The 72089-nt window shown below is 36.9% G+C and overlaps 2 protein-coding genes and 1 long non-coding RNA gene across 5 annotated transcripts; 1 reads left to right on the forward strand and 2 right to left on the reverse strand.

Moving 5' to 3' along the window:
• Nucleotides 1-7084: 7084 nt before the first annotated feature.
• On the reverse strand, nucleotides 7085-20818 carry CEP44 (centrosomal protein 44). Of its 2 annotated transcripts, none has more exons than XM_082760320.1 (11): nucleotides 20520-20682; nucleotides 18712-18861; nucleotides 17908-18055; nucleotides 16808-16954; nucleotides 15494-15601; nucleotides 13704-13862; nucleotides 13122-13331; nucleotides 10092-10161; nucleotides 8010-8137; nucleotides 7711-7748; nucleotides 7085-7333 (listed from the first exon to the last, which is right to left on the reverse strand). In XM_082760320.1, the coding sequence occupies exons 2-11, from the start codon at nucleotides 18798-18800 to the stop codon at nucleotides 7276-7278; spliced, it is 1155 nt and encodes a 384-aa protein (XP_082616446.1). In that variant the 5' UTR covers nucleotides 18801-18861; nucleotides 20520-20682; the 3' UTR covers nucleotides 7085-7275. The 2 variants fall into 2 exon arrangements, with proteins under 2 accessions (XP_082616446.1, XP_082616445.1); XM_082760319.1 differs by lacking the exon at nucleotides 20520-20682 and adding an exon at nucleotides 20702-20818 and having other exon boundaries at nucleotides 7086-7333.
• Nucleotides 20765-38456, forward strand: FBXO8 (F-box protein 8). Of its 2 annotated transcripts, none has more exons than XM_082760322.1 (6): nucleotides 20765-20962; nucleotides 25010-25349; nucleotides 27655-27781; nucleotides 35186-35304; nucleotides 36855-37051; nucleotides 37820-38456. In XM_082760322.1, exons 2-6 carry the CDS (start codon nucleotides 25018-25020, stop codon nucleotides 38005-38007), a joined length of 963 nt encoding a protein of 320 aa, XP_082616448.1. In that variant the 5' UTR covers nucleotides 20765-20962; nucleotides 25010-25017; the 3' UTR covers nucleotides 38008-38456. The 2 variants fall into 2 exon arrangements, with proteins under 2 accessions (XP_082616448.1, XP_082616447.1); XM_082760321.1 differs by lacking the exon at nucleotides 20765-20962 and adding an exon at nucleotides 21118-21310.
• Nucleotides 38457-38596: 140 nt separating this feature from the next.
• Nucleotides 38597-51460, reverse strand: LOC309878135. The gene is made up of 5 exons (XR_014317490.1): nucleotides 51328-51460; nucleotides 50548-50647; nucleotides 47131-47219; nucleotides 45379-45462; nucleotides 38597-40239 (listed from the first exon to the last, which is right to left on the reverse strand). It is a non-coding gene; the product is annotated as an uncharacterized lncRNA (long non-coding RNA).
• Between the last annotated feature and the right edge of the window lie 20629 nt (nucleotides 51461-72089).

A 72089-nucleotide genomic window follows, 5' to 3' on the forward strand; every position in this document is an offset into this window, starting at 1 on the left:
GGGTTCTGCTGATATCTGCTTTTAACATATCTGGAGCTTTTTTTTCTGCTTCCCTTGTAATTTCATTTTTAACTCGCAGAAGAATCTCCTGCAATATGGACCACACTTCAACATTGAGGGAACACTTTCGTCTTTCATATTCTGAACATACATTTTTAAGCCCATAAACATCTCTACTAGGACTCCGGCTTCTCTCCTTAAACAAGAGGTAATTCCTGCATCATGATGATTAGTCTACCTTCTTATACAGCAAAGCTGTACCCTTATAGCAAAGCTCACCAAGTGTTCACAGATGAAACTATACTCTTCGCTTATAAGAGAGAAGCAGTACTATACGTATTGATGTAATGTAGTGATCTAACAAAACTTAACTGTTACTAAAACAGGGACTTAGCAAGATTTGAGATGACAAGTTACACTTGCTTATTTACTGCACAGAGACCAGGGTAAGTTAGACATGTCAGGGAGACCTTCCTGTTGATCCATAAGGTTCAGAGTGGATCCCCTTGTTTTCTCAACTCCTTAAACTGAAGAGGTAAGTGTGTCTGAATCCACTAGGTGTGGCTGAATCCACTCCTAGTGACCTAGTGAACTGTTGACCAGACTTGGTCAACAGTTTATGTCTAAGGATTATTTGTGCACAATCTAAGGTATAATCTTAGCAAACTTTATAAAGTTTAGTAAGCTACTAAACATTTACCAAGGAGTTTCAGCAAGGAATCTCTTGCAAGGAGTATGGGATCTCTGCATCAGGCATGACCTCGAGTAGTGTCCCTACTCAGGGAAAATCTGTCCTGCAGCCAGCTGCCATGCAGAAGAGCTCAAAGTGCTCTTGGGTTCCTCACTATTTATGGGGCAAGATGATGAATATGAATAGTCATAGATTTGTTGGTGCATGCTCCATTGGCCCTTAGCTGCTGAGTCTGTCAGTTTCTCCAGCATCCAGTTTAAGCTGATATTGTGGTTGCTACCTGCCTGAGCAAGGTATTGTTTGCTGCAGCCAATGTTTAAGCAAGACAGCAGCCAAACTGAGGGCCTGGGGGAAGCACACTGCCACAGACTACAGATAGATCACACCTTCCTATTGTTCTAGCTCAGTGTCAGTTAGTACATATTTGTCAATCTTATAAATTGGAGTCAAGACTATCAGATAGGTCACTATATAAAAATCCAAACAGCATATCAAAGCCAAGCCTATCAGAAAAATTTAATTTAAGGCCAAACTCCTGAAATCAACTGCAAAATAGCTAAAGACCATCAATCCTTTTCAGTCCTCTCCAAATCACTAGAATGATTGTTTTTCTTTCCCCCTCATTCTAAAATAAAGACTGGATCCCTTCCTTCTGTGCAGGTATGTGGATACTAGGGACAAAAAAACGTTCTAACAGCCATGTAAAAAAAAAAAAAAAAAAAAAAAAAAAAAAAAAAAAAAACCCTACAGAAACTTAAGTCATGAGACTTAAATCATTGCATCACAGCTTAAAAAATGATTTGATAAAGTATTCAGTCTAGCAATCCCCCACCATATCAGCACCTATTTTTCTGTAGTTCACACAAAAGCACAACTACTTTATCTGAAATTATCGCAGCTGTCAACTACTTTTATAACTACAAGAAGCTGGAGCTTAAGTTACTACTAATACATAAGCTCAAGTAAGTTCATGAACTCACCCTTCAGTTCCTTCCATAGGTTCCAATGGAATGGTTTCAATTAAGAGAACTCCTAAAACCAGACTACAATTTTTTCCAATAGCTTTTTTCTTAAGTAATTCCTAAAGTGGGCATAAACAATGAACCAAACCTCATAATACTCTCAAGAGGAAAACAAGAGGAATCTCTTAGTTTTACAGTTGAAGAAAGCAGATATAAAATAACTATAAATAACTTATGCAACAATATATGGATAAAGATTCTATGTAATCCCAGATCATAACTCAGTCTGGTAAGGAAAGTATAGCACAGTCAACTTTATCACCTATGAAACAATCAGGCATGCACTACTAAAAATAACTGGTGTCTTCATGTATTTTAAAATTCACTTATATTGATATCGCTTAAATTAAACAACATTAATTGGTCTACCTTGCCACTTTACAGTCAAATGAAGGTTGAGAGGATTTGCTTCTTATTTTTATAATATAGTGTGACCATCTAAACAGAATATTATTTCATATGCTTTACATGTGCATATATGTTTGTAACATAATACAAAAGGTTACCAAACATATTCCCTAAGGATTTGTTTTGCATTTGACAGTACATTTTATGATCCCTTTATTTAGCAAGAGGGCAGTAATTTATTTTTTAATTTATTTATTTTTTTAAAACACAAAGAAAACTAAGAGGCTAAACCCACAAGGCTGGGAAAAAAAATCAGAAGCACATGCAATACAAAGAGCTATTTTAAAACTTGAAAGCAAACCCAATTCCAGAATTAGATTCCCTGTAATGCTATTCTACATGTTCTTTCTAACACACATTGGCCCTTTCATTTGGTCAATTCAAACATAAATTAAACAAACATGCAAAAAACCCAAGATTTCATGAATGTAAATGTCAAGACTTTGCATGAGAACTTTTTCACTTCTGGTTTACTATGAGCTCAGAGAAAAATTCTTCAGCAGTAAAAACACTAACCTGACACATCCTCTCTCCTGCTGCCCAGTTACCTGTTGATATAGCACAGTATGCTGCTCCAATTGGAAGTTTAGACACAGATGTTTGTATGGCATGTCATAAGGTGAATCACAGAGCTATCTGTGGATGTGGATAGAAAAACAAAAAAAAATACAATACCCTGCATGTCATATTTTCAGACTAGTATATGTAAGTCACAACAGCTAAGAAATGCAGTTCACAGCACAGTCAGATGGGAATGGGAAACAGAGGAAGGAAATCCCTTAAGCTGGTACTGCCAATAGTTCAGCTTTATGAAACTATTCTCAGCATTCACAGAAAGCATTCAAGGCTCTCTAACTGTATTTCCCTTAATCCCAGTTCATATTTCAGCATACATTCAATGAAGTGCAGCAACACTGGATAAGATCAGAATAGAAATACAACCATGAAAATCTAAGAAAACCTTGCAGTATTTTTTAGAAATATAATTGTATCTTTTATTAAAATACCCTGAGGTATTATATTCTGATAGCATTTTTGATAAAAATTAATCCTTATAAACTTAACGGGAAAAACTACACTCTGGTGGTGGAGCTAATCATCAGAAGTTATTTTATTTTATTGCATATAAAGTTAACTTCATGATAACTAGAAAGGTAAAGGTGAGGGGAAAAATAACTCCTTTTGCTGTACTAGAACACCATTGCTCCACACTACTGCTTGCTGTTGTAAACCTATAATTAGAGCAGTTTACTCCCAGATTATAAAAAGCATTACCAATTCCAAATCAAGTATCTGCTCTGGAAGGTGTCTAAAGAGAATGAGAGTTTCGTAACCAAAAATACAGCATCTTCTACACTTAAATAAGGCCACATTGCATACACAAAGCTACTGAGTTTGTTACATCTCATGAAATAAGCCAGGATACTCATGCAAAGAAATATCATATCATTAATATTATGATGATATCTTTCCCCAATTGGAAATGCTCAAATCACAAACATTTTAAATAATTTCCTTCAACTGCTCCAAAATATCACATGCATTAGTAGAGTACCTTTACTTAAAGGTTTTGTGTTTTTATTTTGTTATTATCTTTGTTTTCTTTTTAAGCTTTCGAAAGGTTTATTCAGGCATTAGATCCAATAAACTTTGTCTTCTATCTCCCACCACTCCTCCCAAGACTACTGGGATCTGTAAGTCCTAGCATAAAAGTATGTTCCCTGTACCCACGAAACCCAAGCTTTCTAACTAAAAAAGAAAAGTGTGAAGAGTGATGTTTCTTGGTTAGATACCTCCTGCTCCCCAAATCAACCAACCTCTCACACCCCAAACTGCACTAATTTACTGCAAAAGTGTAGGAGGTCATGTATTGAACAGCTGATCTAGACACAATATGCTCAGAAGTATTTTATTATGTCTGGAAGTGGTAAGGAAACATTAAGACATTCATTAATTCCATTATTTTTTTGGCCATTCTGCCAGTTGTCAAATTAAACAAGACATATAAGACCAGAAGTCAGTGTTAGAAAAAAGTAGTCTGTTGTATTTCAAATTCTGTGTATTTTAATTGCAGACTGAATGAGAAATGCATCCTAGATTTAAAGCCAAGGGAAATTAAGTTAAAAACAAAACAAACAAGAAAAAACATATGTATCCTTAAGAGAAAAATATTAACCTTTCAGATTTGTTCTTAAGCTGTAGTGAAGATGCATTCTTTTAAAACACAATGGGAAATAACTTCATTAAATTTTGCTCACTAAAAAAAATCTTGTTGTCTTATTCCAAGTGAATGCTTTGCTGTACAATAATGAAATGCCTGGGTATTTAGAAATAGGTTAATCAAAGTACACATAAAAATATTGCCAAATATTTTTATAACTACCCTTGCATTGATTGTTCCTCTGGCATAGCTGCATCATCCTAAGTATTTTACAAAGAACAAAAAAACAGACCTCTGTTGCACAGCTCTGCCTAGAGACTACAGAAGCAACGTACTACCATGGTATATGAAACACTTTAATATACTATGAGACATTTTTTGCAGATCTAATCTTTCTTAACAAAGCTTATTGTGCTGTCTGAGTGTTATGGGTGAACTCCTTAGGTTTTTACCATACAGAGTTTTAAAAAGTTCCAACAGAGAAACTGAGAAGGAACTATTGGCATAAAGTGTTTGGAATTATAACTGTAATGTCAAATACATAATTTTAAATTGCAACATATAGTGCACAGAAAGTGCAACTCAGACTGTTAGAAAAAAGCTAACATCCCATATCAAAACACGCAGTTGATAAAAAATAAGCTGGTTTAACTTCTGAACATTGATGATTGAGAAAGAATTTTAAATATCTCTAATAAAAAGTAACTAAATTAATTTCATTAATATTAGCAGCTTCTCACATTTTTATCACCATATTTTATTCCTCCTCTGGAAATCTAATCTTTACAAAACAAGAATGCACCTCTTGAATTTTAGTGTCACCGTATCTCTGATTTTAGCTGTACCTAGCTTTTCATGAGTATAACAAAACAAAAATAAATGTAACTCGTAAAAAAAAAAAAAAAGCCAATGGGAAAGGGGGAACAAATTAGTTGCCATACATAATAACAACTTCAGCAACGAAGAAAAAGAAAAAACAGATACCTATTGTGAAGTATATGGGCACCAGATAGCTATTTCTCCAACTCTACACATATTCTTGATTTTAAGAAATTAAAAGGAATAGCTCATTTGAACAATCACGTATTTGATCTTCCACAGTAAGAAAACTGCCACCCACACCAAGGATAGCTAAACTGAAGTCACACTATTACTATTTTACCAGCAGCACAAGCTAAAAAAAATAAAGATAGAAAATACAGTACTGGAGTATTTATTCAAAACTCTTTTAACAATTACACCAGGTTAACAGACAAAAAAAAGCAACAATTATTTTGACTTTGGAGTTCAAAGATGTCTCTACTAACTACTGTTAGACATGTAAAAGTAACTCCAAGAATAATTAAGATAACTAGATACACTCATAAGGAATTAGGGCACACTGTAATCACAGCCCTCAGCTTGAATACAATTCTAATGATGAAAACCAACTCAAATTAGGCTTAAGTGCTGGGATATAACTGAACTCAGCTTGTCTCACAGTTCAGTACAACTAAATTTGAGTAATCTGCAATACAAATTAAGTACCAGATCTTAATCATTGAAAGTGACTTAAGTCATTGATCATCATTAGTTTAAAACAATGTTTTTAATTGTATACTTTTTTCCTACTCTGCTTATTATTTTGTATAAATTATTTCCACAAGATGGTGCTGCAGTCCTATTTTAGGAAGATAGCACCTATTTTCTATTTAAGTGGTTTCTTCTCACATTTAGAAAAAAAAATCATTTCATTGTTAGGTTAATGAAGTAATTTACAAGGTCTGTTTTCAAAAACGGCAAAACTAGTTCACATCATCTAGCTTGTATTTATTTATTTGAAACAAGTATAGTGAAGAAAGAGTTCTAATGCAAAATTCAAAAAAAAAAAAAAAAAAAAAAACAAACCTCTTGTTCCAGTTTATAGAGCATAATGGATCCACATACGTTGCTCTTTGTATGTAAAATAGTCAACTTAAATTCCATATGGTTATAGAAAAGAATTGTAATTACCTTTAAAACACATAAATCATTTTTTACATCATAATGTCGAACAGCTGCTTTTGCCTTCATCTACAAACTCTGCCAAAAAAAAAAATCCACCAATTTTTATGATATCAAACTCCAAAAACCTTTTACGCGAAGTAGGTATTATAGCACAAAGAAATCCTGATATGATAGGCATATGTGTAATAAATCTTATCATACCCCACGCCTCTTTGGTTTGATTGTATAATGTTTATAGAAGTCTTATACCTACTTATATCTCTAAAGAGAAATTTTAATATGGCTTCAAATCATAGAAGTGTTTTGTATCTTTGTATACTGGATGGTCTCCATCTGTGCTGCTGGTCTTAAAATGTGTTGGGTAACAGTACTAAAACACTCAACACATTTCTCGCAGTCAAAGTCTACGGACTGACTTGCACATTTCAGTGCTTAGGATCAAAATGACCCTCACTTTGTCAGTGTTAATGGAATCCATAGCATGTTGGTGTGCTCCAGCTAGGCATGAAAATTTGTATTAAAAAAAAAAAAAAAAAAAACGGTAAAAAGGGTACATATTTAAAATCATGTATTTAAGTTTTCATTAAGACTTATTTATCAGTACAGATGGTAAGATGGTATGTAGGAAAGCCTCTTGGGTACAATATGCAAGTCCCAGCTGGAGTGTTTCCAACAGGATGTAAACCACGGTCCTCAACCTCACACTTTAAAAAACATATTAGTTAGCACACTGCTAACAAATGTCAACACAAAAATACACTGCTCTAATGACTTCACATCACAAAAAGACTAGGGTAGGGTGGAAGTTATCTGAACAATTTTTAAAACCAAAAGTCAGGGAGAAAAAAAAAAAATACATGGATGCATTAAAAGATATTTATTGAAAGGAGTATAAGCACCAGTGATCATTACAAATTCAATATATTAAAAATTTAATGCTGTACAAACATACATATTAATTTTGATATCCGTAAGTCTAGAGAGACCAGGTCTGAAGACCTGTTCTTTCAAGTCTTCTCAGAGGCCTTACTTGAGGTTTTCAACAATTCTGAGGTTTCTTCTATTCTGAAAATTAAAAAAAAAAAGTTTACACACTCACACATGCTTATTAAAATACAGTAAAAGGCAAAGTTGCTCATTCCAGAAAATTCTATCAAAAGATATTATTCCTTGTCAATCAAACTCTAAACACTCTTTAATCTCCAGTTAGTACTAGTAACAATGCTTTCTATTACTTTTTAGAAACCAAAACAGTGACTCATCCTAAAAATACAGAACTGTAAGTGGATTTATTATCCAGTGCAGTCATAAGGAAATGCCACACCTGATGAAGAGACATTTGAGGTTTGGAACACATATGTACGTTCTCCATAAGCCTTAGTCCAGCCCAGTACAACTCCCTCCTGGGAAATGAATTCCTGCTGCCCTTTCCTATTACTTACATTTTACTTATCCTTTCCATTCTTTCTCTTGTTGTCTCCTGCAATTTAAAAGCAACAAGTTTAGTGAACTCTTCAAAGCTAACATTCTTCAGATGGACTTTCAACCTGAAAAATTCATTGAGAAAATGTAACTTTAAGCACTGTTTACATATCGAAAGGATTTTTATGAGACAGACCTAGACATAGTTTTGCATAGTTTCCTTGTTTTTCACTAGTAGTATATACAACTAAAACGAATGCTTACTTGTTCTCTTGACCCCACAAAGGAAATCAACTAAGCACTTGCCAGTTTTACTTACCTTTGAAATGTCTGTCAGACCATGAGAATTAATGGTCATGGCTTTAGGAGATGGGTCTGTGGATAATAGTGAACTGTATCCAGACGACTGATGAAGACTCTCTGGCATCTCCTCCTTCCTTTCTGTATCTATTGAGAAAGACTCATTTTTATGTCACCTTTGCCTTTTTGCTCTCTTACTGCAAGGTCAGCTATCAAATAGCTTGATTTACAGTATGTAATAACAGAAGAGAATGCATTGTTTAGAGAGGAAAAAAAGCTACTAGTTTTTTTTTCATTTCTTAAAACAAGGGTAGGTAGAGTATATTATGTATAACACAAGACCAATTCCAAAAAGATTATCTAGGAAGGCTACCTTTTATCCTGATTACAGTAAAATCAACACTTAAACTTTAATTACTGGATTGAATATTAAGAGTAATTTCAGAATGTTCACATTATTTGTATTGTGAATCACCTGTTCAAACATGATTTTTAATTTGTGCAAGGTAACCTGTCTTTTAATAAGCAAAAATATAAAGTCATCACTTACTTAGCTAAAAATAAGTTTTTTTGTCTCCCTAGCTCTGCTCTCATTGGACTAGTTTTAGGTCTGTTTCTGATGAATGGGTGCTGCATGCTATCTTCTACTTTGGGAAGGCTTTGATATTCTTTAATTCAGAATAGTATTGTCAGGGAAAATAAAATTTAGTACTTAAAACAAGTGTTTGTGTCCTTATTTTTAGTCTTGCAACCGTCTACAGATAAAAACTCTGGAACATGTTCAGCTACGCTATTCTGTACTTGAAATATATTATTTTAATCAATTAAAATTAAAAAGTGTTCCTTCAGTACAATAGCGATTCATGAAGAGCACTACAAGCAAAAAAAAATGCATTCTGAGTACTGCATATCCTCAATATAAGCATCAAGACTGGCTGCACAGCCTTTAAACCTACAATTTTCTGGATCATATTTTGGAAAATCCAGATTAATTCTCTAAATCTGAAAACATAAAGGTTACCTTTTAAAGACATCAACCTACTTGCTGACTATGAAGTCCTCAAGTGTCAATAATAAATCATTGAACATACAAAAGCAAGTAAACAAGTGGCAAGGTTTGTTTTTGTTTGTTTGTTTAAGTCTGTAAAAAGGTCTGTAAAGAGGCCTTCCTAATTTCCAAGCAAACTGAATTACTCAGATTAACAGAAGTAAATTCTTAGTTTCCTTTCCAGTCTCTATCTAATATCCCAGAAGGGGACAAAAAGGCCTAATAAATGAGAATACGAAATGCAATACTCTCCTAACTAATGGTTATAGGGATAATAGCCACCATAGAGGAGACGGACCAAATTAAAGTGACGAAACATATAGGCTAAGAAGCTACCATTAATAAATAAGAATTACTTCAGAACTAGAGAATATTTTTAGTTTTCTTCCCACTTAACACTGTTTCATTGACTTCTTGTGTATTCCAAAATTTAGCTGAAGACTGAAAAAAGCTTTTGCTGTGGTATTCAAGATAAGAAAGCTCAGTGCAAAAGCTAGTGAGGATAGCTGTTTTTTCAAAAGGGATGAAACTAGAGAGAACGTTCAGCACAGATTATGAACAAAAAACTTCAGTTTTCCCTGAGCCCCTTTATAAGTAAATAGAACTTAAAACATGCAACTATTTTAGATATAATAAACCCGTGGCAGCAAATTTATTTTGTACTTGAAAATTTTATTTAAAAAAAAAAAAAAACAAAAACATTGTAACTGCTTTGAAGTGCAGCCAACATTATTACTTTTCACAGCTTTCACTCTATAGCACCTTAAATTTGCATCTGAGACTTTTGGTAGAGTGTTATTTACAACTTAATTAATATGCCATGTATTTGCATTAATAACTTTAAAACACTTGGAGTAAATACAGCTTCTAAAGAATAAATTAGAAACATTAAATTGCTAGCAGATTCATTTCTTATCTGAAGCATGCATTTAAATTAAAAGGTCTCTAAATCACAACTGACTGTCTAGTTAAAAACCACTGTTTTAGCCAAGGTCAGCAAGAAGTGCTTAGCATATGACTTAATTTAAAAAAAACAAAAACATTAATACTCACCAGGAGAAACTGGAATCGTATTAGAAGTACGTTCTTGACATACACTGCTGAACTCTGATGACAAGTCTCTCTGAAATACAAGTTTACTGCATTTTAGCCTTATATCCTGTTTAAGACATCTTTTGACTGAACAAAGTTATACGTAAGTACCAAATATGCATGCATGTGCTACACCAATCCAAGTATGTTGGCACTACACAGATATGAACAGTTACACTGTACTTAGCCTGTGCTAACAGTTATATCTTGATGGTGGCTGCTGTGAAGCTTAAAGTAAGCAAACCTTCCACTTACAGTTGATAATCAGAAATGCAGCTTCTGAAGTCCTAGAAATCAGTGTAAAGATGAACTGAAATTCATTTCAGTTAAATGGTTAGAACTCAAAAGTCTAGTTTAAGCTAGTTTTTCAGGCTCCTAAATGAGACCGTTATTTTCTAGAAAGATTCTCAGTTCCACTCAATCTAGTTTAGAAAAGGTTGTTCATAAACAAGGAATCAAAACCGATGTTCTACTCACAACAAATATGTGCAATTTCCTAATTTCAAAGTTTAGGAAAAAAATCAAAAACAGACTTTTTTTTAAACCAGTAACTATTACTATAATTTCAAATCTCACCCTGCAGTAAAATATATCACTTTATGTACTGGACTAACTATATTAGTTAACAGGGAATTATATCCAAGTAAATGAGGAAGAATTAGTAGGTGTTGTGTGGGAACAAGCTGAAGACAACTGCAATTAAGAGAAGGCAGAGGAGAAAAAAAAAAAAAAAAAAGAAAAAAAAGATTATCTGCACTGACTGCTTCTGCCCAATTGGTTTCATTGAACAGATTTGGCAGCTATCAGATTTTCCCAGAGTTAAATGCACAGCTGCTGCTACTTTGGCAGCAGTGCAATACAGATCTTAGAGTGGTCCTGCTATGTTGGCTAGATGCCAGAAATTCCCTGAAAAATGCAAAACTAAGAAGAAAGCAGTAATTCTGAATTGCTTCTGTATCTACGAAGAACAACTTGGATGGAATTTCATAAAAACAAAGAAGAAGCAACTCTCTGAACCAAAGGGTTATTTCTTGGCAGTTTTCAAGAGACTGTTGAAAAAAAAAGTTACAGTTTAAGACTTTTTTTTTTTTAATGTAAAAACTGCTTCTTTTGCTTTGAAAGAAGTAGCAAAACCAAAATTAAAATTATTTCTGCAGATAATTTCTTACAGTATCATCTAGTAGAGACATACAATTATCTTACTGGAAATTTTTGAGTGGTATTAGTGTTAAGTATTTTCACAGCAGGTATTCTAGACATCTGAACTACTTCAATACATATGATACCAGAGTAATAATAAACCAAATTTACAGAAATGAAGGAAAAAGACTAGTTTGAATCACAAGCCTTCCCATTCTGCTGTCAAAAGTAGCCATTGAAACTCTTAAGCAAAAAAAAAAAAAAAAAGTAATTGATAATGTCAGTCATTACTGTCTGAACTACACCCTTCAGAAATATCCCAGCACTTAGTCTGAACACTTGTCTATTTCACGACTTTCTGTTACTAGCACACTTTCAAGAAACACAGGAAAAAATATTAAAATGTCTTTATACACTATGTACAAGTATTAGCGACATTTTCATACTGCAGGACCAGATATACACTCTGAGGTCCTGATTACAAGTAAGTTCAACATTCTTACAACTACAGAAAAATGAAACACTGATCAACTGTATTTCGTAAGTTTTCAACTTCTGAGAAGATTCTCCCAGTATCCTTTGGATACACATGCAAATACATTTTGAAATCAAGCATGCAATGGCAAAATTGATGCTATGGGTCACTGAAGCTCAAAACACATGCACATATATGAAATTATGTAATGTGTGCCTTTATACAAAGGTGTTTCAATACCATGAGAAATAAGAGTCTCAATGTAAGAAAACACCTGATTTGCTCTGACATATATGTCAAATACAGCCACATCACAGTTACAGTACCTTGCCACATTTAAAAATACAACGAGCATCTTCAGTAAGGCTGAAGAAAACGGGAGGGAAGAGCAAAATGGAGAAAGATCAGTTAGGCTACAAATTTACAAGATAGCCTCAAAATAGCAGTAGGACTAAAGAGGGAATTAACTTTTCCCATTAACTCTTTATTTTCCATTGTACCACTTATTTTTGACAACTTTAGATATATAGAATGAAGACAATCTTTCAGATGTATATGATTAGAGATCAGTGTGGAGAATTAAAAGATATGAATTCAGCTGAATCAGTGGAAAAAATGCTACCTCATAGATTACTGCAACAACAATTGCAGTCCAGTATGAGATAAAATTTGATGACATGGACCAAAAAAAGCAAGCTTAAATGTACCCCTGACATAATGAAATCCTCCACTACAGAAATGGTATGTTTTCAAAATATAGTATAATTACAAGTCTACAAAAGCTTCCTTCTAAAAGTTCACTAACAAATAAAAACCACACATGGTCATTACTCATGAAAATATCATAGAATCATAGAATATCCTGAGTTGGAAGGGACCCTTAAGGATCATCAAGTCCAACTCTTGACACCGCACAGGTCTGCCCAAAAGTTCAGACCATGTGACTAAGTGCACAGTCCAATCTCTTCTTAAATTCAGACAGGCTCGGTGCAGTGACCACTTCCCTGGGGAGCCTGTTCCAGTGTACAACCACCCTCTCTGTGAAGAACCCCCCTATATGCTGAGCTATACCTGCTGTTCCTGAAAGGAAACCTTTTCCAATGGAGAGCTTTACTTCAGAGCATGAGAAAGCAACAGAACTACACAGTCAAAGAAAAAAATATCACCAACTCCATGAACAGCACTTGAATACAAGATCACCCCTATAAAAATAGCAAAGGGCATACATCAGGAGGCGAGAAAAGCATAAACAGGCTGAGAGTGCCATGTCTGGCAACACTTCTGTTATCTGGTAATGTCTACATAACACTAAAAAAAAATATTTTGATAGTTATATGTGCCTTTTTGTTATAGAAGAAAAATGGAAGTTGATATACCTTTCTGGACTGCACCAGTAATTCTGTTTCAAGGAGCAAAACTCGGCTCAACAAATTATTCCAGTCCTTCTCGTCTATAGTAATCTTTCCTTTCAGTCGCTCTTCTACAGCATGTAGCCTATCTTCAATCCAATCTAGTTTATGAAGCTTTTCCTGGCAATCAGCAAGCTGGGTCCTTAGGAACTCAATCTGAGAATTATCTTCTATGACCTGAAAATACGGATAAGAACACATTCTCTGATTTTGACATAGATATAATTCATAGTTTGATCAAATAAGCTAAGTGGAATTTTCCTCATGTTCAACAACCACATTCTGCTACGTTAGAAAGTAATCTTTTAGAATTGTCATTAACAGCATTCACAGAACTAAGCTTTTATAGAAATTTAACAGAATTGTCTCTTGTAAAGACAGTAGACTCTGACTTTTTTTTTTATCCCCCCCCTATCATTTGTTGTGTATTTATGTTTGTAGTTACATTTAAGAAGAATCCAGCTATCTTTTTTAAAGCCTCCCCTCTTTAGAAAAGTCCCATAAGAAATATTAAGAATACACGTGGACATCTAAAATAAAAAGTCTTACTTGTTCACATTGAACTTCCACAACATCATCATCTATGCACAATTCTTCATTACCTCCCTCGTCTGGAAGGGGTGGTGGATGAAGCGGTGCTGAACAAAGGGGCGCTGGATGAAGGTCATCGCTAACTTCACTCCCTGAGTGCCGTTCTACTTGAGGTACCTTTTGAGCATGTCAAAAAAAAAAATCATTGGTGTTGATCATTACAAGAAACTGCAATTCCTCAGACACTTAACAGAAAAAAAAAAAGATCTATCACAAAAAAAAAAGGCTAGGTGTTTATCTAATAAACTTTTCCCAACTGGCTGCAAAACATAGAAAGCAATAGCAGTTGAAGTTTTGAAAAATAATCACATACATGTGAAAGAATTGTAAAACAAATATTCACACAATTTATCATAGCTACTGAATACCCTGGTATTTCTTGTACAGTACTGAAATCATTAATTGCCTTTCTTATTGTATAAAAAAAGCATTAATGATTTCTCAGGTTATTAGATTTCAAAGTATGAACGGAGGCATGAAACAACAGTTTCAACATTAAAATTACCTCTATACCATTCAAAAAGAAAAAAAATAAATAGAACTAGGAAGCTTGGAACTCTTTTCCTTGGCTACTGCCAAAGTAGTCCTATTAGCTACATGTTTCACTTTCTTTGAATACTTTCCTCCAAGAGAGCGAAAGACAAATTCTGCCCTTCTTCCCAAGTCTTATGCTCTCTACCTCTCACAGTACAAAATACCTAATGATTAAGAATCCATAATTACTAGCTTTGTGCACTAACACTTGCAGATTACTACATGTTTTAGTGAAGCTGGCATTCTTTTCTTCAATGGAATTCTCAATATACTTGCACACATACCCGAAGAGTAAAAGGTATTTTGAAACCTACATTGAAACCAGCACAATGTCAAGCCAAACACAATTCAATCTCCAAAAAGGATGTATATTGTTTTTTCCCAATTGCATCTTCATTTTGATTACTGTTCCTCCTTTTTTGTATAATGCAACTAAGAGATAACACTACTAGATTGTTACTATCGAGAGTGAGATCAGCTGCTCAGTAAAAGAGAAACAATTTTTTCAGTAATAGCTTGTTGTGGTTTAACCCAGCAGGCAGCTAAGCACCACAAAGCCATTCACTCCCTCCCTCCCAGTGGGATGGGGAAAAGAATTGGTAATGTAAAACTCATGGGTTGAGATAAGGACAGTTTAATAGGACAAAAAAGAAAGAAACAGTGATCATAATAAATAATAACATGTACAAAACAAGTGATGCACAATGCACCTACTCACTGCTCATCAACTAATGCCTAGCTCCTTTCCAAGTGGCGGCAGCCCCCACCAGCCAACTTCCCCTGTATTCCCCATTCAGTGTAATACCAGGAGGTATGGGACATCCCTTTTACTACTTTGGGTCAGCTGCCCTCCTCTCCCAGTTCCTTGTGCGCCCCCAGCCCCCTCATTGGCGGGGCAGCACGAGGTGCTGAAGAGTCCTTGGCTCTGTGCAAGCACTGCTCTGCAGCAACTGAAGCACCAGTTTATTATCAGCATTATTCTCATCCTAAATCCAAAACACAACATCATACCAGACACTGTGAAGAAAATTAACTCTATCTCAGCCAAAACCAGAACATAGCTATTATTTCAGTCATGCACATTTTGAAAAAGATACCTAGTGTGATCAAACATTAGAAGTTAAGTGAAAGCACATATTCTAGAAAGAGCCTGGGAGATTAGATTATAAATCAGATTAACATTTAGACATACAATATAACAACTACATTCATACCTGTTTGGAATTCACAGCACTGCCATTGGGACCAGCAGGGACAGTACCACAGTTTGACCATATTTCACACTTTAAAGGTCTGAGTTTCTTCCTCATTTGGGATTTAACCTTCAAATTGAAAAGGGGGTGGAGGGTGTGTCATTAACAGGCACAGCACACAAAGACATTCAAACCTCTGCAATACAACACTGTCTAAATAAATTATATACTAAATTAACAGACAAAAATAGATCTTAGAATGAATGCATTATACTGGTAACACCTACACAAGGCTGCAACAAAGTTGGTCACAAGTGTAAATGACAACTTGCAACAAAGTTCATAGAATCACAAAGGTTTGGAATGGAAGGAACCTTAAATATCACCCAGTTCCATCCCCTAGGCAGGGACACCTCCCACTACATCAAGCTGCCCAAAGCCCCATCCAAACTTCCAGGGATGGGGCATCCACAGCTTCTCCAGACAACCTCTTCCACTGCCTCACCACCCTCAGGGTAATTAGTTTTATTCTAAATCTTTTATCCTAATCTTTCAGTTTAAAACCATTTCTCCTAGTCTTATCACTACACTGTGTGAAAGAGTCCCTCTCTTCTCCTTTCTTGTAGGTCCCCTCCGGGTACTGGAAGGCTATTCTAAGGTCTCTCCAAAGCCTTCTCTTCTCCAGACTGAAGAAGTTGAAAGACTTAAACTTCAGGAACAAAAAAAGTATGTAATTATGCTCCCAAAGGTGACAAATGAAATAAATACAAGTTCTGAAGATGTTATAAAATCATATGAAACAAACTCCTGTAAAATACAAAGACTGATTTATTTTTTTTAAATCAAGATGCCTTTAAATATAACATACAATGATAAAAATACTTTAACAATGTCCATCAAACATGATTAATAATCGGACTTAAGATGCGTACCACCAAAACACAAACACAAGTTCATGTTTTAATTAAATGTTACCAGAGCTTCAACATAGCAGAGGATTTTGCTTTGTTTTTAAAATCTACCTGTAAAGTTACATAAACATTCACTATGTTGAGAAATATAGAAGATACACCACCTACCATAAAGTTAAAGTATTTGATTAATCTTTGTTTTAGTAATTCTATTTTGTTTATACACTACATTGTCAGTTTCACATCTTTTGTATACCCAACAGCACTCTAAAAATCTTAGGTGAACTTCATACTAATTTTCCCCCTACTTTGACTATCAGTAATGCTTCATCTTCAGATAAACTGATCTTCACCTTCTACCTGCAGCACCAAGAATATGTCAGAAGAAACATACCTCATAATAGAGTTACCATTTGATTAGTACCTTATTCAAGTTACTTAATTCCTTATGCTTTTTCACCACACAGTTGATAATGTCACAAACAATCTGTATTTTTCGCTCTGCAAAGCCAAGCTGAAGAAACTGCTGTTTTGTTAAAACTGGTTTATATTGAAATTGATCTCGAAGAAGCTGCAACAAAATAGAGTTTGCTTTCAAAAATCACCATATAATTTATTGTAAAAATAGCATGCTCAGGTTCTTATCTTTCTTTCATTCTGCAATTCAGAATGAATCCTTTTTTCATTTGGTTGTTTACATACACTCAGCTGTTTCTTCTGGCTAGATTTTCAATACACCTCTTCCAGAAGTATTTTGTTCACATCACACTTGCAAAATTTATGTCAGTCTAAAACATTATTTTATTATAGATGTTAATTATAAAAAAAGTTAAAAACAACCTTTCCACAGTGAATGCACAGTAAGTTTGTACTGATATCAGCAAATGAGTCGGACGCCTAACTAAGGCTCACATAGAGACTTTGTAAAGGATTCTCTGCTATCATCGTATGGAAAGCTAGTATGAATAAGCCAGTACTAGTTAATACATCCAGTCTCCATTTATAAAACATGCTTATGTCTATATTTAAGAATATGTAAAATTATTTTGATTCAGCCTAAAGAATATGATTTGATTTCAATTTATAAACTCTTAAGAACTAGACTTCTAATATTAATTTGGCCTGATGTTTTAAAATAACTGTTTCTTTGTTGTGTCTTTATTACAATTACTGACTTTTACTTTTGTTTTTTTTTTGCTGGTTATGATTTCTTCTAAGGTCACTTCTCTCTATGTAACTTATTGTGCAACAAATATTTCCATATTCCTCACACCTAAAATAAAACTCAATTATGTTACTGCTTCTACGACTGTCCTAAAATTAAAATTTGAACAATATCCTTTCCTATTTTCAGGAAAATCTAAATAAAAACTTGCCCTACATTTAGTCACTACTCATCTTAAATCTTAACTGAATTGCAGTTCCTATTCACAGCCAAAAACTTTTACTCTCACTAGATGTTTAGTTTTTATGAGGCCATACACAAAATAGTGTCTCTTTTGCAGGGAATATGAAGACAGATACCTTATAAATAGCTTCAATAAAACGCAAGTCGCTCTTTGCTGTAAGCTCCACATCACACTTTACCAGAAGTTCTGCTATTTGAGTAGAGAAAGATGTAAAACAATAATTGATGATAGGTAAAAATGAAGTTGGATCACCCTTCACTAACCTGTTGAGAAACAAAAGTATTTTATATATCAGGAGATATCAAAAGCCCTTAATTACATGATTACAAACATTTTACTTGAAAGGTGTTTTAATACTGCCAGCATGTGACACCCAAGTTGTACTGTTTCTCCTTAAGTTTTTCCTCTAGCTATCTTGAGTCATAGGAACTTACCACGTATCTCATTCAGCAGTCCTTATTATTATCTGTAAAACTTTTGAAACAATGATTTTGTGTGACCTCTCATATCATTCTAACATTGGCAGGTCTAAAGCCCAAGAGCATTTCTAGCTCAGCGTTGAACACCTTGTTTGTGATTTTTACATGATGAAAATTCCTGAGGAAAGTCTTGCTAGCACTTACAAAGAAATAAGGAAGATGACAGATTAATCACAGAACTGGAAAAAAAAAAAAAAAAAAAACACCAGAAGAAAGAGCAGCAAGATAGTGGTAGACGTTAGAATTATTCTAAGGATCGCTTAGATGAGCAAAATTGCACTACCTCTAGTTAAAGTCCCTATTTATCAAACCTCAACTTTTCATAGACATACCCTTTGTGCTTACTCATCACTGGATGCAAAGCTAATATTTATACATATTTTCTTTACACATTTTGCTGTCATCACGTATTAGCATAATTCATTCACACTGCTACTTACATTGTATAATCTACATCTCTTGGATAATTTAACAAGCGAAGTCCTTGTTCTATTTTTCTTAGACTTCCTTTTAGGTCTCCTGTTGCCATTATTCCAAATTCTATTCTTCTTTCAGATTATGAGAGAGATGTAATATCGTACACTCTCCCCCTTAAAAAAAATAAAATAAAATAAAATTACTAAATGTAATAGAATTATTATTGAAATTTAACAGGTCATCTTTTCTACAGGCCTTTCCAAAGTGTTACAATACAGCACAGAGCTATGGTTCAATACTAATACCACTCATCTTCCTCATTCCTTCAGTATCAGGATCAAGTAGCAATGCCTAATCCCATCAACTATCAGATCTTTAAAGACAGAGATCTGAATGCATATCAAGAATTTAGGACTTCCTAAATCAACTAAAAATGAGCGAACAAGTTTCTTTGCTGTTTCAAATCAGACAATACTTCTCTATTTAGACGATCCATTAAGAATGCTTAAAGTTGTTCACGGGGAAGTGTAGCAACAGGCTGCCCAGATACTTCAAGATAGGACTAAGCTAACTGGAACTATGAGCAAGAGGTCCAGTTCAACCTCTACATTGTCACGCTCAAGCTGAAAACCTGCTTTTATTATGAGCTTTGCTTCACAGAACAGACTCATCTAATGACACAAAACAAACTACAAAGAGGTGCCTCTCTCTGCAGAACTATCCTGCAAGGAGGACTGCAAGAAGAAAAAAATGACAACAAAATAGAATCAACAATGCAGGAGATCACGAACACCCAGAACAGCTTTTTCAAAGGGACAAAGTACAGGAAAATTTATACTTTTAAAGCAAGCAGTACTGATTAGTAAGTTCTCAGGTGGAGGTTGGGGAGACTGGAAAAAAAAAAAAAAAAAAGCTGCCATGAGAGATCTAAAAAACTGGCAATGGAGAGTTGCTATTTATCCTTCAGAATAATTACCATTATCCTTCATGATATTTCCCCAAAAGCCTGCATAAAAGTAATGATTTCAGCTGTGAAACCTTTGAGCAGAAATTTATCATTTGCTTTTCTGCTAGAATCAGGCAGACTTTGGAATGCCTCTTCCTGCCAGAAAACCAGTACTTTGTGTTTTACCAGGCAAAGTAGTGAGGACGTACTGCCAGACAGCACATGCATGAAGGTATTATCTCAAGATACAGAATTCTGTGAGGTAGTTTATCTTGCTGACAGGTAGCATTCAGCCACTACAAACCAAAAGACCAAAACAGAATTATAGCATCATTAAGGTTGGAAAAGACCTTCAGGATCATCTGGTCCAACCATCCCCCTGCTACCAATGTCACTCACTAAACCATGTTCCTAAACACCAGGTCCAGCCTTTTTGTGAACACCCCCAAGGATGGGGACTCCATCATGGCCCTGGGCAACCCATCCCAATGCCTGACTGCTCTTTCTGAGAAGAAATGTCTCCTAACTTCCAACCTAAACCTCCCCTGGTGTAACTTGAGGCCATTCCCTCTGGTCCTATCACTAGGTACCTGTGAGAGGAGGCCAACCCCGAGCTCCCCACACCTTCCTCTCAGGTACCTGTAGAGAGCAACAGGATCTTCCCTGAGCCCCCTCTTCTCCAGGCCGAAGAACCCCAGCTCCCTCTGCCACTCCTCAAACACCTTAGGCTTAGAATTACTAGAAAGGAACTCAGCCGAGCACTCCACCTTACAAACTCGTTACTCGATACTACAAAAACCTGAGGCAAAAAGACAAAAAGGAACTTCTTGACCAAACTTCCCTTAAAAAAAAAAAAATAAATTTAAAAAAAAAAAAAATACAAGCCTGCAGTCACGACGCTCCGTCTGTTTTTATTATTTTTACTGTGCCCCATGGTGCTCAGCCCAGTAACCCCCTGGCGCAGCCCCGTCCCCGCAGCGCTGCTTTCCCGACGGGGGCAGGGCCGGGACCCCCGCCCGGGGTTCCGGAGGCCGCCGCGCCCCGCCCGGCGCGGCCCCGGCACTCACCGCCCGCCTCAGGCGCCCGCCGCCGCGCGGCCCAACGGCCGCTTCCGCTTCCAGCGCGTCCCTCCGCCGTGACGCCACTTCCAGCAACAACAGCCCCAGCCCGGCAGGAGACGCGGCGGCGGCGGCCTCCCTGCGCGCCCGAGGGGCTGCCGGGCTCCCCCTGCCTCCTCCCTCCACCCAGCCCCGCTCTGCCCGGCGCGGCCCCCGCCCCGGCTGGCAGCGGGCTCGTCGCGGCGGCGGCTGGGAGCCGAGCCCGCACAGGTAAGGGGCCCCGGAGGGCTGCCCTCGGCGGGGCAGCCGGCGGCAGACGGACGGGCGGCGCGGCCAATCGGAAGCGGCGGACAAACGGGAAGGGCCAATGGGGGCGCGGGGGCGTCGCCTCTCCCGGAGTAGAAGGGACCGGGGGGGCCCGGGGTGCCCGAGGGGCTGCTGCGGGGCGCCCTGCCCGCGGGGTTTGATGGGCGCTGCACGGAGCCCCCCGGAGATCTGTGCCCGGCCCCTGTGCTGGGCGTTATCCGGCCGGGTGGCAGCCACCGAGCCCCTCTGGTTTAACGCGGGCAGCGCTCAGCGCCCTGTCTTCAGGTCTCCGAGCAGGCTTTGGAGAGCCAGGTAAGGGGGCGAGGCGAGGGAGACGCCGTTCGGTGCTGCCCTGTGCACCCAAATCAGGCGTGGGGCAGGCACAGCCACGGGGGTCAGCGCCTTATAAATAATATGCTTCACGTTGTGTTCCCTGCTTACTTCGTGTGCTCAAACCACCCAAAGGTTTCCATTGTTAGATAAAGTTATGTCAATTGGAGGGTTGGTGCCCACATTTGAGCGACTTACTGAACCTGGAGGTTGAAAATGGACATTCAAAATAATTGGAAAATATACTTTTGGGCGCCATTGCGCTAAGGGCCGTGTAATAGCAGTGAGTTGACTCATCGTGTGTTACGAGTCAGTTCTCACAGCGTTTATCCAGGATTACCGCAAAGCCAAAGGCGATTGCTTGATAGGGGAAGGGGGACGCGATCCAACAGACATGAAGCATGGCAGCTGCTGGGTAGCCGCACATGCATTAAAGCCTGTCAGTTTCCAGCAGCCGTTTCTGAGTGGTTTGGGTTGTGTCTCTCTTCCCGTCATCTGAACTTCTTCAGTTGGTACTTAGAATAGAGCATCAATTAAAAGCCTGTTTACAATATTTCTGCAGTGGTATCGTTTGTGTAAGTATGTGAGTACGTTATAAGAGCTCTAGTTTCTTGATCGTTTTGTTTGTTTGTTTTTGTCTCAGAGCCACTTTTTTGTGTTAAATAATTTAGAAGTGGTTGTGCTGTAAGTGATGTGTCACGCTTAGCGTTGTGTAGGGTGATAAACCAGCAGCAAGTGTTAGTGCTCTTGTTAGCTCAGTATTGCTCAACAGAGCATATTCTGTGAACAGGAACTGCTAGCTGGGTATTGCAGTAAAGACAGTAAGCTAGCAACTGAAATTTGAATATGTAATTTCCTAGGTAGGAAATCTTGATCCCCTGCAATCATGACCAAATTCTTTACAGGTGTTGTATACGAAACAGAAAGATAATCTGACCTTGAAGAGGTTTGAAAGCTATTATAAAATTGCTAGATCTTTACCAAACACCATAAAGTTTGCTTGATAACTCACTGGGCGCAGCCTTCCTACAGTCTGTTTCATATACTGCTGTTGTTGCTGTTGTTCTTTCTGTCTTGTCTTTTTGGTATATTACAGTTATGCAGTTTGCCACAATATGATCCCTAATGTACCTCAGAGCCTTGAAAATTTCTTGTTGCTACTTTTTTTGGCCTTTTATTTATATGGACATATATAAAGTATGTCCAAATCATTAGTGCTTTTGAAACACTTCTTTTATCAGTTTGCAGTTAACAAACATATATAGAAATGTAGCTTTTCTATAATGATGGAAACTAACATCAGAGTAGATGTCAAAAATACTAGCAAAATGCATTCCTTAATTTGGCTAACAAAAAACTACCTTAATGAGAAGATCTAGCAGAACTTTCCTTTCTCCTTACTTGACATACACAGTTCACATAGGTTTTATTATTTCTTACTATGTAAAATTTCATGTTTAATATTTGAATGCTGTTGTATTTTTTCTTGCTTATATACATTGCCTAGCAAAATAGGAATGCCATCTTAATTGAATCCTCTAGTTCACCGATAGTAACCCTTTTTGAAAGGCTGTATTTGCTCAGAAATTTTCTTTATCTGCACTTTTCATCCCCTAGGAAAGTCTCCTCCTAGCTCCTGGCTTTTGTGTGGCCTACCCAAACAAACTGGTTCTGAGCTTCGTTCTTTACTGCACAAATATACCCTGTCTGCTCTTTCCAGCAATAGAAGCAGCAGCTGGAGTTGGGAGTGGCAGGAGACTTGATGGGTTTATGCTTGTAGTCCCAAATGCCAATTCTGGCACACCTAACATTGATTCATTTAATAGCTCTTGACTTTATTGCAACAGCACTGGTGATCCTCCTGTGGGATTAACATTCGTTCTCCTTGGAGAGATTTAGCTGTTCAAAGACAGAAAAAAGTAGCACTGAGCAACTACAGCTCTGGGAATCATATTGCTTTAAGAAAAAAAAAGTTGCTACCTCTTATTTTAATCTAGCTGGGCAATTAAAGATGTAGGCAGTTCTTTATCTTGAATACGTGTTTAATTTACATCTGGATTTTGTAAACATCGGCACAAATTACCAAGGGCTTTCCATTGCTTATGCTCTTTTTTCTATATTTTCTGTAATTTCTCCATTTTCATCACTCACCTTATTTGTGGCCTGTTTCTTTCTGCATATGTAGAACAGTTTCCATCTCTTGCCAACTTTTAACACTTTTAAAGTCCCATTTTTAATTCCCTCTGCTAGTAAAATATAAATAACTTTAAATGCATGTGAGATCCTAACAAACCATACAGGTTTCTTTCTCGAAAGCCAGCATCGGGATCTTGCAGATTCCTACTATGATTACTTGGAGTGGTCTGTCATTGTAGCAAAAGCCAGAACATCAGATGTATCACCATATACGCACTACTTGTGATGGGATTCAGACAATATTCCAATAATGAATTAGTGTGATATATTATACTTTAATTTTCCCTCTTAGTAAATGCAGGTTATTACTGAAATTTGAATTGTGGCTTTCAGAAATCATTGAACCTGAATAGCTTAGAGGATCTGTTGTCTTTATTACAATCTGCAGCCAAGTTTGACAAAAATAAATGGATGCAGTGTACAAGTTGTGATAAGTAAATACAGAAGCCAGTGAGTTTTTGTGTGAGGTGACGTTTAATCCTGTCTCTTACATTCAGTCTAAGTACTTCTGGGGTACCTCTCAAGGGTTTGGGATATGAGATCGTAATGCAGACATTGAAAAGGCTGTAGAGAGGAACAGCAAAGAGAGGAATAGACACCACCTTGTGTTCCAATCAAGACTTCCAGGCTTTCAAAGCAGTGGCCTTACATTTTGGAGAATTGTTCAACACAGTAACTGAACTTACTGTCACAATGATTTCAGAATTCAACCTCAGTGTTGCCTTAAATTTATTTCTTTATTCTTTGTCACAGTGCTTTTAAAAAAAAAAAAAAAAAAAAAAAAAAGAAAGAAAAGCTTAGGTAGGTCACTGTGGTTCCTACAGTTTTCAGGATTTTCAAAAACTTTTTTCACTTTACTTTTTTTTCTTACCTTTCTATGTTATCTACCGACCATCTGGTGGATCTCTTATAAACCAAAGGTTTTGAGTTCTCACAAACAAAGTGAATCCTTAATATATAATCACTGAAGTAAGTTAGAAATACTGTAGCTAAAAGCCATTCCTAAGTTAAGTGTTGCCTTAATGTCAGCCTATTTTTATGTGCTTTCCAATACTGAGGACAATTTCATTTTTCCTTACATTTTATAGCATTTCAGTATTTCTAAATAAGCTTTTTTAATTACATTTAAAGGAAGCGTGAAAAAGATAATTACAAATGCTCTGCTGGTTGGGTCTTCTTAACTTGCATCAGACATAAATAATCTGTGATACTGTTTGCAGAAGTTTTTTTGTTAATTTTGTAATTCTTGAAGCAAGGAAACATTTGGAAAAAAATCTTCTAGTTTTTATTATGATTTTTGTTTCCAGTATTTATGTAGTTGCTCCTTTGTAGACAGAATAAACTGTCAGCATAACTTTGATAAAAGTCACTTTTTTGTTATTCAGAACAAACTTCCAATTTTAATTTTCTAATCTGACCTGACTCTGTCTTACAAATATTTTTAAATAGCTGAGAATATTTAACTTGTATTTTTATGTCCAACAGGCTCGCAGATGGGTCAGGGACTCTGGAGAGTTGCTAGGAACCAGCAATTGCAACAGCAAGGGTACAGTGGACAAGGCTATCTTACCAGAGAACATGGCAGGAGGATAGCTACTAACAATGTTTCTAACAATACAAGCCACCGGAAACAAACCCAAGGAGGCATTGATATCTACCATCTATTAAAGACAAGAAAATCTAAAGAGCAAGAAGGATTCATTAACTTGGAAATGCTGCCACCAGAGCTTAGTTTTACCATTTTGTCATACCTGAATGCAACTGATCTCTGTCTAGCTTCGTGCGTCTGGCAGGATCTTGCTAATGATGAGCTTCTCTGGCAAGGGTAAGCAAAACAAACAAACAAAAAATTGTTACCTGGAAATAGTAAAAACAATTATTAAACTTAAATGTTGTCTCAAAATGCATTTTGTGTTGTTCAATCCTTAGAAAACCTTTGCTAAGTTAAAAGGAGAAGCTTGAGTACAGTTTTAAAATGTTATTCTGGATTTGTAATTACTATCAAGTATTAGTAGATGTTACTGTACAAACAAGTGTGCTTGGTGTAAGCATATATGTGTATTACTACAAACCTGTTTGATTATATCATGGGGAAAAAAATGGACTTGTCTTCCCTTTTGTATTAACACACAGCTGAACTGTTTGTATTATTACTTCTCTGAACTTCAAATAAATATCTAGCTCAAGCAAGCCAATCTATTCAACTAAAGCTCCAGAGAAAGGAATGAGAACTCATCTACTTTACTTATCTTAGAGCAACCTAAGTATTTGTATTTGGAAGACAGTGACAGAAGGAACAGGGAAATAAAAGGTCATTTCTGCAAATATATCATGGAATTTCTGCAGCTGAACAACAGCTGAAATGCATTTATATAACTCGCAGAGGTAATTCTGCTTGTTTATGTGTCCAGGAAATAAATAATGGAATATTCTATCAAATAAAATAGTATAAGATCAAAATTGAATTGCAAGCACCATCTTTGATATTTGGTGTTTTATAACACTAGGGAAGACTCATATGAAAGTATACCTAGCTTAGAGTAGATGGTCAGCAGAATGTGTCTTCTTTCACAACATAGTCTTACCCCTTAACTTAACTGACAGTAAGTAGTATTAATATAATAAATGGATTATTGTTCCAGGTCCTGTTTATTTTCTTTTATTTGTGCTCTGTTTTCTCCTTCCGTCATCTATTTGCCCATCTGCATTTGAAGCAGTTTCCCTTCCTATTATATTTTATGAACTGCAGTAATAGAGTAATGCAATTATTTCTTAGTCACAGTTGTTCTGTTGTTGGAGACTGTTGTCTTGACAGAAAATAGGAATTCTGGTGAAGGTCCTACTAAGCTTCTAAGTTTATGTACTTCTTAACATTTCAGGAGGTTGTACTGTTTTTGACCCTTAGTATGAAAACCATACAAAACACAAGTAGATTTCCAGTACTAAAGCATAAGTATACTATAGCTTCTTAATTAAACAATTGTATGCAGTGTATATTCTTAGCATACAGGTAAAAAGTGTATTTCACTCAGAAATATTTCGTTCTGTGAAATACCTCTTATATATATTTGATATATATATATACATATATATGTGTATACATATATAAAAAATATATAAATATATATATATTTATATATATATATAAATATTCAGTGAAATCTTCACAAATATTCCTTCCAAGCATAAAGTTTGGTGGTGAAAACCTGTCCTTATTTAGCAAATTTATAAAAGTCTCAGTTCACATGATATCTGCAAACATCTTAGTTCTTAATATTCCATTTGTATTGGATGTGTTTGAGTTTAGACTTCAGCAAGTCCTGTGGTTGTAGTTCTGAACTCAGTCCAAATAGGACTCAGGTTCCTGATCTGAAAACCATTCTTTCACATTCTCGGTAGTTACCTGCTGAATTCTGACTATTGTGGTCAATTATTTACAAAACAGATGCCTTAAAACAAAACCACAACTGAAATAAGGAATCTATATAACAAACAAAGTGCCTAGGAAGTGATGGTTCAAGGGAAGTTCAGGTGGTGTCATCAAAGAAACTGGGATGAGGGACAGAAACTGATGAAACTGATACAGAGTCAGGGTGGGATAGAAAGAAAAGAAACTGTGAACTAATGGAAAGTATAGATGAAATGTGCACGGAGTGGTGGGGTTGGATCACGTAACCCAGACTGGTCAAGACTGGAAAAAGGACAGGTAGAAAGTAATGAGTTGGATAATTTGATGCAGATGTGGCATCTCACTCACTGCAAAACTGGAGCACAAGAAAATAAACACAACTTTTTAATCTCTGATACTGCTGCAGGAGAACAACTTGTCACTTGTTACCCACTGTTCAGGTACTAGAGTTCCAGAGGTCCCAGCTGTGTGGATGTCGTTATGAAGCCACCTACTGGGATGCATTTTGAGATTTCATTCAAATACACCAAAACCTGCAAAAGAAAAAAATCATCATATCATTGAAGACTTGAGCAATACACATGCAAAAGGCTTTAAGCGTTACAATCAACCTTTTTCTTACTGTTTGGGTGTTTGGTTTTGCAACATTGACTACATTGATTCTGTAAATATATGAAATACAGAAAAGAATTTTGATAATAGACTAATTCTGTTTTCATAGGTTGTGCAAATCCACTTGGGGTCACTGTTCTATATACAATAAGAATCCACCTCTAGGATTTTCCTTTAGAAAATTGTATATGCAGCTAGATGAGGGCAGTCTCACCTTTAATGCCAACCCTGATGAGGTAAGTAAACTGTTGTTGACAGTAATAAATAGTTTAATTATGACTGTTTTATAGCCATAGACATACTAGAAGCAAAGTTTTAATAGGTATTTGTTCTGTAGTAGGACTGGTTAATACTAAGATACAGCCCCTTCTTGATCTTTTTTGCATATGGTACCTGTGCACATCATTTACATGGCTTGCCTCTTAAATGCTCTGTACCATAGTCTGACCTATGGATGCCAGAAACTCATAATCACGTATTGGCATGGGAACAAGGGGAAATCCTAGCTGAAGAGGTAGTGCAAAACTTAAAAAGGGTAATAATATGTATACTTAAACTAAAATGCTGCTTCACAGTATGGATTTGATCACACTTAGTTGACTTCATGCAAAGCAGGATGAGGTGTAAAGTGACAGCAATTACTTCTGTGACAACTGCAATTTCTTGTAAAGCATTTTTAAACTTTCACTGTCAAGGAATGCATCTTGAAATATTATGGAAAAAGATTTACTGCTGAACTACCCAACAGATTGGTTTGACTTCTGTGGACACTTGTTCTGCATAAACCTAATTTTCTTTATAGTATGTAATGCCATACATTTATTTTCAAAAAAATACCCCATGTCAAGCTAAAAGGTTTCCGTTTATTAATTTATGTAACTAGCTGGGAAAGTCAGTTTCTGCCCTCTCTCTGTCACCTTTCAAAGAAGAAAAGAGTTTGAGAGTAGACAGCTTTTGCTTGGGAAATACACAGTTAATGACAAAGTGACAAAGAGAGTCTTTTGTGTACACAACCAGACTCCTCCTGCTTCATGTTTCCTAGGAAGAGTTGGTAGACAGTACTGAACAAAAGGGAATATTAACTTCCTGCATATGTTTATACATACACAAGGAAGTGGCAATTGAATAAATCCAAAGTAGGAAAAGAATTAAGAGTAATGAAAAGATATACTTCCAGGAGCCAATAGTTCACTTGGCTGGTAGGATGCAGAAAACAGTCATATGAATCATTACAATAATGGGATTTTGTTTAAATTCATGCTTTACCTCATATTCTGCTTGATAAAGAAACACACTACTTTTATTAGTCACAAATTATAGTATTCTGTAACTTCTTTCATAGAGCTCTGCCTTGAACTTTGATACACAGTGCTGAGATGTCTTATCAGCACCTTGCTGCTCGAGTGATAAGCATTGATTTTCAGCAGGATTTTAATGAATATAGTAATAAATGTAAAGCTTTGCAAATGAAACACTGTGTTTTCAAGGATATATGAAGTTTTAATTGGCAACAGCCTTGCCCCCACAAATTTTTATTTGCCTTTCAATTTGTTTTAGGATAATTTTTCATTTCATATTTCAGTTTAAAATATACTGTTTTTAATATATTGTTATGTTCCAACATAATTTAAAGCAATTGTGGTAGGTTTAAAGTATTTGGAGCCATCATAAAACGCACTGAATAAAGGTGTTGGTATTTTTCAAGGAAATGAAGATGAGCAAATTAGAGATACTTTATAGTATACCTAAACTAGATATTAAATTTGTTATGCTACGTTCCTTCTGGTTTCATTATAGTTATATTCTACAGTGGCAATATGAACAGACTTTGTCAGGCCTAGTGAGAGATTAAAGCTTCAGGATATCTCCTAAGGGCTTCTGTTCCTCTCTCCCTGTGGAGCACCATAGCCTGGCAGGAATCATTCAGGGCCTGAGTTTCAGGAGAATTCAGATACCATTGCTTTTCTTGTTTACAACTGTGATATTGGCAGAATTATTATTATAAGGACACTGTGACTGGAATATATGATATGACATTCCACTATGACAAATTGTCATGGAATTTCCTGCCAAACTCTGCTTTACATTTGATAACAGACCTGGTCAAAGTACTATAAAAATAGGAATATTTACAGCCACAGGAGCAAGATTCTCCAAAGGACACCGCCCATGTCATGAAAATGGGTAACCAGGCTCCACAGCAACAGCTCCAGAGCTAGCGGTGGCTCACGGGGTAGGGAAGAGCATCTACACACTTTGTGGTAGGATTCTCTGGTTAGCCATTGTTGTGTGCATGGTGTTGTGATATCTGCTGTAATTTAATGTATCGGTTGTGTGCATGAGCTTGCATAATTCATAGCAGGTGCTCACATTCTGCTGAAAGGATGTGCATAATCACATTACACAATCTGAAAACCTTCCAATGCATGTTTGGTTTCTGTTCTTTTGTTTGTTGTTTGGTTCTTCATCATAATGGCAGCACCACTGTAGCCAAGATTTTGGAACATTTTTTTGTTTTCTTTTGGGAGAAGGGGTGCCTTAGTGTTAGTATTAAGACTTGAATATGAATATTCTGTTGTTTAATCTGCCTACATGGTCTCTGCTGTATTTTATTCTAAAGAGTGTGTGGCATATGCAAAACGTTCTTCATGCAGTGCTTATTCCATATCATGTATGCTTATGACTCAGCTTGTAAGCAACTCTCTACAAAATATGCTGTCAAGTTTATTACACGGGGCTATGCTATGGATTTAAGATTGGAAACGAAGGTGGAAAAATACTTTGGTCAGGAAAGAAGTTCTAATTTCTGTTTCATTCTTGATGATAGCAGTTCTTAAAGATTCTGCTTGATAGCATTTATTTATATGGATTTCATAGAGGTCAGGATATCCTTTATGTAGCATAATAACAGCATAAATACAGTCAGCAGAGACAGTGTTTACAGTGTACTTGGCTTTCCAGTTTTATGGAAATTGGTTCATTCATTACCAACTGCCCTTACTTTTTACTAGGGATGTGAGTTTTCTGTTCTTGGTTATAAATGAATTTTTAGTGATGTGCATAAAGCTACCTTACCTGGCTTTTAATTATAGCTAGTCTGTAGATAATAGAATATTTACTGTGCTGTATATTTCTAGCCAAATTTTTGGAACAGTTATCCCATTTCATAGTGATCTACTAAGCAAGCCAAGGATGAGATGCATTGATTTATTTCTCCTAAGAATATTAAAAGTATGTGCATGTGACAGGGACAAGAAGTTCTATGTGATTTCAACTTCCCTTCTAACTATGTGAAAAGGTGGAATGGATGAGAGAGTTGAAACCATTTTGAAAGCTGTCCTTTTAAGTCAAAGAACTTCAGTCATCTAAATTACCAGTTATGGAAGCTGCGTAACATGAAAAATATTTCTACAATTAAAAGATGGCATCACAAGTGTGTATCACTGAGACTGTATTTTAAAGACGTGCCATGAAAGAGGCTGTTGAAGTGGATGTTTTATATTGTGTCCACATTTGTCACCAAATGAGTAAATCACTGTATGACTTGATAACTTAGGAAAAGAACCTTATAAATACCTACTGGAAAATATAAAATCAGTACTTCTGTTCTGGAAGAATCACCATGAAATGTATTAAGATACTGTATTTATGTTAGAAAAGAAATATAAATAATAATACTGTACATTTCTAATTATCATTTACTAATCATGTTAGTGTTATCTAGAAGCCCCAAATAGAAATTGGGGATAGAAAAGGCCAGAGGCCTTTATTTACATACAACATAAAAGCAGAGTCGCTGCCCCCCAGAAAATCATCTATATAATCAAGCTAGTAGTTTTACTTGAATTCCCATATTTCCTAATCATTTATTAAGAACGTTTAAATTTATTTGGTGATCAAAATCCTCCTTTTTTTTTTTTTTTTTTTTTTTTTTAATATAGCACAGTCTAGAAAGAAATCTGCATTTTGTGTTGATATTTACATAATCCTACGAAAGCCTGGAAAAATCAACTGAAAATGCTAATGTTGATATTCTACTAGCGATTTCCTTAGTCACCTTTTAAAACTACGTAAGCTGAACAAATAGAGCAGTGTACAAATGTTTATGTCAGATTTCAAATATTAAGTGAAATTTGTCTCTATTAACAAATATATTTGTCATATATTTAGCTGTAGTATTTTTAAATGTCCATTAGGTAAAAAGCATCATCTCCTACTTCTGATTCGGCAGACAATTCCATTTAAATATTAAAAAACAAAGAACGTATATGTGTAGGAGGAGAGGAAACGTGATTTCAGAGAGTTCTGTGTTACCTACTTAGAGTATGGTTGGTTTGCTTTGTATGTGTAACTAAACAGAAAAGTCCAAGGCAACTACAAATGTTTTAATGTTAACTACTTTACTGAAAAATTCTGGAAGTACTATTATGAGAGAATAAAATCAATGCAAAAATTAAACCAATTTTGTAAAAGAAAACTTTTCGATTTTTAGCTGTCCTGTATGGATATAAATGAATGGAAAGACTCTTGGGAACTAGAGAACGTAAGCTAGAGGTGTCAGTGCTGTAACAGAATAGGTTGGTAATATACGCATTTTGTGAAAAGCTTATTAAATGCTTTGGGAAAAAAAAAAAAGAGCAATTATAGAAAATAAGTTATGTAAATACAATGAATTACTTTTCTTGTAACTATTGGGCTATAGTTATAATTGCTGTTTCCACATACAATCAAAGTACTCCTTCATCCATGAAGATTTTATCCAGAGCTGGCTTCTTGGCCATGGAAGGCAAGGTATCTTTAAGGCATCTTTCCTAACTCTATAATGCTGAGAATATCATAGGGGCAAACAGGTTCCTTGCAGAACTTTGAGAGCTGCTGGCAATCTAGGGTGTTGTGCTGTTCACCTAATTACAGTTCCTCCAAACCAGCTCATCCTGCTCTAAGTGTTAAAAAGACCTCTTCAGACCTGGTGGATAGTGGCTCAGATCTGCCTAGCTGAATTCAGTCAAACATTACCTAGAAGAATCACCAGATGACTGAAAAATAATATTAGCATAGATTTTACTAGCGTGTAGAACTATTTATTTCAGTTACTATACCTGCCACAAGCAACCATTCTAGCTTCATAAAGGGATTTATTTGAGATGTGGGTTTTGAGAGGAATACAAGGCAGTGTTTACAGTGTCACAGAAAGCAGATTTGATGACATGCCTTAAATCTTGAAAATAAATTTAATTTGCTATGAGCCAAAATTTAAGAACTTTGAAGAGAAATCTTCAAATTTCTATTGCTGCAAAGTATTTGTGGTTGCTTAGGAAGAAATAAAAAGCAACTAAAGATGATGGCATGCATTGAAGTGTATTTAATTTATACCCTGTTTATTTGTGAAAGAGATGAGGAAAATGAATAAAGAGACTGCATTCACAGAGAGAGATTGTTAAGAGATTGTGTGTGGTGGGGAGAGAGAGGGAATTAAGAGACGGGATAAAAACGTTTTGCAAAGACTCATTAGAGTATCAGATAAGGATCCTACACTGAGTTGTAATCTAATACACAAAAGAAATGACTTACTGCTTTTACTGACACAGAAAAATCAATCCCCTGTTTGTCTTAAAGTAGATGCTGTTTTCATGTTGTTTCATCTATGAAGTGCCAGGTATTTTCTGGATATGTTGCAGAAGTGTTCGTTAAATAGCTGCAGCATAAATGCTTTTAAAAGTAGAGCGTTACTGAAACTTCTTTGACAGGGTCCAGTTTATATTACCTTAAACAAGCACTTCTTAGTGAAGCAAATGCTAAAGTCTCATTAAGTCAGGATATAAGTAAAGGAGGCATAGTTAAGCCAAAAGTGTAAAGAATAGTGAAGCCCTGGTGTCCTGCTGTTAGTCACATACACACCGCCAAAATACTTGAGAAATTAGTAAAAGGTTCATATTCATTTTGGTCTCCCATTTTTATTTTCCCATTTACCTCTAATTCAAGAAAGTACTTAACCATACATTGCCCATCCTTATTTCAAACAGACTTAAATATAATTTAATTTGGACTTAAATGCAGACGTATAATGCAGTACATTTCATTACTGTCACAAATAAGAATTCTTAAAATCAGGCACTAAAACTTCTGGTTTATTTTTTTCTTAACTGTATAAAGCCTTTATATTTGTATTTATTTTAGAAAGCATTCTTTTAAAAATAAAGTATGCTTCTCCACTGCTATTTTTTGTAAATATTAAAAATTATGGACTGGTTAAAAAAAAGGTTAGATAATACTACATGTGTTTATTGGCTTTTCACTTGTCATGGATATTTTAGGTATCTGACTCTGTATCTCAGGGCATATATTCTAATTTATTTTTACTTGATATAAGTGAGATTTTGTTTTACTGATCCACTCCATAAAACATCTTTCCAAACCTATGCTCAGTACTTTATTTCTTTTTTAAGCAAAATTGCATGGCACTGGGAAGTTAGTTTATAGACTGAACAGGTTTCCCCTACATGTTTATAGATGTAATGTATACAATATAAACTAAAAGGGCAGACTTACAAAAAAATAGTGGTCTCATTTCAGAAGATTTCAGAAGTGTTTAAAGGTGACATGGGTAGTGGCACTACCTCAGTGTACGCTGCCTACACTGAGATGCACTCCCGTACACATTTTACATTATTTTAATGTTATGGTGTAATAGATACTGTAATTAAGGAACGTAAAATTTCTGTTTAACAAATTCTTAAAACTGCTCCCACTCCCTGGCAAAGTGAAATTAAGCTAGTTGATTAGATTTTTGTTAGTGGAACATTTGAACATTTTAAAAATCCATCAAGGTGGTTTTGATCAAAGGAAAAAGTTCTCATGCTTTGGGATATTGCAGTGAACATAAAGAATTCAGGATATCGTTGAAATATTTTTTACAAAATATTTTTATTTTTAAATGAAATTTGGCATGTGTGCTATAAGAAATGTGTGCTTGGCAAAGTGTGGAAAATTGTGGAAATTATAATATGAATATTAAATATACACAATAGTTCTATTTTTCTTAAGGTATTTATATATTGATGCAGTGTTCTTATTTATGTGTATGCACATTTGTATATGTTTATATTTACCTATGCTTTGAAATCAGTGTGCTTGTGTTTATTTGCGTTATTACACATTTAAACAAATGCATTTAATGCATCTATTTGAATGTGATGCATCATAAACATTAATGTTCTCACATGTATTAGTCAAAGATTTAAAAGACAAAACACATTATGGCTAAGATTTTCTTCTCTACAAAAGTTATGAAATTAAAAGTTATGGTCCCTGTAGCATTTTAAATACAATTTTTGATAGTATTAAAACCAAAATATTAGTCTACACTGTAAATGAGATACTACAGAATTATGGGATTCATAATTTTAAATATCCTACTGTGAGTATATGTAAAATCTCAACCATAACAACGTATTAAGTTCCTTTTAGATTGTATTGTGCATGTTGAAATGTTACTGAATGGAAGAGGAATAATTCTGCTTAAATATATATATATATATATATATGGTTGCATTATGTTCCTACATTGCTAAGGACAGTGCTTGTTCCTAAACGTAATATGAAGATTAAACATATTTATATGTACATATCTTTTATCTCAGGGAGTCAACTACTTCATGTCCAAAGGCATACTAGACGATTCGCCAAAGGAAATTGCTAAGTTTATCTTCTGCACAAGAACACTAAATTGGAAGAAGCTGCGAATCTATCTTGATGAAAGGTAACTTGAATTTCTTGCAAGGAGAAAACAGCTATTCTCTGTGTACAGCACCATTCAATAATAAATATTTTGTTTATATTAATATAATTTTATTGATGTAAAACTATATTAAAACACAGCTAGGTAATGCTGTTGCTAAATCTGAACAGTTTCTTGGTTCTAGAATTTGTGACTATAACACCTTATAAGAACCCTTGAAAATATTACTTATAACCAATTAATCAATCTCACATAGTGTGCTATTTCTCTGTTTTTGCAGTTCTTCATATAAATCGTGTGTAAGCTGTAGCGTGCATTCAAACTGCACACAATAGTTTGTGCTGTATGATGTTCACGACTTGTAGATATTTTGTTGCTTTTTTTGATTTGGTCTTTCTTTTTGGTGTTAAGCAGGAAAAACAGTCCTTTTATGAAGTGGCAGTAGCTTTTTAATTAATAATGGATTATCTAACCACTATTTGATTGTGGTAGGGAACTCTACCCCCTACTGTAGCATGCTCTTCCACCTCCACAGTGCTTTCTTTTGCCCATCAGAGTACCTTCAGGTTGGGGTGGTGCAGTATCAGGAAAGAGGGGCACCAACTACCAGTTCAAATGAAAGTTGTAAGAGGAGGAAAATAATAACTGGACTTATATAGGATGAGCAGAGGGACAGCAGCATTTACAGCAGGAATCCTCTCCTGCTTCTCATCCTATTCAGCCTGTACTACAAAAGAACTCCTTCTATTAGAATTCATTTTTTAGTATCATCACCACTGACAGTCCTGTACTATAAAGCTTCAGATTATCAAGTTTTGGTATAGTAGAAGAAATACAAAACCATTTATCAGATGAGATTGCAAGTTAATTTTATCAACACCTTCTGCTATTCATCCTCCCTTCATGGAGTGTAATCAGGCACTAAAAGTTAAACTGGGTTTCTAGATGTCCCTCTTAGTATTGAACTGTTTAATAGAAAGGACCAGTGTAACAGAATATTCTTTGTGTCGCTCAAATTTATTTCCAAGTTTGCTTCAAATGTCTTCTTCATCTCTGTGTTTAGGCTAGTCTGATTTCGTTGTTTCTGTGTGCAGTTGAAAACACTTCATTGCATTGCACTCTGATGGACTTAGACTTTAAAGGGGCTTTGAGAGCAAATTTTATCTAACTTAAGCCAGTTTTTAACAAGATACTGCTATAACAGCTTCTACTTAGGCAACAAAACCTGCAAGATACACAGAAATGTGTTCTCTTAACTGTCTCTTTAAATGACTGTCACATTGCTTAAAGGAATTGAAGCCTTTATGTGTAGTATAAGTGACTTTGCATATGAAGAAATGTAAACTGCTAATTAATGTATATTTTCATATTTGGTTGCTATTGTAAGTGCTATTTATATTACTGTCTTTGCAATGTTAGTGATAATTTTGTCCTTCAACCAAAGTAAAGCTAATAAACTATTCTAAAGCTCCAACTACCCTAAACCTTTCGTATTGATTTTTAAACCTACATTTTCATATGTAAATAGGTAAAAGAAACATCTCTAATAATGTGGGATTTTCTTCTACCAGGCGAGATGTTTTGGATGACCTTGTGACGCTGCACAACTTCAGAAATCAATTCTTACCAAATGCACTGAGAGAGTTCTTCAGACATATTCATGCCCCTGAGGAGCGTGGGGAGTACCTTGAGACTCTTATAACAAAGTTCTCTCACAGATTCTGTGCTTGTAACCCTGATTTGATGAGAGAGCTTGGCCTTAGCCCTGGTAAGCAAAAAGAGCTTTGATTCAGTGAATCACTCTATTTCTGTACATATTTGGTTGATGTTACTGCTCACAATAAATACGCAAGCAGCATCTAAAATATTTGTCGAAGTACATATATGGCTTGGGAGGGTCTTTCACCTATGTTGAATATTCAGGCATCATCCTGTTTGGGCTGAAAAAAAAAAAAAAGAGAAAAAAAATGTACAGATTCTTTTCTTAGACCCAACTGAGAAGTGTTGAGGGATAAACATGATATCTTTCCTTCAATTTTTCTGTGTTTACAGTCTGTACTATCTCTAAACTCCCTCTTGCAAAGACTTACACACTTAACGTTTTGCCCTGTGGATAGTACCAGAGAAATGAGGGAATTTGGGGCCTCACTGAAGTTAATAAGCATTTCTAATCGGTTGCTGGGGAGCCAGTTTTCAGCAATGGGACTGCTTTTAAAGATATTTAAAGATAAGCTTTAGCTGGATGTTGACCTTAGTTTATAAAAACTTCAAGAATCCATTTAAATTAATGTGTATAGAGCCATCAGTGACTTTTTGATATTGTAGAAGAGTTAAAAGATTTGTAATTGTTCATCTGGCAATGTGCTGATGTCATTACTTTGAAAATTGGTACACTAAATTTTATGTTGGTGGGATATCCCTTTTTATTGTGATGTACCTATATGTATAGTTATAGGCCCAGATGCTGAAGACTTGGTAAGATTCAGAAAATATTTGTAATGATCACCGTTTCCTTTTATATTTTTTTCTTGTATAGATGCAGTTTATGTACTGTGTTACTCTTTGATTCTACTTTCCATTGATCTAACCAGCCCTCATGTGAAGAACAAAATGTCAAAGAGAGAATTCATCCGAAATACACGACGAGCCGCACAGAATATTAGTGAAGATTTTGTAGGGCACCTTTATGACAACATCTACCTTATTGGCCATGTGGCTGCCTAAAAGCACAATTTGCTAGCACTTAATATTTGTAATTTTCAAAAACTACATCAGTTCAAGAAATTGATTATTTTGTAGAGATGGGGGTTATTTTAGTGCTGGTCATTCTAACCTCTGTATGCAATCAAAGTTTGTGTGTGTAAGTGTGTGTATGTGCAGACTACCTTTTCTAACTATTTACTGTGGGAATGGAAGGATTTGGAGATATGGTTTTCGTAATTTTTTTAGTTTTGCACAAAACAATGCCATTAGTCTGACACAACTATTTACAAATGTTAAAACTGACGTTACAGTCTAAGCTGACAAAGTGGTGGATTTGTGCATTAGATCTGCTTGAAACTTTAATAAGTTCATTCTTTTTAAAATGCCATGTAATGTGTATATATTTAACTGAAGAGGTTTATAATCATAATTATTTTATTGTAAAATATTTTAACTAAAATTTCTCCTTTTATCTCTTAAGAGTGTACTTCTTTCTTTTACATTAAGCTTTTTCTTTTACAGTGCTAGTTACCTCAGATACATATGTTAGAGAAACTGATTTGAATACCATCAGAAATTTTATTCTAGAAGATGACAGAATACTTGTAAAATATCAAAGTTGATATTTAATACTATATGACTAACTTGAACAATAACAATGTGCTATTAACTCAAATTTAAAGAAGATTAAAACCTCTGTTCTAGATGAACCCTGATGTCAGTTAGACACAGCCTAGGAAGAATGTGTTTTACACATAGCTAACCTATATTGTAGGCACGTTGGTGATATAGGACAACTACATTCAGCTATTCAGCACTGTAAGCAAAGGAAAATTTCAACAGGAAAAGTGGTAGAGAGCAGCTAAACATGTTGCTTCTTTCAACCGCTTCCTCAGTCTAGAAGTGTCAATGATGGAAATGCCTAGACAAATTTATACCAGATGACTCATTGTTAAAGCTGTTAAAAACAGTGACTGTGCATGCTTAGTGTGGTTACTGTGCAAGACTGGAGCTGTTGCAGACTGTTTAGCCAACCCAGATACTGAAGTGTTCTCTGAGTCTCTTATGTAGCTAGACTTTTAAATACTGCTAGATTTATGAAAATACTTGAGAAATGGTTTCAGGTCAGATCATATCTTACATTCTCAGAGGTGTGTAGAATATTAGTGCATTTGCAGTGAAAATGCAGAAAGTTAATAAGGATTTTTGCCTGGTTTTAACTGGTAGTGCAGTGCTTCTGTTAAACTGACATCATATGTAGTTGAAATAAGAGTCATTCCTTAGTCTTTTCCTAATTGTTTGTTTACATAATCCTCAGATAGCTCTAGCATCTGTTTTCATTGTGGTAACTAATAGATTTATCGTTTTTACCTACCACACCGTGAAGTGAGGTAGAAAGATCTTTTTAGTTCTGTTTTACAGACTGCTGTGGATTTTTATTTTTTATTTTTTAATGTAGAAAGCTTATGGCAGAGACAGGAATTGAATGCAGGTTGTACTCTTCATAGGCATGCACTTTGCCCACACTGCTGCTTTTTCTTTGGCACTGAGTGGTTACTACATTCATCTTAGATGTGAGAAAAGCAATGACTAACAATATACTTACTTCAGTCTACATAAGGGCTACATAAATAACAGGGGAAAAAAATGTAGCTACTGCTGCTTCAAGTATTTTGCATAAGCAAGATTTGGTTCATAGCTCTGGTTCACATGCAAAAATGCACTCAGAGTTGTATTTTTTTTATTAAATTACCTTTAATCAAGTTTAAATGTCATTTGTGTTTGTTAGTGTACACTGCCAGCAGTATTGCAGTAATCTTCCAGCAAAGTTTTACCATATCATTCCCCTCTCTCAGGGTCCCTCATTGCATCACTCGGTCCTTTCATGTATTTCACAACCGTGCATTCCTTGATCGTTTATTAATCTCAAACATGAAATGTTAAAAACATTACATTAAACATTGCCTTAGGCAAAGGTCTGTCCCTGTTCAGGAAAAAAAAAAAAAAAAAAAAAAAAAGGAAAATTGTAATGTAATCTGTAAAACCAACAATAAGGACAAGTCTCTGTGTGCTCCTTGAGGTGCTCTTACATGAAGACTGCAGATTACAGCTTTCTAGAAACCACTCCTCAGAAGTTACACATGTAAAGAGAAGAATTCAGTGAATTTTGAAGTTACAACTAATCTTATCTGGAAGAGTTTTCTTCTGGGACCACAAATGCAGCTCAAGGTCTAATTCTCTTCTCATCGGCACCTATGTTGACATGAAAGATAGCGTTTTAGATTTTGCACTGATAAAAGAGTACAATTCGTTAATTGTAATTTCTCTTACTTCCCAGTTACCCTCAGTTCCCATCAGGTAGATACAGAACAAAGCCTCCAGGCAGGCAGAATATGTTCTGTCTGAGATAGAGTACATCTATTAACAAGGTTTAGAAAGCTTCAAAAACCAGGGTGATAAATTAGAAACAGGACAATATGCTTAAAGTCTGGCGGGGGGGGGAACAAAACACTACTCACTACAAATAACAGCATCTGATCTTCTAAGTATGATTTTGAACAGTGTTAGTTGATTAGCACCCAACTCGTGCTGTACATTGTACATTATGTTACCAATTCATAGTGGAATAGAAAACCTCAACATGCCACATGTGAATTCCCATAGAGGTACCAATAAACACAAAATTACAATAGACATCTCATCTGTTCTTTTTTCTTTTGAGGTTTGTGTCTTTCTCCAGAGTGGCAGATAAGTAATATCTATTTATTTAAATAATCTAGAATTTTCTTGAAGTTAGGCAATTTTCTGCCATGTTTTACAAGAAAGAAAAAAATATCTTAAGTAGGTGTAAAACCACTCTTACAAAGAGAAAAGATAAAGTTTGAATTTCCTTAATCATCCTCCAGAAGTCCTCTAAAAACAAAGGTTTGGGCAGTGTCTTCTTCAGTATACACTATTGCTTTCTACATGTACATTTGAAAAGGAAACAGTGATAGGTACTATGCTGCCCTAGGTGTTACTAAGCACTGTACTGTTGGTGTGCTGTGAAAGTCGCTGCTTGATCAAGCACTTCAGAATATGTAGAGGATCTCAAACCTAATGATGTGAATATGATCATACTATTAACTGGTAGCTAGGAGGAGATATCACCACGGCATGCCCTTTGAAATCTGGCCATACATCTTAGAGATTTGTACCAAGAGAAATACTCTGTGACTGCTTATCAGGAAGCTGTGAAAGAACTTCTCTCCCCTCACAGTGAAATTGGGAAAGTCTAACTGGAAAGGTGGTACGTAATGTTGCCTGCACACTTAACTGCGTAATAGATACATCAAAGGAAGAAAAGAGCCTGTGGCATAGCAAACGCTGGTTACTCCGGTCCTAAAAAACTAAAGCTGTGTTTTGAACATCCATTTCTGAAATTTTGCTGACTTTAGAATACACTTCAGATGTCACAGAAATACAATTGTTCTTTGCTCGTGTGTAGAGGAAACTAGTGTACCTGTGTCCACTTGAAATATCATAATACAAAGTTTTTGGATCCGGATTAATTTCTGAGTCTCTCATTGCACTGTTTAAAGAATATGGTGTATATTACATATCGATGTAGCTTAGTTATAGTCAGTGTCTGACATTCTACATATTCTTGTGTTTCTCACTTGAATGGTTTTAATTCACATGCTAAAAAACAGATTTCTACAGCTTTGGGTTCTCAAAACAACGAATCTTCAACAAATAAAAGCCCAAACACTTGTAAGCAAGACAAGTTTGTCAATTTTGAAGCAGGCAAGAATTTTCATTCAAGAAAAATAAATTCTATTTGTTCTCTTCAACCTATCCCTTCCATTCCCTATAATGGAAAAACAAAAATTATAAAATGGCTTCAAAATAAAGATTTAGGAAAATGAACTGTCTACCCAGGCAAATAAACATGACTATTTCCTGTGCAGTATACTGAAATTTAGTAATGTTAATTGCATAAACAAATCTATAGACTGGAATTGCTCTTTTTTGAAGTGGCAATAATTTAGTTCTCTATTTAAGGTTGTTGTGCAATCTGTTATCTTTACAGTTCTATTTTTAAAAGTATTAAATTACTTTAAAGTAGTTAAGTAAAGATTGAGGTACACTAACTTTCTCATGTTAATATGACAAAATAACAATATTAAGTATTTAGAAAAGTCATGGATTGAATTGCAAATGAACATTTAAGAGAAGGGTTTTTCTTTCTTTTTACATATTTCATGTAAATATCAGAAGTAATAAACCTTATGATAGGTGACTTGTTCTCTGCCATTGTAAAATCTATTACTAATCTCAAAAGCACTATTAAAGTAGACAAAGGACAGATTTAAAGGATTTCCTGTGTCTCCTATAGGCACGTTATGGTTTCAGTTTGGCTTAAAGAGAAATAATATGCAAACTGTTATAACCTACATATAGTAATGATCTTAGTCAGATAAAATTTTATGTAATCTTCTAATATTATTTATCAGATGTTAAAAGTTAAGACTTCCCATACCATGGGTGTAATTACATCATAACTGAATAGCTAGGATTAGTTATATAAATGAATTTATACATAAAAAGCTTTAGAGATCACATAGTTCCTTCATCACTTCAGTGCTTTTGTTGACAGTGATGTTAATGAATGTGCATGTTTTTCTTTCTTATTCAACTAAACAAGCTTTGAGAAGAGAGAGATTATAAACTATTTGCACAGAACACTTCCATTCCTTATGTGTAATTTTATTCCATTAAAAAGCAACTTTTTTTCTATATATATAAAATCTATATAATTATATAATCTATATAATAATATCTATATAAAGCAAAAATCCACTGAAAAAAAATTAAGAGGGTTTAAATATCAGATGTTCATGCATAGCACCTATTACAGAAAATAAGCAAAAGGCACTTTTCAGATTTCTGGCCATCAAACTTTCAGCTTAAAAATAATACTTATTTGGTATTTAGTACATGACAGAAATCAAGAATATTTATCTGAAAGCAACATGGTCAGGATATCGGTTCTTCTCAGAGAGGGTATTCATTTGTAAAAGTTAGCTTTCTTCTTGGCAGTGTTGGAGAGGAATGTTGGATTTAATTTAAAATGATTAATGAGATTTTGTCAGACTCCCTGCCTTTACCACTACTGCAGTTTGTCAGCACAACAACCTGGGAAACCCGGACGCCACTCTGTCGCCCAAAACAGCTTTCCAGGAAAAAATAAACCTGAGTAACTAGTGCCAGGTACATGTCAATGGTATTGTCTTTCAGCTGTTGACAGTTTAACTCTGAATCAGGACATTTACACATTTTGAGGAAGTGAACCTCATTCGTTATTTCAATGTCTGTGTTTGACAGTGGATACCAGCATAAACATAAGTTTTCTGAGGAGGCATAGCCTTTATTATTAACCTTCAGGAAAATCCTCTAATCCACACAGCTGAGAAATTATTTTAAAAAGGGGGGGGGGGGGGGGGGGGAGGGAAACCAAGGCTTTTTTAGATAAGGGTTTGGTGTTTTTGTTTTGCTTTGTTTAGTTTTTATAGAAAAAGACCAAATATGCAACCTATCTCATTTTTGGCAGCGTTAAATTCTGAGGATTTCATTTGCTAAGCCTTGCTCATAGGAAGAGGCTGCCAATTGCAAAGAATGTGCTCTTGGACTTGGGGCAGATGCATTTGTTAATAGCCAAAACTAAGATATGCTAATATCCAAAAACTAATAAGCTCACAATATTTTTGATACAAAACCATTGCATAAGAAAATGAGCGTTATCTTTTGAAACGTAAGGCAGATATTGAAGATGATTTACAATGTGTCTCCTTCACTTTACCTGTGGAAATGTATTCTGTTGGACTACAGCTGGAGCATTGTGGTCTTAAACATCCAATATAGAAAAACTGAAAAGACGACTTCAATTTCAAAAGCAGGCTTTCTCCTTCCAAGAAAATTATCTGTCTATGCTGTGCAAGCTTTTCTGCAGTCATGTAACCTAGTGCCAACAACATGACTTTTCAATCAGTCCAGTGGACCTCTCCACAGATATGTTCTATCCACTGACTCATCAGGCTTCACAGAGGTTTACGTGGTAAAAAGGATTTCATACTACTCCGCTACACCACAGAGAACATATTCCTTACCGGCATGATGCCTCAGGTATTCTTTACATGACTTTCATCTCAATATTTTCCTAAGTGTTAGAAAAAGTGTTTTCACAACTGCTGTTTCCCTGTCTTCACATCAAGAATTCAGAATAATTACTGCAGTTACATGTAACACAATCAAATCGAAATATATTTTTCTAACTGGAGAACTTTTAAACGGTCTCATTTACTTGCCTTCTGCAGCATTAATCACCTGCATGACAAAATAAGCAAAGAAATCGCTGAACTGCTTCAGATGTGCTAAGTGTGTCTCTTTGCATACTTCTCAATAACAGTTAAGATCCTGCATTTTTTCACATTTATTGTAACTTCCTATTTCTATATTCCACTTAGGAGTATATATCAATGAATTTATTTACTATTGTTGCATGCTGTCTAAAGTGTGCCAGTACCATTTCTGATTTGTACTAGCAAAATATGTTCTTATTTTTTTTCCTTTTTTCATTTTTTTTTCCTTGCACAGCAGCAAAATTTATAGTAAAAAGAAAAAAAAAATCTATCACACTGAAAATATGATAACAAATGTTTGAATCTTTTTCCTACATATAAAGTTTACATATGTAATAAAATGCAGAAGTCACATGGTTAGTAGTCAACTTTTGTTAAAACTTCATTTTCAGCTTTTTAATATAAATTTGTTTTAATATATTATTTCCTTCTCTTGGTACTAAGGAAGCCCACATAGTTTTATGTCAATAAATTTGTTCTCATCCTTATTCCGAAGTCATCCACAAATCAATCCTACAAATGCTGATTTACAACCTTTAGATTACTTCAGAAGTTGTCTGCTGCATGAAGTGTGCAGGATTTTATATAGAATATGAAATACTTCAGTGCTAAGCAGGCCAACAACAACAACAAAAAGGCACTTAGAGAGACTTATCTACATTATTCTTTCAACACATTTAACAAGATACACCCTATTATGATCCTGACCACACCACTGTCAAAAAAAAGCAAGTGAGGAGTAAAGACAGAATGTCAGTAGAGTTTGGAAAAAGTAAAAGCTTAGGAGTATCTCTAACCTCACCTTCTGGCAGACCCATGGTCTTAGCTTAGCACTCTGTCTGAGCTGATAAGTGATCCCATGATATCAACTACTACATAGCAGCATTCTCAGATCTTTTTGGACAACCATCCTTTACTATCCGTAAAGAAGAGAAACAAAACTGGAGGCTTCATGCTTACTACAAGTAGTACAAATAAGACCATTACTTACTACAAATAATGCTTTGGTCAAAAATCGTTACATCTTGGAGAAAAGAGATATAGTCAAATTCAATATCCATGATGCACATGAAGCCTGTAAAATAAATAGAAGAGCCCATCTGTACTGGCAACAGCAAAACATTGGTCCAAATGAAAAGGTGTCTCAGTAAACTATTCTAGGGGTACAGGTATACGACATAAACTAGTAAAGGAGAGTTTGTCAGTTCATAGACTGATAAATAATAATCTATCCAGGAGAACATGGCTGACAAATCCACCCACATTTATGATCTATACGATTGCTCTGGCTGACACAGTCTTTGGTGGGCCAGTAGCATTGGCTTTGGAAGTAAGAATCACAAAGTTATGCTGAAAGGTTAAAGAAAGTGAAGATGGTTGGTCGGCAAATTTACACTGTTTCATTTGCAAAAAAAAAAAAAAAAAAAATCAGTATGTGGATAATTGTTCTAGCAGAATGCAGACACAAATATAAATCAAACTTATCCATCAAAATCTCAGTTTATTTATAGTATTATTAACAATGATTTTTCGGGGGGAGGGGGAGTGGGAATCTTTGGTAGTGAAAAAGAGTGCGTTTTCACAATCTTTCCAAAACATTAAAATGTCATTTACATGTTTGCCAATAGTTTTTGTCAATAAAGATGGTGAACTTCACATGAACCCAATTTAATCCACTGCTAATTGAGAGCAAAAGAAAGTCTTCTTACAATTATCACCCAAGAAGATTAACATGGAATCAGTGCTACAGTGCTTACATAAAACACCACTTGTATTAAAGTTATTAAGTATTTCTTCAGTACTTTATGTACTATTTTAATTGCAAATTTTCAGTTAAGATTTCTATCCATCACAGACCAAGACATGTTTCTGTCAAAGGACTCTGTAATCCATTGCTGCAGAAAATCATGCATCAAGTTCATGAAAGTAAAGCTTTGATAAATGAAGCACTCATTTATACGGTGACAAGTGGAAATGGTCATATAAGAATGAAAGTGTCCTTTAAGCAAATGAGTAATCCAATCCATTTTAAACATAGTACTTAACAGGGAGAACAGAGGGCATCTTAGATGTAAGCAGATGAAAAATCCAATCCCTATTCTACAGACAGACTCATTTTTAAATATATGCTTTTAAGTCTCAGAGAAGCCAATGAAACTAACTTTCCCTACTATTTATGTCTCTAACTACCAGCCGACTTGTAAAGGCAGCATCAAAAACCACTCCACTGATATCAGTAATGCTTGTTTTAAGCTCCTTATATGATTTGTTTTTTTTAACAACAACAACCACAAAGTGAGAGTGAGTTTAATATCAAGTTTATTCTTGATTGGAAAATGTGTACAACAAATGCTGTAGCTGCAACAGAAGAAAAATATGCCTGACAATGGCTCCACAGAGAGAACAGAGTCACAAGATCATTACTGAGCAAGACCAATGTGGTGGTCCTCAATTTCACAAGCTTGTTTGGCAGCTTTCACCACTGGGGAAAAGCTGCCTGTGATACTCTCTGCTGAAACTCAGCTCCTGCTCCCCAGGCATCATCCCCTGCCAGGCCAAAGCAGCCCAGGGCTTTCCCTGATGCTCACTATGCAGAGGAGGGGGGCACAGGTAAGGATTGTGGCAACATAAGAACTGCACCCTGCCATTTCTGCAGCACCATCCACCTCTGTTTCAGTGAAACTCCTACTTTCCCCCAACCTTGGTGTCTGCCTTTATAACCTGGAAGTTGATTTTCTCCTACCTTGGAGGTAGACTATTCTCTCTGCATTGCTGGGATGCTTCAGATCTGCTGGGCACCTCATGCTAAAGATGCTGTGTTCACACGTCCTCCTGCAAGCAAAAGGCTCAGTGTCACAAAAAGGGGGCTGTGCAGAGCTCTTATTATCAAAAGATCGTTAAAAATACACAGTGCATTTGCAAGGACCTATCTCTGGATGTAAATATGTTTCAAATTAAAGTAAGACTAGAAATGACTGCAACATAAAGAATGCTCTGCTGACTAGAAAATCTGGTAAACTCATGTCTTTTCCAGATATATCTATTGCATCGTATTTTTAAACGACCAGTTTTCATGTTGTTTGTTTTTTTTTGTTGGTTTGTTTTGTTTTTCAGCCACATATTCTCTAAGTTGAGTCCATGACTGTAAGCATAATAGGGTTTTTTTACAAGTCTTCAACTTTGGAAATTCTTTTTTTTTTTTTTCTTTTTATTTCTAACATTTCTCTTGCTGGCATTAGAACATATGGTATAAGTTAACTTCCTCAACAATATCTGCTACTTTTTCACCTTGATTTCCCAGCTTTAGATCTTCCAGATACTGTTTCCCTCAGAAAAGGGTTGTAGAAAAATAATGTGTAAATACTACAACGCTGACGAGGGTTTCATGTATATATATTTATGTCTTGTATATACTCTAGGCTCCTGGTCTGCTTGCTTGCCAGCATGATTGATTGACTGTGTACTGAGAGATGTTTATAAAAATAGGCAGGTACTGTATTTGAACATGTGCGCGAACACCCGAAGCAAACCAAAGCGATCCCGCTGTGAGCTGCATTCCTGCGGGCTCCGATACCGAGTCGCTGGCCGCCGAGAGCACTGCTAGAACTAATCCCGTGTACTAATCCCCTTCCTCCTCCCTGGGCACCAGGGAGGCGCAGCGAGCGGCATTGGCGCATTGCCGCCCAGCGCCTGGGGATGGGGCGGGGAGAGAGAGAGAAGGAACGAGCTCGGGGCTCGTTTTTCCTTCCTTGTTTTAGGAGAGTCCCCTATCGCCACGGGGGTGACAACGGGGCGGGGGGGGAGGGGGTCAAGGAACGAGAGCGGGGCTTGACTTTCCTTCTGTTTTACAGGAGGGTCCCCTGTCGCCACGGATTGACAATAGGGTCACCTTAGAGCGTGTCTATATATATATATATATATATATATATATACACACGGGGGTGGGGGAGTTTTAAGAGCAAATTGTATAAATTGTATTTATTTTAAAGCTCCTGGCCGGGCCGAGCCGAGCTCCGCCCCGCTCGGCTCCACCTGCCTGGGCGCGGGGCCGGGAGGATTCCTCCCACCGCCACCCCGGGGCTTCTCCATGTGGATCCCATTAGCGTCATTTGCTCCTAGTAGAAGCGGGATTAAAGCGATTAGAATGAAAATAATTAAATGATCTTTCAATTTACCCGGCCGTGCTGGTTGCAAGTGGAAAGGGAGAAGGGACTCTGCTTATGGTAATCGCGCTAGGGTTTGGGATATTATTTCATTATTATTAGTATGGAGGGGGTTATTTTAAAGGGAAGGAGGAAAGGAAAAATAATAATAATAAAAAACAACCACAAAAAAAGAAACCTCGCAACTGTCAACTGTTTTCCAAACTCCAGATTAATGCTGGCCAGACCTTTGCCGTAACGTGACCCTACTGCTTTTTCCAAATGTGTTTTCCGATCTGTAATCGTTTGTTATGTCTCAACGTTGACTAATGAAAGCAAAATAAAAAACAAAAATGTTCTGATGCTCTGGGTATATGTTATTTTGGAGCAGGGAAGGTGGAGATCTTTTGTCTTTTCCTGCGGCAGTGACAAGTGAAATCCCTATGTTTTATCATTTGGAATAAAGCCATAATCCTGACGAAAGTCTTTAAACATTCAGAAATAGCAGATGGTTTTTAATCTGGGAGAGGGATAACCGTTTCTACGGTTTCTCCTCTTTTTCAAGGAGAGTGCTCTGAACAAGTGACAAAATTGCTCATCCTCACGCTACCTCTGCATACCCGCATCTGAACACCCCCTTACCTCGATTTTCAGTGATTTCAGCTGCAGCGAGACCATTCGGGACTGAGAACCGAGGAAAGGCAGCAAGGCACGGGCTAAAATCGGTCATGAGTGCCTTCCTCCTTCTTCGCCTTTCCTCCTTAAAGCCACGTTAACATCGAGGAGATCCTCGGGACACAGGAGCCCAGCTGGGAACCCAAAAGCCAGCGGCCCCGGTGCTGGAGGAGGAGGATGATGAGCCGGGGACACTCAGATCCCGCAGCTACCTAAAGGCACGGCGCCAGGGCGGGTAATTCCTTTGCCTAATTAAAATCCCCTCGGAAGAACCTCAGGACCTGTAGGGGAAATGGCATTTTTGCTCTCCCTGCGCGTGCGAAACCCTCCCGGCACCGGTGCGGGTGCTCTGCGCTCAGCCGCTCTGAGCCCAGGCGTCTGTCCGCGGGCAGCGCTTTGCTTTCGTTTGGTTCTTCTGAAGCTGAAAAATTGCCCTGTTGATACTGTTATTTTAAAAAAGAGTAGATCTTTCAGGGTGAAATTTAAGTATAAGCGTTTCTTTGATTCGACGGGGAAGAAAAATCCCGTTTGCTGTCAGAAGTTAGTTTTCAGCTACTAGAGAAGTTACTGACTTTAAATATTTTCCTTTCCTCTATAAAAGTTGTTGGCCTGCTTTCGTAGTTACTAAAGAGCTTATCCAGCAAATCGAAGCCTAAACCCCGGCGTTCATTTGGCAGTAACTCGTATAGTAAATACTTGTTATTACCGAGCCGTGCCCTTTGCCCAGCGGGTCTCGTCCACGAGCCAGGCAGTGTCACTTCTGCCCCCTGAGGTGGTCCTTCAACGCCAAGCCTGCGGGTGGGAGTCGCTTCTCGATTACCAATAAAACCTTTACTGCAGCTCGCCCAGAAGTCTTTGGAGAACACCTTCCTTTTACGTGTGCGGTGCCCCAGCGTTATTTTTTCTAATGCCTCTTTTCCTGATCTCATTACCGGCCGCTCCCGTTTTGCTCTTTATTGACAATAAAAGCTCCTTCTCGGGGCGTGCGGAGCTGTGGGAGGGTGCGGAACAGGTGGTCGCGCATTATCTCTTAGGCATATATTTTTTCCCCAATTTCCCTTCCAGGAAAACAGCCATCCCCGGCTCCCTTCCCACCTCCTCGAACCCCTCATGCTAAGGATGGGCAGCAGCCCCTCGGGCGGCCCGGGCCGGAGTCGGGGGGCGAGGAGGAGTCGAGCAGCAAGGAGGCAACGCTTCAGGTTCCCTCTGGTCGCCTACGGTCCCCTTATTTCCCCTCAAAGGCCGGGGGCAGCCTCCTACCCAGCGTGGGACCCGAGGGCAGGTCCCTGAGCGCCGAGGCGAAGGAAACAAAAAAAAAGCGAGAGTGGCCGCATCTGGTTTACCTTTGGTGGCCGGGAGGGTAAATGCCATCCCTCTGCTTTCCTGCGGCACCGGCTTGCCTCGCAGATCCCCGGCTCCTCCGGTAGGCGCTCCCTCTGCCACCTAGGATGACACTCGGCTGCGTGGAGCACCGAGCAGCTGCCCCCCGCGTACACTCACACAAACACACACCACCACACGCACACCCACGCTCTTCCCCATCCTTGGCCCCCACCCGCAGCCGTGGGTGGCGCTGGGGCATCCTCCCCAGTATGCTGGGTGCCCTTACCGCGTCTCAGCCCCTTGAACTCGGGGAAATCCTTGCTCTCCAGCAGTACCCGTCCTTTTTTTTTTTTTTTTTTTTTTTCTTTTTTTCTTTTTGCTTTGTTTTGTCTTTCCTGAGGGGTGTGCTCGTCCTGCCCCCCGACGTGCGGCGAAGAAGCCGCCCATCCACCCACCCGGGGCTCCTCGGGAGCCGAGGGGCTGCGGGGGCACCCCGAGAACCGCGGCCGGCCCTAGCCCTGACCAACGGGGGAACCTGGGGGTGGGTCGCACTCGGCCGGGGCCCCCCTGTGCTAAGGGGCGCCCCGAAGACTCCTTAAAAGCCGCCGGCTTGTTTTAGGGGCCAGGCATGTCGGAATCCTCCGTGACACGGGCATTTGATTTAAAACTGCCTCCCGAGAAATACAAATAAATAACTTCTCGGGGAGAAAAGAAACCCAACCCCGAGGCTGACAGGAGCTACAAACACTAAATATGTGTACGGACGGCAGAAAGAGCAAAAGTAAATAAATCTCGGTTACCTCATTGAAAGGCAGAAGCAAGCCCTTTGTGTACACAGGGCTTCAGGGAGAGGAAAACCAGAGCACCGGGGACACGAGAGAAGCGGCGGGGCGCGGCGCCCAGCCTTTGCCGTCGGGGAGGCTCCGCCGCCGGGAGATTTACCTTCGCCGCTAGCGCCAGGGCAGCCTTCCTACCCACCCCGAAAAAAAAAAAAGGGGGGGGGGAATGTAATAGGAGGAGCCTCGTATCAGGGAGAACTCTTCCCAGAGAGCAAGGTCGGCTGCTTGGGGGGGTGAAGGGCGATGCTGCGGCGGCACGGGAGATGGGAGCCGACACCTCGCCTCCTAACACACGGCCGAGGGACGTGCTGCGGAGCGGAGAAGGCGCAGAGAAAAGGGGATGAGTGTAACCTATTTCGACTGCAAGCCGTCCCCGCTGCTCCATGAACTCGGCCTCTTATCTGGGAAGAAAGAGCGGCAGACGCGTTTTGATAGGGATTTCTGGTCTGGGTTTTAAACCCAGCGCCTTGGCAAGGGTGTTCGTACTCATGTTTCCCTGCACAGAAGCCAAAGCATGGAGTTGGGTTCCCGAAATCAGTTACCCCGTACTTATTTGGGGAAAATTCCCAAGCCGCCCAATTAGGAGCCAGCCCGACACAGGACTAAAAACGAATTCAAAGAGCGGGCCGGTTGATGCCTCTCGCATGCCCCCGCAAGTTCTTCTCGCATGTGTAACGATGCCCCATGTGGCCGTACTCCGACCCCTTACCGGGCACGGGGCAGTTTGGGGCACCGCGCCCTGCTGGTGGCCTCTCCTTGCTCATCGGCTGCAGAGGGCGCGTGGTTCTAAAGGACGCTCCTGACGCACAGTGTGAGACAGCAAGCCAGTCTTACTCGTCGCAGTCCTATTTACACTCACAGTAATTAATACCAGCTGCAATTAACAGCTGCCATTTCGCCTCAGAGAGTATTCTCGGCTCCCCCCCACTTGCTGTGCCAGTGAGACGAAACAAGGCTAAGAGCCGCACTTGTAGGAAGAGCAACTCGCAAACATTTCGTTCCTGAGTGAGACCTTCCACCTATCCCCCTCCAGGGTATCAAGGACAGCTCCTCCTCACCAGTCCCAGACCAGTTTGCAACACTTCGGCCTCACCACCGCCAGCCTTTCGCTGGGCATTGATTTCAGCATCACTTCCATTAAAAGCAGCGAGCTGGTGACTTCCCAGCCAGGGCAATGAGCTCTGATCAGCTGTGTCAACTAAGAAAAAAATCAGTCTGTTAACAGACCTGTCCTAAGACTGAATTAATGTGCACATATCCGTATTTCTAACCACAAATATGAGTATTTACTCTGATACCTCTCCTGTCAATATCTGTATATTGTGGATGCAAACTGGAGTGTCTTTAGAATTGCTGTATAATATTTGTGATATGTAGGTGCCTATCTAGGTTTACCAGGAACAGACAGGTTGAAAAGTGCCTCTTTAGTGTTATTAACACCTTCCAGTGTAGTGCATACATGTAAGCATATAGTACAATTGCAGAAGAGTTATCACCTTCCTCTATTGTTATATTTTCCTAATGTCTCTATTTTTCAACTGATGGAAAGGATGTTTTGAATATGCTGGCTTGATACAGAAATGCAAAACTGTTCAGATAACTGTAAAACCCATTAATTTTTGAATTTAACCATTTGCAAGGAGTGAAAGAGAAAATATTCCAGGTGCACAGTTCAAAAAATTTGAAAAGAAAATAAAATCTTCTTACTGATGTTCTCAGATACCCACTTTTGAAAAGAAAGTGTACAAGTTCACTTTGAAGAGCTAATTATGGAGGTGTTAATGGATTAGCTGCTGGACTGGTAACTATGGACTTTCTAAGAGGAGATTTTGCTCCAACAGATGCCCTGGGTATCTGCCAGCCCTTGCAGCCGAGCACCTTGGCCGCTGTTAGGTAGAAGCTTTCATCCATGGTCTACATCCTGCAGTTTGGAGTTTAAAGGGTGAGGTAAACAGCTATAAAATGGGATGTCCTAGTGAGAAATCCTGCGTTATTCTGTCGTATGAGAGGGTAAGAAAGCTGAAGAGAGACTTTTCTGGCTCTGCCTACAATATGGGTAGTTTCCACACTTGTCCTAGCACCAAGTGAGAGAGTAGCCAAAGCCCTGGCTGGAGGGGAGGAGAGCTAGTTCTTTAGGCAACTGGAAGTGGCAGGGTCAGCAATTTGCTGACAGGAGAAACGTCATGCCTCTGGAACAGGTCAAGACAGAAAGGACTACTTGTAGGCAATTAAAGAGTTGGTCTGTCTATCCGACATACTTAGTTTTCTTTCCTGTTTTCTTAGAGGCCAGTCCCACGGACCTAGAGTCCCCCCACGTGGTCTCTGGTGTCACTTACTGTCTTGTGCAGGGCAAGGGGGTCCTGGGCGCAGGATCCTACAAGGACAGGAGTGCTTTTTACTGTCTCTCCTGAGGCATTTGTCCAAAGAAGCTGCTGGAGTGATCTGATCTGCTCCCTCGCCTGGGGTGGGATATGTCCTCTGGAGTCTGCTCTACTAGAACATACAGAGAGAGATGGGTGGAAATTTTAGAATAAGCATGAAAGCCACTTTCTTGGCTGGACATTCATATACCAGATTCTGGCATTCCTGTTTTGGAATAGGTTTGGAGGGTGCTGACATGAGATGGTTGGTGAGCTGGTACCAAAAGCAGAAAATAGGTAGCCTGGGCTTCATGGTACCGTGACGTGAGCTGGCTTGTACCACCAGCATAGCTCTAGAAACAAGCAGTGCATCTCCATTCACCTGAGCTATCCATCCTGCCAAACAGCTCATGAGCACTGTAGTGGAAGTACTACATCTTAACATTCAGGCAGTGCTTATTGGTTTGGCTGTCTTGCAAATTTTGGCTAGAATGTTTTTAGGAAGTCACTGTGTGCCTGTCAAGAACAGAATGAAAAGCAGTAACAGACACACAAGATTGCACAGTTGTATGTTGAGCTTTAATTTATTTATTTTCCTTCCTGAAGAGAAACTCAGTGTATACAAATTCAGGAACATATCTTAACATATCTTTGATGATGAGATGGCATTTGGACAAAACAGGGCACAGCTGAAATGGAGTCACTTTAAAGAACATAGTTTGTTGTTGTTTTTTTTCCCCTCACATTATATGTATGTCATTTTTTATTTTTTAAGAAAGCACCATGAATTCCATCTTACTGCCAAGAACTAGATACTTGACTGCTACAAGCTCATAAGCAATATTAAGGGCATGCTGTATTTGAAAGAGCATCATGTTTCAGTTCTATTTGCCTTAAAACAAATTATGTAAGATATTTAAGCCCTTTCAAAAATTGTCTATGTGTCAAATCTCAACCTTGAATAAGAGTTGCTGTTAAGGGCTTTCTATCCTGGTACAGAATCCAAAACTCAGCCATAGTTCAAAGTATTCAACCATTTTAGCAAACCTAAATTTGGCTATTCTTTTCCCTGAGATAGGTAACATTTTACCCTAACTGCTATAAGGCACCGTCGTGGAAGTGAGGACAAGAAAGAAAAACTACAGAACTTTTCTCCTCCTACAGTAAAGTAGGAGAGTGGACTATTTTGTTAGAGATGCTCCAGAACACATACAGTGGGTAAATCAATTTTCTTATCTTCCTAAAGTCAGAAAACATTGGCTTGATACAACACTTAGTGCCTAGATACTCAGGGACTGGTTATGAGGATAGTTAGATAAGAATTTTTAAATCCACTAAATATTGTGTGTCTTGTTTATGGCTGCTAGAAACTGCCCTTGGGACAAAAAACTAAAAGCCACCACTATGGATTAAACACAACAGCTTTAGTATTTGAGTCACTGTTTTGGACTAATTGTAATTGTACTTCTGTAATTGTACTTCCAATTTCTGTCCATACTCCAATTTCTGTCCATACTTCAACTCCATACATGTGCACTTTCGATTTCAAAGTTTCCTGCGTATCGTGAACTTGTCTCTGCAGAATCATAATTAAGCCATGAGTTTAGAAAGCATAAGTTTATCTGCAGAAATCTCCAAATCTCCTGAAGTTCCTCATCCAATGGATGACCCCCTAAAAATACCTTCTGGTGATCACTGGATCAGGTTCCTTATCAACAGCCATCATATCTACTTTAAATGAAAATAATGACACAGTTGTGTTGTTGTTGCTCAGCTTATCCTGATGCCAAGGAAATGGGAGGCTGAGACTCATTGCTGTTTAAAACCTGTAGGGGCTCAATCACACATGTTATATTATAAATAATTATAAATAAATAAATTTATTATGTTATTTTTTATTTGCTTATTTGTTTGGGGAGGAGGGAGAATCACATTTACTGTTTGAAAGAAATTTAAGAAATGAAGTCAAAAGATGCATAGAGTTCCCTTTACATGTGTATTAGAATATTCCATGGAGTACTTTGTCTTGTAGATCATAAAAAATTGGGTAATTCTGCACATCCCCAAGCAAGCCAAGTGAAAAGGGCACTAAAGTGAAGTGGGCCTGAAGATGTGCCCCTGCCCTCTATATTTCTGCTGGCCATTGGATGTTTTTTGGACACCTAACTGCATACCTGTTCTGGACTGCAACTGCGGGATGCTGATGTACATCTTCATATTCCATCACTTTTTTTGTCCAAGGGGCAGTCAGCAGCCGTTCTCAGCTAAACCAAGGCCCAGGCAAAGAGCTGCTCATTATGAGGTATTAACTCACTGAGAAAACCGGAGGCAGCTATTGCATTAAAAAAGCAGAGTGACAGAGCTGGGCTGCATACACCAGAGGATGGAGGCACCCTGTGAGCGGCGTGGAGCTGTGCAAAGGCTCAGGAAGCACTGACAGCAGCTGGAGAAACAATTGCAGCCCCACTTTCTGAAAGGAAAGGCCAAGTGCCAGATGGCAGCCAACCAGAATGGCCTGGTTCTAAACAAAAGCCCTTGAAAAAAAAAAAAAAAAAAAAAAAAAAAAAGAAAAGAAAAAAAAAGCCCAAACCTAAAGAGGGGAACTAGTCTTCTGGGGCAACACAGATTTCATTGTGAGGTATTCAAAAAATAAAATCCATTGTCTGTTGTTTTTCCAAAGAGCAACATTTTCTCCAATACCTGCAAGAAAAATATTACAAATGTTACTTTGTTTGTTTGTAATTTCAAAAGGAAAAAAAAAAAAAAAGTTTTGTTCAAGGGGAGTTTGATGTGTTGTTTAGCCTTCTCTGTCATTTTTCTTGTCTCTCTTCATAATCCCTATGCAATCCAGAAACGGCCAGTAAAAAAGAGAGAACCTCTGCTTGTTTAATTACTTCCTGAAAATTTGACAACTACTACTTCAGTCTCATTGGATAATCTACTTTTAAATTGCCTAGTCTTTCAAAGACAGCATAATTATTTGAGTACACTTACTTCCCTAGCTATACATCATGCCTATCAAAATTAAATGCTTCCAACATACCATTGTAGCATTTTAACATTTCACTTCTGTAATACATTTAACAGTAAATTGATCCTATACTTCCTTTTTAAGAAATTTTCGTACCTTGAGCAGTGAAGCATAGTTAGAAATTGGATCTTTATTCTCTAACTGGGGAATAAAGTCATTTAAAGAATGACAGAGACTCATAAAATGCAAAATGTGGTGGTGATGTTCATGATATTTAAACATTCTTTATTTTTGTTTAAAAAGAGACTATTTCATTAATATAACTCATTTCTGAACAAAATGTTTAAACTGACATAATCTCATGAATTTACCATTTTGTTGTACATATACCCAGTAAAATATATGTATTTTTGAAGGAATTTTGTGAAAATTTTCTTTCAAAATGATGAAGTGATTTACAAAAACTGAATAAAAAATTAAGTATTGTGCTTATTCATCAGATTATTCCACACATTTTTTAACTGGCAAAAAATGTTTAATTTTATAAATATTATTTTTCTATGATCTGTGTGATTATTTCTACTTATTTATCACCAGAAAAACAAAAAGTACCCTTAACAACATGTACTGATTAATCAACAAAATCTGTATTAATCACGTGCTCCGGGTGCAGCCACTGCAACAGGGCTTGTTTGAAAAATATTTTTCAAATCTGGAAGACTTCATCAGTACTAGGATTTCTTCTGTGAAAAAAAAAAAAAAAAAAAAAAAAAAAAAAAAAAAAAAAGGAAGTGAAAAGCAGTCCTGAATCCAAACCCCTCTCAGGTTTGCTGAGCAGTTTTGAGCATTCCTCTTTCAAGTTATGCTAATTAGAGTGTTTGTTTTTTGTTTGTTGTGTTTTATTTGGATTTATTTATTGAATTTGTTTGGTTTAGTTGTTGTTTTTATTTTGTTTTGGTTTGTTTTTCCTTGTAAAAAGACACATCAATAAGCCAAATTTTCAAAAGAAAGAGGAATTTTGTTTGCAGGAATGCATGCAGAATGTGGCAGTGGATCCCATTGGTATATGCACCACACGTGTGTTTGTGTGCATGCAAGCCAGAAGACTGTCTACAGCACATGTGCAGGTCAATCCAGCATGAGCAAAACCAAAAGCAAACGAGGTAAAGAAATGGCACGTAAAAAAAGAGTAAAAGAAAGAAGCCCCCCTTGATTCTAAATCATCACAAAGACTGCAATATCCTGTTATCTATTGTAGTAACATCATATACAAAATAAAGAAACAAATGTTGCCCTTCTGTGAAGGGAGATAATAAAAGATTGATTCATTTAAAAAAAAAAAAAAAAAAAAGGAGGTAAGAAATATGTTGTTTTGAGTGTTATGCTCAAGAAAAGCACAGACTGACATAACTTCTAAGCAACACAAATTTCTTCGTATTGTCTGTTACTGTTGTCTTACGAAGGCAAACAGTATAGACATGAGATGAAAGAGAAGTAAAAGCTATTGGATGTCTGTTTCCTGCAAACCTGTTTCTAAAACGCACCATTGACCTAGTAAGAGTAATTTTGCATGTTGATGTTTGTTTATTTTTTCCTGCGACAGACCTAAAAAGACAGAAATAAGAGACTAAAAATCACCAACATAATATGTTTTTTTGGGAGCTGATAACAAATGCATTTTACCCTAAAGCCAGAATACTGCTTACCAAGGATTGGTGTTGATTTGAAACATCCATACTGAATGTCTCTTTAATTCTGTTATTATGGTTACCTAATGGTTATTAAATATTAGGAAGGCAAATGTGTCAAGTCATAACGTTAAATTATGAGCAAATAGATGCCTTAATTCAGGCACAACATTTTTAAATTTAATGTCAAAGAATTAAAAAGTTACTTACCTGTTTCTAAAATTCAAGTCCATGACTTTATTGATATACCAAATCAAGTTTTGTTCTCCCTCATTTCCTAAACACACTTAAAAGTTCAGGAAATATTCAAAATGGCAAATCATATTAGATCTTATGAGACTTTTGCAGAAATAACAGTTAAAATAATAAATAGTATGCATAAATAAATCCTCAGCCCTTCCCCTACCACAGGATCAGGGCAAAAAGATGTGACGAGAACAAATTTAAACAACCCGTACAACACACAAGAATGAACTTCAGTCCAGGAATATTTGCAAGATCTGGAAGAAGTGTGAGCAATCAACTATACATATGCTAAGAAAGTATACATGTTAAGGCTGCTGAACAAAGGAATTAAATGCTGACAGTTGGACTCTCAGGATCTCATTTAGCTGCTGAATGAAGTCTGGCCAGCAATTCCCACTAACACTGGTGTTCTGCACTTCCACAACTTGCAGTACTTATCTAGCTGCCCAAGTAAGGTGTTTGCTTAGACTGGAGGCATATTAAAAGAGAATAACTTTCCGTAACCTGATATCTGCATCCATGTTTTCAGCATACTTGGTCTGCTAACATGCATAGGTGGTGCGATTTTTTTTATGTGGGTAGCGTAATAAATAATAACAGTTTTTACTCTTACAGAGTATTAAATGGCACACACAGTTGTTCTCCATTTCTCATCTTTTTATTTTCTCAGTGGCTTAAACAAAGTGCATATGTAGATTAATTTAAGTTATTATGAAAAGAACTAGTCAGAATTTATTTGTAGTAAATTAATTTTGATAAATGATATGAAAAATATAAAGATCTCAAAATTCTGTAAAGAACTAAATGTAAATGCTTCTATTCAGAAGAGTAGTCCATAACAGTTTTCTCTGAGTATCTCATGCTTGCTTAATATTTAAGGTCAGAATAGTCACAGTAGAATTAAATCACTGTTCTGAACTGAGCCATGCTCACACAGTGATTTATCAAAATGGATTAGATCTTAAAAATCAATCATTCCAAATAAAAGAATTCCAGGTGACATCCCACCTGGAGTTAATATCTAATTAAGTATAACAGACTCAAAGGAGGAAAAACATTTCTTCAGTAACTCATGCACATGTATCTGATATTTCCAAGTTTTCTTAAATTCTATAGAAACTCTTACAATACCTGCCAAACAAGTTCTATAATTTTGTTTCAGTCCTGGTTATCAAATTCATGTTAACCTGAATGCCCATATAAGATGATTAACCACTCCTAAAAATTTGATCTATTTTTAAAAACTTATCCTTCCTAGTTTCCAAACAGAAATTTGACCTGGAGTTTTATAACAGTATTTTAAATTTCACTGATGGTAAGTGTGAATTTCAAGTTCTTAAAAATGCCTGAAGAAGAATTTATTCTCTTAGTGGTTTACAATACTAATAGCAGTGAGAGTAATAATAAAATCTGCATTTAGTTTCTTTTTCCCTGTTTTGTGTGCTTTTGAAATATTTGAGTTTTATTTCCTACTCTCAACATTCCTCTAATGGGTCTTTGCAGAGCTGCTCCATGACAGCCATCATACAAATAATTTTCTGGGTTTGAAATTTGTCTGGGTTACATGCATTTTCCTTAGGGCAAGACCCAGGGGAAATCCTCGTGGCAGTGAAATCTGTTTCACAATTGATTATGATGGAGCCAGCATTTTGTAAAGCAAGTACATTTGTAAGAGCTAGAGTTTTCTGTATAGGTAAAGTGCTATGAAAAGAGAAAAAAGTCAGTTACTATAGTCAGGCAAGTAATTACTTATTCTTCAAAAAAAAAAAAAGTTAAATAACTTTTTATTTTATTTTTTTTTAAATGGTGATTTTGTGACAATTTGCAGTAAAAAAGTCTATTAGGCCAGAGATTCCTTCTCTCCTTGAGGTATTTTTTTTTTTACTTATTTATTTTTGACTTTGAGGAAGGGTAAGAATTATTTCTTTAAACAACCGGCTGAAGATTAAAATTAGCACTGTACATTTCAATTATTATCAATTCATCAAAGAATTAAAAGAGTTGGTATCTTATTTTAATTAAAATATTTTTATCAGATAACCTAAGCCTCTAAAGCCATATATTTGATTTTAATTAAAAAAAATTCTGGTTGTGATCATTGTTCAGAATTAATATACCAAATAAAATATGGGAAGAAAGGAGGTAAAGGGAGGTTATATAGTGTTACCTGATAAAAGGAGACAGTAATATTTAAAATGAGGTAAGTGTTACACCGATTTATGATGTATTTTATCTTCTGGAGAAACCCTAGTTTATCGTAGTGTCGTTCAGTTTGAAACGTCAGCTGTATATCTTTCTGCTTTCGAATGTAACTCTAGGTTGAAAGGAAAAGGTTTGCAGTGATGTGATGTATAAGCAGATCAAAAGCTTGGCATTTTTTCTGGGATAATTCACTTTTATATTGAAACATTTTTGTTGTCATAAATGCATAAATATTATACATATCCTATAAATACCTTGAAAGAATATTAATTAATAACACTTAACTTGCCTCTCATCTTCAGAGTGCTGTACAAACATCTACTAATCAGAAAGGATGAAAATGTTCCTTTTGTTTTAGTCCTGACTCAAATTATCATGTAAACATCCCCAACCCTAACCCACTAGCACCAGAATTTCAATTTTTTCTTGATTTTGAAAACAAAACAAAATATCTTAATTTGTAGCCTGCTTTTCTTTGTATCCATACTATATTTGTGTCAAGAATTTTTCCAGTATAAAAGGGATTTAGTTTGTAAGAAAATAGAAATGCTCATGACATTATAAACACAAATTTAGTGCCCAATATTGGTAATGGATTTATTCTCAGCATATACTCCCATAAACTGTAAATTAGATTTTGCCACCATTGTGTATTTGTTTAAAAGCTGCAGAATCTTCCAAATTGTTGTTGTGCTGAAACTAATAATTATACAAAAATTCAAGAAAGTAAAGCCCCCACCAAACCCAATTGCAAAACAACAAGGCAAAGTAAATCAGTGTCGAAATCACCCACATAATCTGATCACTCAAAAGCAATCCACCAGACAAGGTTCAAACTAACCTGTATGTCATAGCTGGCGTAGGCAATGCGGCAAGCAGAGGTGGCACATTGCTTCAGTGACATATGATGCAAGACAGGAAAACCATCTGCCTTTTAAAGATGGTACTAAATGTAGTTTCTGTTTTTTTCCCACCCCCCCCTCTTCTTCTTCTTCTTCTCTCTCCCTAAAATTATAAGATATCCAGGATCCAAGAGTTCCTGTGGCTGAAAGAGGAAAGATGGCATTAATCTGCAGGTCAGCAGGATTTCATTTCTTTCAAGGTAGCAGCTCCTACCTCCAGCTGATTTCCAAATACCAAAGAAGCAATGACATGTCAATTCTCAGTGATTGCCCTCTAAATATGCTGTTGGCTTTATGCTCTGAGAATTATGCCAGTGGACCATTTACCATTCCAAGTAACACCACAACCATGTAAGGCTGATCTCTATGCTTGAAGGCATTTATCCATCCCATTTCTGCATGCACACTCATATATCCCATACAGAATGCATTTCTAATGTTCATTTCTTAGTTCTAGTGGTATTAACTAAAAGAAGAAATGTTACGGTCTTCATTCGTACTCTTGGTTGTTTTGCTCTGTATGAACTAAAGCCAGCTGCCCCGAGCACTGCTGTTTATTTCCATTTACAGCAATTTGCAGGATAATATATAGTTGTAGTATAAGGTTTATTGTTGCTTGACACTATTGTCAGTATGCTTTATTAAAGAAGTGCAAGCCCTGAAGTCCCATGCCCTTCCACTTTTTATCTTTAACATCTCTTACTTTAGGTTACAGTAGATTTATTCATCATGTTCATTTCTGTATCTCTTCGCATGTTCCCAGTGTAAATCGGATAATAATTATTTTAATCTATAAAGCTTTAACATATTTGCCTCAAGAGAGTTCAGTGTCTGGGCCATAGTGTTAACATCTCAGATGTAAATACCAGAAAAGAAATTACAACTAAACCAGAAGGATACTTTTTATTATTAATACTATTGTTGATTTTTGGTTTTGTGAGATTTTATTTTTTTTTTAAAGCCTGACTTGTTCCAGTTAAGTAAAACAAGAAACTTGCATAAAACTTCCAGGGACATCAGCTCACAATTTAAGCTCATTATGAGAGATAAGGAATTAATGGCTGTTGAGAACCCATATGTGTCCTGGGGATTTAAATGAACACAGTTCAGACATGTGAACACAGTTCAGGATCTCATTTATGCATATGTGATCACTTACGGTCTTGTCACATCATCCTGGTAGATCCATTGGGCCTATTCCACATCGGATGAATGCAAAAGGAGAGTCTTCCATTGACTTTGGCTGCTTTGGGATTGGCCCACCAAAGCAGCTCTTGAAGTCATTTTCAGACCTTGTCTTGGCCAGACTTATTGGGAGTTTGGATCAAATTTAGAAGTGCCACTTGGGGTTTAATTTTTGTCTGTTAGTCTTCCAATGAATGGTTTGCAGATTATAATCTGCATCACTTATGCACACACCCAGACAGATGTACATGCATGAATGCACACAAAGATGTAGACCACAAAGTCTTATTTAGGAAATTAAGTGTATGCTTATGCCATGATAAAAGGAGGAAAAAAAAAAAAAAAAAAAAAAAAAGAAAAAATGAAAACACTCATGTCTTCTCAAGATAAGAAGAACTACTGGAAGACCTAAAACAGAGCTTTGATCCCAATCATTACTGAACTGACAAAGAAACAGAAGCATACAGGTATCTCTTGGCTCTTCCTTCAGCAGTTCCTTACTAGAAAAGCACCTGTTTGGCTGCTGTTTGCTAAGTTTCTATGAAACTGTGAAATACATAGAACTTTGCAACATTTAATGTTCATGGAGCACTGGCAACAAGTTGATGTTTATTAAAAATATTAAGAAAAAGGAAAAAATAAAACAACAACAACAACCAGAAAATAAGTACTTTTACAGGAGCCCAATTAAACTCTTTCATGTTTTTCTCTCTCTCAGAGAATCTTAGGGTATTCCTGAAACACTGTGCTACCCTGATAACAAAAGAAAACAAATACATAATCAGTGTCTAACTTTTTAATTTGTAACTGCTTTACAAGCTCTGACTTCATAGTTTTATACCTCAGTATGTGGAGGGGAAGTTTTCAGACAAAACCACGCTTTTGCTCACAGCAGTCGAGTGCAAGACAAACACGCAGGCCAAATTGCTCCTTCCTAATTGGTCAGGGTCTACAAATTACAAGGCACTGCAACATGCACAGAACTGTCAAAAGACACTGTGGGTCACCAGGGACCAGAAGAATTTGCCCCTGCACAATTCTGAAAGAAGAGTTTTGATCTCACTCTATTGCATGATTTCTCCTGTTAAGCATTTTGCCATTGGTTCTCACATTGACTTTTAGTATTCATTCATTCATACCACCCACAAACCAAACAAAATACAACCCCTAGGCATTTAGCCCTATAGTAGCTGTTGTCAGCCCCAACAGTTTATCACCTCTGTTTTACAAATGGTGAACATGGGGCACGGAGAGACCCCCCATTTACCACAGTCAAACAAGTAGAAACCTAAAAATAAAACTGCTTCTCAAGTCTCCTATAACCAGCTGCCAAGACCCTAGGTACATATCCATATTTTTCCAGCCACATAATGTGTCCTCAGAAATCGAGTGCAGAAAAACACCTTCCTTATTCAAATTCATTTTGATTCCAAGAAAGAGAAACTTTGACTTGTTTGCTGTGCTTCACTTGACATACTGCCTCCAGGGCAATGTTCAAAATGACCTTGCATAACAGTTTACATCCATAATCCATCATCATAGAGAGAAATCAAAACAACAGAATCTTTCCCATTCCTTACTGACATGCTATTGTTCCATGCAGAGTCCTTGAGAAAGGATCAGGGATGTGTGCAAATTCAAACTATGAAAAACTCCAAACACCCAACCCTTGCAACAGGCATTTGTAAATTAGTTGCAAGAATCGAGTGGCTTAAAGTGAACCAAATAACATTTCTTTGAAGCTCAAAGGCCTTTTTAATGCCTGATACAAATCCTGGTCACATATCCTGCTGAAATATCTCAAGGATTATTTTTAGAACAGATTAAATACTAATATATGCAGATTTTATCCCCTTTTGCTAGTAAAAGAAACATTTTTATTTATTTTTTTTTCAGTAAAGACTACCTTCAATACAAATTTATTTCCCCTTCCAACTACTTTTTAGCCTATCTGTATAATATACCAGGATCTTGCAAAACAATTTTATTACTTACCAGAACAGGAGAAATCTCACCCCCTCTTAACTTGAAGCTGATAATGAAAACCTCCCTCATTCTACTTGTCCATCAAAAACCAAACCAAAATAAAACATTCTTGCTCACCTCACAGAGTGGGTGAATAAATAAATATGACACAGCAGGTTTAGCGATAAGAAGTCAACGACTTGACAAAAACCTTGAATTCTGAATTATTCCTATTATCACCAGATCCCAAACAGTTTTGCTAAACAGCTCCAGTTCTTTGGTGAGAGAAACAAGGATGGAAGCTTTACAATAGCCTTCAGTGCTTCTTGATAAATAGCAAAAAAGCTCAGTGGAAATGTTCAACTTCTTTATGATTAAAAAACAAACCTTTAATGTAGTTTTTGTTTACTGTGTCATAAGTGCAGCGTTGGAAGTTGTTGCCAAAGAATCATTGGAACAGGCATCACTAAAGCAGTGTCAGCCAGCCAGCTCTTTGAAAATGATTCAGTTCCTCTAGTCTTATGACTAAAATAATATCCAGTGGCTCCAGCTCGAAGCCTGGTTAATACATCTGTCCAGAACACATAATTACTCGGTCATAACATTCCCCCGGCCACCAGCCAACAAACCAATCAGCATTTCTTCCTAACTCACTAGAATTTTTGCTGTGTCAAACTGTTTGATCTCTAGGTAGTAAAAATGCAAAAAATTGAAGGACACTGCACTGGAAGGTTTTAATTTAACATAGTTTCTCATGGAAATTAAATCTGAAAAGAAACATGTTTTTGTTGACTTTGTTAAAGTTGAGATTTTCATTCTGCTTTGGGAATTATATCAACATATATATATTGCAGCCTTGTTATCTCTTCATCAACTAAGATTCTGAAATATGATCTCAGTTTCATTAATCGCTTTCACAAGGAAACTTGTGTTTATGAGAAAGTGAAGTGACAACAAATTAAAGGCCTTTAGGTTTACAACTACCAAGGAATATGTTATTTATGCAATGTGTAGAAATGAGTCTGAAAGAGATGAAACACGATCTATATTTATACAGATGCTACTGCCCACAGTTCTCTAAGCTTTACTTGTAAATGTACATATTTAATTTTCTGAAACTAAATTTTTGTAAACTCTGATCCAGATCCCGAGGCACTGGAATCAATAAAAGCTTTATATTGACTTCAGTAGGACACAGGATCAGGAACACTGTATCATTATACTTACTTCCTCTATCATGTGCCAAAACCACAGCCAGGAAAGCACTTTATGCACGTTTCAGAGTAATTCTATCTTTTCTCTATAAAGATATGATATTTCTAAAATGACAAAAGAAATTGCCAAAAATTCTACAGTGGAGAGCTCAGGCAACATCCTCAGATGTGCGACCTAAAAGAACCCACATCATTTCCAAGACCACAGTATATTTATTACTCGAGAGCTATAATTTTATATAGTGTCCCTTTTTTATGGTGCATATAGATCAGCAAGCACCATTAGATCATGGCCAATAATTAGAATTTAAAGGCACTATAGGAATACAAATAAAGAGCAGTGCACCACCCTTGTCCCCACTGAATACTAATCACTCATTCTGGAGAACAGGAGACAAACAAACAATTTCCCTAATCTACATGGCAAGAACCACACAAAATGTGCACACGGGTTATGTCTAACCTAGTGCATGGGTGAGAAATGTCAGGTGCTCCTGTTCATCCCAAGAGAAAGAGTGTAAGGAAGATGATGTCTCCCTCATCTGGAATCTGCACACAGATTTTCTCCCCATAAGAAAAAAGACATGAAAGGAGGAGGGGTTGGGAGAATCTCTTTTTTCATACAGAGCTAGGATGTGGCTGGAGTGACTCCAGAAGAAAACTTAAGAGAAACTTTCCAAGAAATTCAGGTCTCCTGATTTAGACTGCTCTTTATTCCTTATTGGTATCAAATCTTTCAGATTCAGCACGTACTCTCTGAAAATGTGAAATCTGAGGTGGATAAAATCCAAGCAGTGTGCTCTGAATTTTTGACCTATTATAAGACACAGATGGTAGAACATCTCACAGCTCTATAGATTTGTTCTGCAAGTGTCAGTAACCACATAATCCATTTCAGTATTGACAATGATTTGATGCACTTATGTGTCAGAGAAGACTGCAAAATGATGCCCTATAACCACAAAGGATGTCAAGGAATTATGGAGTTCTTATCACATATACCTACTTTTGTTAGAAAACACCTCTGGTTTCCTGAAAACTATCCTACTTACAATCAAAGATAAATTTTCACAACACTTTTAACAAAATGGCAAAACACTGTATAACCTGAATCCATCTAGAGAATACTAGATCATAAAGAGATGCTAAAGATTCTTTCTTTATTTCTAAAGAAAAGAGATTATTATAGAAAATAAAGATTAAGGCCAATGGATTATATTGGAATCTGAAAGAAAGGTGTTGCTTGAATCCATGCAAGCTACCCACAGTTGTCACCTCTTTGTGCAAATGCACATTTATCCAGCTTTAATTCTGTGATTCCACTTTAGAGTTTCAACAGGATTCCTGTTTTATTTGGTGTAATCATAACACTGCCTTTATTATGTTGTCTGCTTTCCTTGTATGCTTAAGTATTACACAGAAGCATATCATCCAAGCCCTGCCTTGAATACAAAATCTATGAACTCTATGTTTTTATACCCACTTCCATGTTTCTGCCTCACAACAAGTTTAATGGAGTGCTTTGCAGATTTGTTTCCATAGTACCTTACTATTAAGATCCATGAGGTTATTGACATTTTCATTTTCATCCTCATACAGAAACCAAAACATCAAATCAGGAGCACTCATAAGTTTTGTTTGTTTGTTTGTTTTCCTCTATTGCTGTTGTTTCATCTCTTTCTTGTCTATGCGACATTGAAAAATTCCTAGAAACAGCCATCACCTTAGCTACAAAAGCCTTGTGCACCTTAAAGCATTGTACTGATGCACAGCACAGAACTGGCTTTCTGGCTTCAGTTATCATTGTCTCCCCTCTCCCAGTTTCTATTCTTTTGGAGTACATCTAAAGAAAAAGGTAAGGAATATATCCTTTCTATCCCCTCCCCTTTTAAAAACAAACACACACATGCACACAATGTTTTTTATCTTTAGAGAAGCAAAGCTAAGTGCCCAGTGTCTGGGCTTGATCAAACTAGCTCTGAGGATACTGCAATTAATTGGAATAATCTTATATGCTTTAGGACAAAGGCATGAGCACAAGTTTCATATTCGGAAATAGATACAGATTTCTGCCAAGCTTTCTCATGGCTGGGGTTTTACCTTAAAAAATTGTCCCTCACAATAATATAGCTACATGATTTTTTTTCTTCGGTACAATGTGCAGAAAGGCTCTATTGCAGATATAGCTCTGCCTTGTGAGGTTTTAAGTGAGGTAACAGTGGGCTTACTGCCATCATTCTTCTCTCCCTGGTTGCTTAACTCTGCACATAACCTCAGTTGTTATTTTGGGCAAATAAATTTGTACACAAAACAGTTAAAAATAGTTAGTAACTCGTGTTCACTGGCATCAATCTGAGTTACCTGCAATTGACTGCACCTCTAGTAACAGTTCAAATAAGAATACAGAAGACATTTCAGTAATGGTCCTACCCATCGGCCAAATTCATTTTATATAACTACAAAATGTTCCAGAATGTTTGTATAACTACTATATGTTCCAGAAAACCAATGATGCCTTTTCCTGGGGCAGAACAAAATAGCTTTTGCTATTTTGCTGTCTTGCAGACTTAAGATGTTTTCTAACTGGATCTCATTACATCAGTGCATCTGCATTTCTTCAGTTTTAAAATATTTCATGACAGAGAAAACCCCTTTCAGACTCCTTATTCTAGCAGCAAAGATTTGAGTCTTGTATTCATGACAGTATTTACATGGATGGGAATCATCCGATCAGATTTAAAAACTTGTGTGCTCACAATTACATCCACAGCAGAAGTTGTCATCTAGGTTATCTTTTTCTAGTTAATGAAATAAATGGTCAACGTAGGGTATGATTTCAAACGTCTCTCTCTATTGACTATAACTGAAAGTTACAGGCTATGAGCTCATATAGATATATCTCAGGTAAAATAATTTATCTTCAGTGTCTGCAGCTGTTTTCACCAACTAATCAGCAATGAATATACACCTAGCAAAGCTTAAGGCAGCTCCATCTTCTTCGTTTATAATAGGAACAACAAAAATAGGATAATATATATTTTACATTCAAAGAGATCAATTAAATTCTGCTGTTCAAACCTGATACTTCTCACTAAGATACTGTAGTCACCATCCAGGTCCAGTATTAATTACTTTGTACAAGCAATTATTCTTATAGTTACAGCTAGTCAGGATTTCTCAGCATGAAGCAAACAACATGTTTTCTTGACATGATCGCTTATATCAGATAATTGAGTGTTCTCTATAAACAGCAAACATCACAACTCATTTAAGACATTGCACAAGGCAACAACTATCTCAAAATTACACTTCTGGCCTTCAGCAAGAGCTGCTTATAAATAAGGCTGTATTTTAGCAGGGTCATAAAAACAGGTAGCTGTTGCATAAACAACAGCATTTCCCAGCCAACTAATACATAATCTAAAACTATGAACTTGTTTCCATCTTTAAATGCATGTAAAATCTGAAGCCTATACATAAAATGGACACAGTGACATCCAAAAGGAAACGTTTAAATTACAAACTAGGCACTTGCACAGAGCTGTTGGTTAATTTGGTTTAATTATGAAATCAAAGTGCAACTGTGGGGCTGAACAAAGACTGTCACAATGGAGTATGTTCCAGGCTTGTTGTGCAAAAGGACACGTCTGGGGAAAGGCTGCTGTGTATGCTTCTTCAGAATAGAAAGGTGGGGTTTTTGTTCAGGTTTCCTCCCCATCCTCCTCTGGTTTCTTCTGAATCATGCATTATATTCTGTTCAAAATTAAACACTTTCATCACAACTGGGGAGTTGGTTGTTGTTGTTGTTTGTTTTTTCATTATTTCTTTCTATAATAAGCCTCTAGTGATTTAATTTGAATTAGGATCTGCTTGAAGAAGATATATGAACAGACATTACACAGCTCATGTTAAAAGCTAATACGAGGAGAAAGAATGATGCTTCCACTCCCCTTCTCTCTGTTTCTTACATTTGAAGGAGCTGCAGAACATTCCATGTTATGGTCCTTGCTGTGGTACTTCCCACTTTCAGGGAGGTGGTGTCTTTCCTGCTCTTCCTATCCCAAAAACCCAATTTGAAATGCAATGGGCATTCCCATGATCATTTCTCCACGTCTTCTAGCCCACAGCTTTTCCCATCCTTATTCTTCCTTGCTTTGCTAGGACTAAGAAAACACATACTTGGCAGTTCTAAGTAAAATATTAATTTTATGTGTATGTATATTAAGTGAACAAACCATTCTGAAAAAGACCTTCACATGCCAAATTACTACGTAATTTAAAGAAAGGGAAAAGCTAGCAAATTGTTCTAAATTATTCCAGAAATGTGATTTGTACAGATATGAAAAACAAACAAACAAACAAACAAACAAAAAAACGACTTTAAGTTACAGCCAATAGGTTTATATACTTAAAGTTTTATGTACCATCTTGCGGTACATGTGGTCTAATCCTCTTTTCTTTTTCCTGAGCATGCCTTGGCAAAAAACATTTACATAGGTGATGGTTATGTAAGAAAAGTCTTCCCTGCAATCTTCATTATTGCTCTCTGAGTATCAGAAGATTCTACTAGGTCCCATCCTGCTAAGTGTCCACCTAACCACAGGCACTGAGGTATCTACATAAGGCAGGTAGGCCCTATAAGGCCACTATAAGTGGAGAGAGGCACCTAGCATCCCATTTCCCTCCTGGAGATGCCATTGATTGTGAATCTCAAAGCTGGCAAAACTAAGGTAACACAATCTCAGTTAAGTTTCTTTTATCTAAGGGACTTAATTTCCACCCCTGCAGAGAGATGTGGTGCATCTAGGCCAATATCTAGAGCAGGTTTCATTACAGTACAACAGCCACAACCGACTCTGCCGAGTGGTGCTCTCCTTCCTCCACTGCCACCCTTTCCAAAGGTAATATTTATCCTTCCACTCAGAAATGAAAATGAAAGCTAGTGTGTGACAGAACGTACAGTATGATGCAGACTACTTCATGTCACGGTAAAAACAGCTTGCAGACAACATGCCAGTGATGATATCATTCATAGACAACAGTTAATTTGGAAACTGGAAAGGAGAAGCCAATATCTCTAGTGTTATGTGATTTTGTACTGAAAGGCCCATGCATAAATGCACACATGCACCAGACTGAAATCAAAAGCACTTGGTTCTGGGACTGAACACTAGGGAATGTGCAGTTGGGAACAACCTTGCATTGGTCAGTAGATGAGATAATTGGCTTTATTCTTTAACTTGTTATTGAACATATATTAACATTTCCTGACTTTTGCAGGCTTAAGCAGTAAGTTGGAGAGAGCTTTCTTTTTCTCTGAGAATCTTTACAGAACCGTTTATCACAGTTTGTATTGGTATAAAAGAAAAACTTAAATTACCATTAAATACACCTTTGACTGAATCCAGCCTACATAATAATGAGCAACAATGTATTCTGGATGAACTCTAAAGAGTTTTTTGCAGTCATATATTCATCCCTTCACCAAGACAATCCGCTGGACTTCAGGGAGTATATATATTGAACAGTGTGTATATAGATGCTGTATATATTACTGCTTCCTTAAAATAACAAGCAGAGTCATGAAAAAATATAAAGAATAAAGATGAAAGACATAACTGCTTAGTTTGGAAACTAAATGTAAATTGAGGTGGAATTCTCATTATTTACTCAGGGCCTGATCCAAAGCTCTTAAAAGTCAGTGGAAAGAATATCAGCTTCACTAGGATTTAAGTTGTGATATTACAGTTGGATGCTTTAGAAAGTCATCTGGGAAAGCAGCACAAAAAAGTCTACCTAGAAGTGGAGAGTGAAAGGGCTTCCTGGATTATCTTGTACAATTTTTACCTGTGGGACAGTTTTGTTCTCAGCTTACAAGGATAAGCATTGCTTTTTCACTTCCATGCAAAAATGAAGCTTGCTAGAGTTTTGTGGCACTGTATCAAGTGTAAGGAAGGGCTAGAGAAGGAAATAAAATGGCTTGGATAGTT

This window comes from Aythya marila (genome assembly GCF_965140915.1).
Source record: "Aythya marila genome assembly, chromosome: 4".
Classification (NCBI taxonomy): domain Eukaryota; kingdom Metazoa; phylum Chordata; class Aves; order Anseriformes; family Anatidae; genus Aythya; species Aythya marila.

Bases quoted from the DNA above. Each gene is read 5' to 3' on its own strand.
- FBXO8 (XM_082760322.1), top strand. From the start codon at position 25,018: ATGGGTCAGGGACTCTGGAGAGTTGCTAGGAACCAGCAATTGCAACAG. The intron at 27,782-35,185 runs GTAAGTAAACTG...CTTTTATCTCAG, and splicing joins TTAATGCCAACCCTGATGAG to GGAGTCAACTACTTCATGTC. The intron at 37,052-37,819 runs GTAAGCAAAAAG...TTTCTTGTATAG, and splicing joins AGAGCTTGGCCTTAGCCCTG to ATGCAGTTTATGTACTGTGT.
- CEP44 (XM_082760320.1), bottom strand. From the start codon at position 18,800: ATGGCAACAGGAGACCTAAAAGGAAGTCTAAGAAAAATAGAACAAGGA. The intron at 15,602-16,807 runs GTACTAATCAAA...TTCAATTTGAAG, and splicing joins AATTAAGTAACTTGAATAAG to GTTAAATCCCAAATGAGGAA. The intron at 10,162-13,121 runs GTATATCAACTT...CTTGTATTTCAG, and splicing joins TACTGGTGCAGTCCAGAAAG to AGAGACTTGTCATCAGAGTT.